We start from the raw sequence: 72,089 nt of genomic DNA on the forward strand, positions 1-72,089 counted from the left end.
AGTAGCCAAAAGCGGCGCAAGCCATGGGGTATATTCCAAGAGACATAAGGTTGTATTTGTCTTAACAAACAAGAATCAACCGCTTGGTTTGTCTCCTTTTTTTGTAAAATCAGATTACGATCCCTTTCATAGCTCAACTTCCAGGTAGCATGTTTTAATGTGAGCTTTAGTTGTTGTGTAGAAAGGTCTAGGAGGGAGACTTCCTCCAGATCCAAGAGTATGAGGGCCTTCCTATAGTTCTTTATAAGCATTGAATACTCTTTTAGTGGGCCCATCAACTCTTTTTTGATTAGGGATCTTAATGTTGCTGGCTTTCCCTTGATCAGACATATTACCCAGCGAATGACTCCTGCCAAACCCTGTGCCCAGCTGCTTCTTAGCCCGAATTCCAAACGAAGGGCAGCTGTACTACAGCTATTATTAGCCGAGATTAAGCTTCTCAAGAGGGATCCCTCAACAGTGTCTAAAAAACCCCATTCAACTAGGTCAATAAACTCTATGCCATAAAGCAGAGTTGGAGGGACTTTTGCCCGGAATGCCTCCAACAGATAACCAAAGTGCCTTTTACCAGTCGATTTGTATAGTGCTCTTAGGACGTTTCCCTGTGATTTTGCCTTGTGGGTGCTGTTTTCAATATGGGATTTATTACTTAGATTACTATTAACAACCTTGCCCAAAAATACGTAAGATGACACTCTTTCTAACTTTTGACCTCCCAACTCCCAGCTGAAGTTTTCTAACCTCAGTTTTTTTCTCCCCTCCATACACATTACCTTACTTTTAGAGATATTTATTTTCAGGAAATGCTCTTCGGAGAATGTATGTAGTGATTGAAGACGGTTATTGAGTCCTTTTGGGGTGAGGTCTAAAATCAATATATCATCCGCGTACATTAGGCAAGAGATATATGAATCTCCCAAGCGTGGGGCAATGCCTTCACATGCGGATATACTATGGGGAAGGTCACTAACGTAAAGGGAAAATAAGAGGGGGGCTAAAAGACAACCCTGCTTGAGGCCGTTTGCAGATGGAATGAGCTGGGATAAGCCTCTTTCCCCCCCCCAATAATACTCTGCACCATGTGTTATCATGTAAGTCTTGTACCAAACCTAAGAGACCATGAGGCATTCCCAGAGCGTGTAGCTTTCTCCACAGTAATTGTCGGTCGACCTTATCAAAGGCCGTGGAGAAATCTATGAATGCCACATAGACTCTCCTCTTTCTGGCTCCAATATATTTGTCTGTTATTACCTGAAGGGCTGCCAAGTTATCCAGGGTACCGTGATTTTTCCTAAAGCCCGTCTGCTCAAGTGGAAGAACACCCAAGTGCTCCACCCAGATATTTATTCGCTTGAGCAGACATCTTGTGAAAACTTTGCAGATTGCGTCCAGTAAGGCAATCTGGCGATAATTCTGAGGGGATAGGCGATCTCCTTTTTTAAACAACGGTACCAGGATACTTCCCTTCCAGGAAGGTAAAACCTTACCTCTTAATAAACAAATATTAAAGACTGGACAGAGTAACTTGCACCATTTAGCCCTGTTCTGTTTTAATACGTTGATGGGCACTTAATCCGGGCCCATGGCCCCGGAATATCGCATTTCACTGATAGACAAATCTATGTCCTTTTCTGTAAATGGTTCTAATGGCACACTCATTTCTTTTCGCCACACTTGAGAGTTCGCCGCATTATTACTTGCATAGAGGTTGGAAACAAAATCCCTCCATATTTGTTCCTCAATAGCAATGGAAGCGGGGCTTGTTCTCATTCCACACCCCTCGCCTATGAGGGACCAAAATTGCCTCATTTCCCCATGGATAGCAGCTTCTCTTATTTTTACCCAAATGGTATCCTCTTTTTCTTTGCGTAGTCTGGACAATAGCCTTCTCCTTTTCCTTTTTAGCTTAGTTATTTTTTGTGCTGTATCCGTCGATCTATTTAGGTATTGAGCCCTTACTAGTTTGTTTATTTCTGTATTTAGAGGTCTCAAAGGGCTTGGGGAAATTCTAATAAATTTTTTCCTGTTGAGTTTTTTTGTCCCTGCTACCACTGACTTCATAAAAAGGCGAAAATTTTCGATTTCAAAGCCATGCCAGAACGGGAACTCAGAAATTGCTGTATCCAGCATTACTTCCAAATTTCGATGCGCCCTCGTGTTCCAGTAGCACCTTCCTGATTTAGAGTTGAAATTTGTTTGGTCATTGTTCAGCGACCACTGATCACAACTTGGAGGCTTTACGTTCATCGAGATGGAAAGGATTTTGTGATCACTTAGCGGTGTATCAATAATATTGAGGTCCTTCAACAACTCGAATGAATGGATCCCCATTATTACATAATCCAAAATCGATTTCCCTCTATAGGATTTATGTGTAAAGTTAGCCGGGGAATCCAAGGGGAGTCTCCCATTTGCTATGATCCCGTCTATTTCTACTAACTCCTTTAGTAATATTTTGCCACGTTTATTTGTTTTTATACTTTCAGGAAACACTGCCCGGGGGATACAGAGGGTTTCTTCTCTAGATTTATCGCGGAATAAGTTTATGCTTAAATTGGAAATCTTGCAATTTAGGTCCCCGACTAAAATTATATCCGTCATCGGATCTTTCTCCCTAATACTCTGGATGTGCAAGAAAACCCTTTTAAGTATTGCATTGAAGCCAACTTCTGGTGGGATGTAAGCATTAATCAGGACCAGACGATTATTAGTTTTTGGATTATCTGACCTAAATATAGTTACTACTTGGAACAGTTTACTGGGGTCCAAGTAATGCCCATAGTTCCAATTTATTTTGTTTGATAAAAGGCAGGCTATCCCCCCACTAGCATGACCTTTTTTGTTCAAAGTGGCACTACCTTCTAAAACGTAATAGTCTTTCCCTATTTGGATTTTATCGGGGAACCATGTCTCTTGGAGGCATATTATATTTGGCTCCAGAGATAAAAGGAAAGCCGATTTCTCGGGACTGTTTTTTAGGCCCGCTGCATTCCAGGATATTATGGATAGTTTTTTGCTAAAGATGCAGATTATTTAAATGTTTATTTGAGGGTTTTTCTGCCAAAACTCGGGGGAGCCAATTCCATTGGACACTTTCGTCTCCAGTATCTGGTTGGTAAGATAACAGGGGGGGGGGGGGCGGGATAGGACACCATACGGGAGTCCTTAGACTTACATATTTTTAACTCTGTAAGTTCGCCTGACTTGTTTATACTCCCTGTTGCTGCTTGCAGCAGGGAAAATGGGGGTTTCTGGGAGGGTTTAGATTTAAGGACCTTGGTTTGTCTAATATGCTCCAATACCGGGATTACATCTATCCCTCTGCTCTGCAAATCTTCTGAACGTTGCAGAATTAGATTGGCTACTAACTTGGAGTGGAACCTCACCCTAGTTGTCATCCCCACTTCTGATTTTAATATTTGTACCCTATCCAGATCAGCTGATTGTATTAATTTCAAGTTGGCGGATTCTTGAAAATATTTGAGAAGGAGGGATCTGTTCAAAATGCATTCGGTATCAAAAAGGGGAGAGAATTCTACCCATACAGTATCTATACATTTTTCTTTGGGCTCTGCCAATGTAGCACCTCTCGCAACTATTCCTGAAAAGGATGGTGCCAAGGGGTTAAGTATTGGGACTACTTTACTAGGGGAATTATAACCCTGACCTGGGAATACAGGTTTTTTGGACCCAATTATATCCCTATTAATGGAATCTTGTTGAGAGAGGACATTTGAATCAACTGTTAATAAGGGGGGAGGAAAGGAAATAAGAGATATTGCTGGCGTAGCCAAAGGCGGGGGAGCAATGTTTTCCTTATTGCTCTTAATTTCAGGGTTGTTCTCCTTTTCAGCTACCACCTGAATTGGAGGAACCTCATTATTTATGGGTGAATTAAGGTGTTTTCTAAAGAGGATTTTCCTCCGCCTATTTTTTTCTATCCGTCTCAGCAGTTTCCTTTTATTTTTTCCATTCTTTTTTGTTTCCTCTAACTTCCCTTTGTTACCATTCTCTTCCGGAGCATCGTCCGCCTCTCTATCTACTTCACCCAGTTGCTTCTTAAAAATCGGGAAAAGGTCAGTCTCAAATTTTGGAGGAAATTCCTCATGGGATTTTATTTCTAAGTCATTGACTGGAAGGCAATTAAGGGTAGGGGATGCCCGAAGGACACTTATTTTTCCATCTTCATATGCTTCATTTAAGACATTGTTGATTTTAGATCGCTGGTCTTTTATTTCTGCCCCATTTAATACTAGGGAAGGGGAGGACTGTACTTTTTAGTCTATTTCCTTCTCTTTTTGAGTGCCCAATAAGACTTTTAAAATTTTGGTCACTGTATCTAAAACGCAGTCAGATCCCCCCACAAATTTTTCCAATAGTTGTAAAATGGACGACAATAAGTGTTCTAATATATGGAGGGAATCAGAAATGGGTTTGTCAGTCCCCTGACATTGTAGTGCATTTATCCCAGTCAGATTTAGGTTGGGACTAATGGAAAAATTTGAATGAGAGGATTTGGAAGGGGTACTACTATACAACTGCAAGCCAGCGTGGGTCGATGTTATCGGGGTTTTTAGGTCCATCTCCGCTTTGACGAGGTCATTTTCTATATATCTTTGACATAAGTCTTTATCTAGCAACAATGGGGACAGACCATTATTGAAAAAAACTTTTGTCAAGGATGTATTTAATGTATGATGGGCATCAACTTGAGGGATTTCCCCTATATGCAAGTTATCATCTTCTACGCCATTCTTAGCTTTTATAATTACTTCTGGCACTAATTCGATATTATTTTTCACTGTGGAAAATAGGGGAGGAGAGAAATCACTCTCAACTGTAAGAGGGACTACTTTTGTTACAACAGTACTATTAACTACAATTTCCTTTCTATTTTCAGGCAACTCTCTTGGAGTATTGGGTAATATATCCAAGAGAATGGCTCCAGAGTCCTTAAAGTCCACTGATTTGTTATCCGCCATTGCAGCTTTATTGGAGGCCTGACCAAGCTTATTTCGGAGGGGGTTCGATCTGGTTTTTGAGCTTGATCTTCCTACCAGTATTCTCCCAGACCTCAATTTCTTTGTCATCATCCCACGCAAACAGTATCAGTAGAAGACAGAGAAAAGAATTGAAAGAAAAACGTTTGCAAATTTATAAGCCTAAGATGAAATGCTTAACTATTTATCACTAAAGTGTGAGTTTGATGAATTGAATCTAAAGCTAACAGACGGAAACTACAAATCCTAAATGGTTGGCGTCTGCCTTCTGGTACAAATCTCCTGTGCGGCAGGGAGGTCACGAGGCCCTAGTCAGACAACTTATGGAGGAGCAATTGTTGGGGGACTGGCCTAGCCTAGCCTTCTCGTGCCTCTGAGGGCCTCAGAGGGCCCGCCCTTGTCCCGGGCTTCTCCCGGGCGCTTCCCGCGCGCTCCCGCGCAGCGGGAGTGTAACAAGAGTAATATAGTCAGGGAGGTGAAGGGGGCGTGTCCACCAGGGAGAGCGTCACCAGGTGATTCCGGTGAGTGGATGAGCAGGGATTCTTGGGAAACCGAGTCCTGCTCTCAACGCGCTCGCAGCCCTGTAGTGGAAATGCCCTTTTTAAGTGTAGCCGGTCAGCACAGCACAGTAGCGCGAAGCGGGACCCGCGGAGCGGGTCCGGCGAGATGTAGCGTCTTTCTGTGAGTCTTTCTGAGCCCCAGCGTGTTCACAGAGCAAGGAGAGCCTTCAGTCGCTTCCAACTCCGACAATCCACACAGCAAACAGCAGGTATCCCCTGGACTAAGTTAGGTGTGTTATGGGTGGGAGCTGTGCTGTCAGCGGTGAGCGGGGTGTTAATGCCCGCTGTAGGTGTGATAGGAGTGTTGAAGGTATGTGTGGAGGTCCGCGAGTTGGTAGAAGGGGCGGGGGTGTGAGTGGTGTATGAGGGGGAGCGATCTGTGTCTGTGATTGAGTGCTGAATTGGGAAAGTGGGGTTGTGGGTGGGGGATGGGAGGTCAGGGGTGGTAGGTGTGTCTCTGATTGAGGAGTATGTAGCTGTGAGGTCATGGTTGGTGGGACTGGAGGAGATATGAGTGTTGGTCCGTGAATTGGAGAGGTGTTCTTTGAAAGTGGGGAACAAGTTGTCTAGCAGTTCCAGGTTCCTGTCTGTGGATTGTGATAGGACAATCCCGTTATTGTAAATAGTGATGGTGGCTCTGCCTGGAAAGACTTGGGATGGTGTGATGGAGAGAGTTAGGCTGTGAGCGGATTTCCTGGTGGAGGAGACGGTGAGTAGGGTGAGGAACGCTTTTCTCCATTGAGCTCTGCGTGTGGTGTGGAAGATGATATCAGTGTTCAGGGATCCATTGACCGGTGAGAAGTAGGTGTCAGCAAAGGGGGTTTCAGGGTGTGACCTAAGGAAGTTGTGTTTAAAGCGTTTGGCGGCTTTTTTGGTGAGTGATGGTGGGTAGTTGATTTTATATGTGTGATTGCCGATAGGATCCATGTTGCGATGATGGATTAGGTGGGTATGGGAGAATGCACTAATGCACTATAGTGGTACACATGTGCAGAAAAACAAATGCATACAGTAGGTTACACAGTAATAAGTTATAAATTACCAAAGTGGCACTAGTGATCAACCAGCATAACCAGGATATAAGAGTGTGCAGTAGAGCAAATACATACGGTAAAGTACAAGGTGTAAGTGTAGGTATAATACTGATAGTATATAAGGGCAGGATACAAAAAAACAAATATGAGGTAGCACACGATACAGTTTACACAATGTACAAAAATATACGTAAATATATGAGGTATCAATCGGTGCATTCCAGGATAAAAGTGAAAAAGGTGCAGCTTACAAAAATGTACAATAAACAAATACAAGAATGGTACTAATGATGTACTGAGACAGGATACCGGGGCAACCAGAAAGCTGCATGATGGTATATGTGAGGTATCAATCGTTGCATTCCAGGCATAAAAGTGAAATAGGTGCAGCTTACAAAAATGTACAATAAACAAATACAAGAATGGTACTAATGATGTACTGAGACAGGATACCGGTGCAACCAAAAAGCTGCATGATCGTATATGTAAGGTATCAATCGTTGCATTCCAGGCATAAAATGTACAATAAACAAATAAAAGAATGATATACTGAAACAAAGTACCGGTGCAACCAAAAAGCTGCATGAAGCAAAAATGAGATTAGCGAGCAGTCAGAAATAATTGAGGTAGCGATCTGTACATTACCAGTAAGAAAAGTGAGGTGTGTGCAGGTTACACAAAATGTACAAAATACAAGTAGAGGTATAGTACTGCAATAAAAGGTAGACTCTTAGTCACATGAGGGTTTAAATCAGTGCTTAATTTGTAAAAAATGAAGTGCAGGTGCTCAAATCTTTGTTGGAGGCCACAACTACTTTTCTCTGGCTCCACCCACTTCGTCCATTGGCTTCACCCACTTTCTCTATTAGCTCCACCGGGTGGGAGAGGCAGATGACCAGTCTAGTGACTGACTACTTTTTCCCCGTAACACACACCTCAAGCAGCTTAGATTGGCACTGCTGCAGTACCTGTACTACCTCAGCCCCTGGAACAACAATGACGTCTTACAGTCAGGACAGGAGTCACACATATTACCAGGAACTCTCCAGGTAGGTTGGCGTGCAAATCAGGGGTCAGAATCGAGCCAAGCAAGACGCAATGTCATCATCATCACGATATGATATCAGAATGGGGTGGGCCAATTGAAAGCGGCGCGCGGACAGTCACTGGGGTCAGGGGGCTCACATTCCATACATTCACATAATAATTGCACTAAAAGGAACTCTCTGTGCAGTGGGCAGTACACTTTTAGAAGAACTGTCATTTCAGGAAAAAAGGCAATGTCATCTGCAGGTTACATCAGAAGCATTTGTTTGTACAGTCTTTTCTATAATTTCCTACGCAACTTAGCCTCCCCTCTGTCACTCCTCATCTATAGTTTGTCTAACTCATACAGAAGCCACGCGCGGAGATACCCCTTCGGGGCTGATTCAGGCGCGATACAAGACTATAAATAAATAAATAAATAAACTTTAGGTGTTTTTATCTGGATGGTGGTTAAATTGTTAACACGGCCTAATAAACAATGCTAAGTAAAAACTACAGTTTTGAAAACACTTACTGCGTTATTGCAATGCAATCACAGCACGCCAAGTCGAGCAGTGACACTGAATGCCAAAATACTTTATCGGAACAATTTCAATTTAATGATTATCATTGAGATAGTCACTCAGTATGTTAGCCTGGCCATCCTGAAAACCGAATGGAGTAACAATAAGCTGGCTGGCTCGATGGATTCAGGCCCAATTACAACAACTGACCTTTAGCAATTTACAGTACTTTGGCACGCACAACTCAAATACCAGGCAGGCCGACGACCTGTGGGTGCCAGTATACCTGGGTGTGTGTTTGAGACTCTTACACACTGCCACTTGGTTTTCCCCTCAGGCCACCCCCCCCTGACCTCGTCCGTGTCCACTTGTTGAACCAGACAGTGGAGAACAACTCCGTCCCTGACCCCGGGGGTCCGCTTAGATTGAGCGAGGTAAGAACCTGTCCTCCATAGAACGTTCTAATGTGTTCCTGCCTAGTGTGAACACTGGAGGCTAATTTCTGCCCTTTACTTTATAGTGTGACCACGCTATTTTCAAAAGTGAGCGCTACCGGCCGCGTCCCTGCATTCTACACCCGTTAAGTGGCCTTGCAGACCAGTAGGGTAAGCTGTGTGAGAGAATTGGTTTTTACGCTAAAAAGCTTCTCAAAAGGTCTCGAGCAAAATTCTGACATGGAGATATATTTTTCTTTCCAGATATTTCCTTTGGCCCTGATGAGAGTCCCTTCATTGTATAGGACTCGAAACGCGTAGGCCCCTTCGCAAAGTGCTGCTCTCTCTAAATTCAAAAATTCAAACAAGTGCTAACTTGAATGCTCTAATCTGTGTATATACAGTGTGTTACATCATCTAAGTTGATTATGATTAATTTCCTAGTGTATATATATGTATAGATAGATGGTATATTACAGATGCGTATTGTTTGAGCAGCCTTTGTCTCTTTCTTTCTACTATCACGTTCTTTTTCCTTGTGACAACTCCTTAATTCTGTGTACATATGGATGTCTGATTTTGTATGATTGTGATATGGATGACTAGTTGAATGAGTGTTGTATGAAATAATGGTGTAGTTTTGTATATAAAATGTAATAATTCTTTTGAAATAATTTCTCTTAAATTGAATGAAAAAATCGCTATTTGTTAGCAACATCTCAGGTTGGAATGAGTTTTTCTACCTTATGAGTAAAATTTAGTGTTGAATTCACATATCAGTTCTGGCATATCTTTTGGTCTATTGTGACAAAGGAATACAGCAGGACTGGAGTCAGCTCAGGGCGGGGCAGAGCTGAGCAAAGTATGGAGTGATTTGCACTCCCTGATGGAGAATACAGGCCGCTCAGACTAATCACAACGCTCCTCATGCAGCATCATGATTGGCTGGGGGAGTCTGCTTCTGGTACTGCCTGTGCAGATGAAGAGAACGGAGGAGAGGCGTGCGGTGGCGACTGTGGCAATGGGAAGGTGCAATTATTTATTTAATTCTTTATCCATTCCCCTCCCACCTAAGTTACGAGGCAGCCACCGCTGCTTTGAGGAAATTGTCTCTTTGCAGGTGTTCTGCAGAGTGCAGCACACATGCAAAGAGGAGCAAACGTCTACAATTCTTTGTAGGTATGGATGTGCATTATAATTAAGGCTCCCTGTTTTCCGTTTTTACGGATTTTTACAGCTAAATACAGACAGCAAACAATGTGTTTTCTGTCTGTGTGTATTTTTAAGGGAGATAAATACAGAAAGTTGAGCTTCTTTGAATGAACCTCCATGCTGTCTTTCATGCATTATAGCCTAACAGCTGAGCAGATGGACAGCATGGAGAATGAAATTTCTTTAAATAATGGCATTTGGCAACATGCATTTGTGGTATAATGCTAATATTTACCAGTGGATGTATTAGTATGTAATATTTGATAGCTTAAATAGTGAAAACATAACAGACATCAAAGTATGAGTGCGTGTCGAACAGTTAAATAAATATTGAAATGTACAGTTTTATAACTTTTTTGCAAAACACAAAATAAATATGGATAAATACAGATAAAATGGCCAAAAAATAAATATGGATAAATACAGACGATAATGTTAAAAAAATAAATACCATACAACCAGTAGCCCGAATTATAATCCATGGGTAATGCACAGGAACGCCCATGGACAACCCATGTAACGCCCTCGTGATGCAAAGTAATGCAAGGCAGCGCATATCATTGCACTGTGTTACTTTTGGGTTGCAAACCAATGCAAATTACCATTTGTATTGGTATGTAAAACCCAACTTGGATTTTGCTTTGGGTCCACGTTAAAAACAGTAATGCAAACCTGACACAAAATCTTTGTAAATCTGGGCCTGAGCATGCTACGAATTGGATACACATCCTCTTTATCCATTGCTCAAATCTTTTATTACACAGTGCTTTTTGCTTGTGAAACGTCGAGACCATTCCATGAATCATAACATTTATTAATCAAACCTGATTGCCAGGCAGGCCCCCAAAATCTTCTTATGTTTCTTTGGACATCCCTGTGCATAATAAATTGAGATCTCCAGATCCATACATCATTACACAAAGTTGATTCAACCTTACTTAGAGGAGGCGTTGTGTGTTTATTAGTTCTGAGCTATATCTCCTGCTAAGCAAGTGACCCAGAATGATAAGGGCTCTGGGGTACTTATTAGAATCCAAATTATCCAGGACATTCAACAAGGCGATCGTGGGAGACAAAATTAGCCAACCTAGGACCCCTGAAAGAGTATGTGCCGTCCCAGACCAACATATTTGTATGACATGCCATTTCTATACCATGTGCATAAAGTCCTCTTTTATATCTGAGACCAAAGACAGTCTGTTGAGAAATCATGCCCCATTCTCCGTTGAAGCTTTCTTGTTTTATATTCTGGGCAGGTAATGAACTTAGATTGACCTACCACTGGAAGATACACTGACCTCCATAGGAGCCACTACAGCCACTTTACAAGTCCTCTCAACTAGGGGGTCATTATGATGGGGGAAGGGCCGCCACCGCCAGCTTGTGGTGGCGGGACTTCTGCCATTGGACCACGATTTCCCTCGCCAAATTACGATAGCGGGGGGTCCAGACTGTGACTGTGATGGACACAAAGACCATCCACCATGGAACTGCCACAGGCAATCTTTCCGATTGCCTGGCGGAGCGGTCTGCATCCATGAAATGGTGGCGGTGCCTAGCAGGCACCGTCCGCCAAATTAGGATGCTGTCTTCAACCAGACTTTCCGTGGTGTGTAAACCGCCATTGAAAGGCTGGCGGGGATTGGTTCTGGGGGCCAGTTGCGGGCCCACCTTGTCTTTGAGGGTGGTATTTGTGCACTGGGGGGTACCCATGGTACCCCCCCTACATTTCACTGCACCAAGTGGCAGGCACTGTGTGGTGCCTGTCACACAGTGCAGTTAAATGCACAACATGCATTTTTTACATTGCGGCGGCTGCTGCTGGCTGCAGCACCCGTCGCAATGTTAAAGTGCAAAATGCGACCGCCATCTTGGCGGTCGCATCCTAATTGGGTGTACGGGACTGCCGCATGCATGGCGGGCTGTCCCGATTCCCACCACGATGGCGGGCGGACTTAGGTCCGCCCACCATCGTAATGATCCCCATAGTGAGCTAGATCTATCAAAGGGCTTTACCCAATCTCAGCCTCATTTCAAGTTAGGTGGAACAGGGTAAGGTATTTACTACACATAATAAATACCATTAGGACATGGTCAGGTATTTACTATGTGTGATAAATGCCTCCTATTCTGAGTTTTTAGCTTGTAAATGAAGCATAACAAGCAGCATCTGTACTTAACACACCAAATTCTGCATGTTATGCTTTTTTCTACAGGTCTACTGGTTTCGTTTTAGCCTTTACTGTGCCCTTTTTCTGGCCCTGTGTGTGTTTTCAACACGTCCTTGTTTTGTGCAGTCACAAAACCCAACGTCTGCCACTGCAGATTTACTATTCTTTGCTTTAGCCTGATGAACCTCCAGATGTTTATCTTTCCTGCTCACCTTACCGGCTTTCCTAACAACTGGATCCTATCCAGCTGACCAAAAACGTTCTCCCTGAGTAGGAAATCCCCTAGATTGTAACAATTCATCTATTTCCTATCCAAATCTGCAGAACATTTATTCAGCAGATTACCAATTGTTGCATCTATTGAAACTTCTGTTTCCTTCACCACATTCCCCTCTGTCATATTTACCTTCTTTTCTAAAACTAGTAATCCAATCCTTAGTTTCCAAAACAGAGAGGGAACAATTCAGTTATGAAAAGAGAGTCAAAACTACTCAAATAACCCTTACTGTAGTAACTGTCACCAACTCTGAAGTAAACAGACACACATACCAGCTGTTATAGGAAAATATGGTGAAAGAAGCCCAAAGCTGCGTATTCTTACCTATTAACTATCATTGGACTGATCTCAATCAACTCAAATAGCCAAAGAGTGTGCCATAGTCCTTTCCCACTTTCAGTTTCAATTTCAAAATAAGGCTTCCGTTACTAAAAAGAGGTTGCTGGCATACCGCGAATCGCTAAATCGCGTTTCCCATTCAAATCACTTATGCCACCTTAACAAAAGGCAACAATCCTTAATCTAATTTAGCGAAACAAAAGGAGATGATGGACGGAGCGTTTGAGCAAATTAAACACTCACCCCCAGTCAACTGATCTGGGTTTAATCCATCACCATACTTTAGCTCACTCTGCCACCCCAGTTCAGACATGGCCATGTGCAAATCAGTTTGACCCTGTGCTTCATGGGAACAGTCCAGCCCGAACTTCCAAGCCATGTCTCCCCTGGACCGGAAACAAGCATTCCTGGGACTGGTTTCGGGTTCATAACCCTCATCAGCCAGGCTATCTTGAATCCAGTGGCAAAGTGAGCAAGGGACTCACGTCTGAGCATACCCTGCCAACTTAGGGCGAACAAAGCAATACAAAAGGGGATGATGGACGGAGCGTTTGAGCAAATCAAACACTCACCCTCAGTCAAATGATCTGGGTTTAATCCATCACCATTCTTTAGCTCACTCCGCCACCCCAGTTCAGCCATGGCCATATGCAAATCAGTCTGACCATGTGCCTCATGGGAACAGTCCAGCCCGAACTGCCAAGCCATGACTTCCCTGGACCGGAAACATCTAATCTAATTTAAGCAGCCGTTGACTTCTAAAATCGTATACACCTTAAACCACTTATCAAGTGTTGACGCATCTCGCATGCAGCATCGAAAAAACCTTTGGTTCTGGGTGCAGTGAATAGATGCTCGTACTGAGCTCATGCATCTCACTTGGTAAACAAACACATGAAAGCTGTACACGGCAACTCCCAGTGCATCTGATCGCCGCTGGGCTCTAGTGGCAAAGGAGCTATGCAACTACCAATGGATGTCCTGAAACGCGGTATTTGAATTACCCCTAATTTACGAGTGAACACTGCGCTTTGCAAAACTGTAAATTTTAAAGCACACTTAGAATGGCTTGGCAAAAAACTCAAATAAAACCTTAAATTATTCTACATAATTCCTACGTTACACATCTCTTTCAATAATTAAGATCCTAATCACACATACCTCACGCTCACAAAATAGGCTACTTGTACTACATAGATTAACAAACTTGAATGGTTTCCCTGTTGTTACAAAACACTCCTCCACAGACATGCATTACCTCCTCGTCCTGTCTCCCCGTCCCATTCCTTACATGTGAGCAGCTAGTCTGCTTTACAGAAACCCCTACCTAGCTGAGCTGTTTGCACTTCCCCCTAGGATGATGCCACCATCACGTGATAATAAAGGGGGAAGTGCATCCACTAATCATCCTGTTCTTTTTTTTCTGCGATCTACGACCGCGTTTCCTGGCTATGCTGTTCGGGGGCTGCCTGTGTTCATGGTGAGTTCCCTACTGTTTGCTTGTTTATGTACGGCGGTGTGCTTTAGCGGCTGCCTTGGTTCTCGTGCTGCCATTTCCCCCGCGCTGTCTCCTTTTTGAGGTTATTGTATTGCACGCGGCTCGCGTTAGCGGCCGTCTCTGTCTTGGGCTATTGTTTTACACGCGGCTCGCGTTAGCGGCCGTTTTATGCTCATTGCTCTCACCGTTGCTAACCGGGCTTTGGTTGGCCTGCTCCAGCGGTCGTTCCTGGGTGGGTCTCTGGTCCTGTTTCGCCCTGCATTAGCGGGCAGGGGCTTTTGGTGGAGTTAGTGTTGTGGCACTCCGGTGGTTTGTGCAATTAGGGGGCGTGTTGGCTGCTGGCTGGGCCTTTTATGCCGGCCCATTATTTTTCCTGCCACAGGTGTTCGGGTTCTCGGCCTATATATGGGGTCCTTCTTGTGTGTTTTTTTTATCCTTGTTTGTGCCTGTTTGGGTGTTTTTTTAGGCTTGTGCTTCTGAGATGGATTCTGAGGCTTCATCTTCTGCGGCTCCTCTGGATGCCCTGCGCCTCCTTGTCAGTGAGGCTGTGGCTGCTGCTTTCCTGGCTAGGGATGCGGCTGGGCCTCCTCCCAAGAGACCTTGTGTTTCTGTGGATCCACAGGCTGACCCTGAGGATGACTTGGGTCCTGAGGAGGATGAGGGTGTGCGTGGTCGTTTTGTTCAGGGTGCTGAGCTCACTGAACTGTTCGCACATGTTGGATCCAATTTGGGGTTCTCTCCTCCTGCTGCTGATGTTTTGGAGGATGACTTCTTCACGCAATATGTCCAGCCTGCTCCGGACTCTTTGCCTTTGCACGGGGCTATTCGCAAGGTGTTGTCTCACGAATGGCAGGAGGTGGAAAAGTCTGCTTTTCCTCGTTTTCTGTCTCGGCGTTACCCTCTGGAGGGTTTTGCTGCTGAGTTCCCTCAGGCTGTGAAGGTTGATAGTCTGATGGCTGGCCTCTCTTCTCTGGGTTTGGTCGTTTCTGAGGACGCCGTCCTGCGGACGCTGTGGATAAGCGTGTTGAGGGGACGGTGAAGCGTTCTTATGCTGCTTCCAATTTTTCTATCCGTGTGACTGCCTATTCGAACTATATGGTTCAGTCGCTCCTTAAGGATTTCCAGTCCCTGTTGGTTCTGCTGCAAGACGGCGAGGATGCCACGCCTCTTTTGTCTTTGATGGAGCAGCAGGTTCGGTACCTGTCGGATATTTCCTTTGACAATTTGGGGGCGGCTGCGGCTGCTTCTGGTGCTTCCATCGCTGCCCGTCGTCATATTTGGATGCGTTCCTGGAAGGCGGACTCTTCCCAGAAGTCGGTCCTCCTTAAGTTGCCCTTTGTAGGTTCCAAGGTTTTTGGTCCTCAGCTGGAGGGTATGGTCAAGCAGTCTGCTGAGAACCGCAAGCTGGTGGCTCCGGTCAGCCCTCCTTCTCGGGGTCGTGGATTTGGTTACCGTCGCGCCTTTGGGCCTCCTGCTCGTGGCGCTTCTCAGCCCTTTCGTGGCAGGGGTCGTGGCCGGGGGGCCGCTGGAAGTGCCAAGCCCCGGGCCGCTGACAGTGTTGCCACCCCCGCTTCCTCCTCTTCTCAATGACTGTCTGCCTTTGCCAGTTGGTGGTCGCCTCCAGTCCTTCCGCGCCCAGTGGTTGTCGGTTCCGGATGCCTGGGCGGTTCAGACTGTTTCGGAAGGTTTTTTTTTTTTAATGAACGACCTTTATTGAAAGCAAAGCCATTGACATCCCCAAGTCTCTACAGTTTCGCATCGCACTGTACCACACCACGCAAGGAACATGTGAGCGATAATCAAGTAGAACTGTACACAGCCTTGTTGCCGGCATCCCGGAGGCCCGGCGGCGAAGTAACATGTCGTTATTCCAGTATAACCAAGTGCGATGCTCCTTCATGTGCAGCTTATTAGAGCAGTGTGCCAACTGGCAATTCCCAACAGTAATCGAGGCAAGAAGGTCTTGTGTCGAAATTAGGGCAATGGAACTACCCCAACTACATCCCAACTCCCTCCCCCCTGAGTGTGGCTGTGGAACTACTAACCCCATCCAGTCGTGAATACCTCAAGGTGTGCCTACTATGTGTCCCGTGTCATCCCATCGTGAGTGTATTGCCCCCCCCCCAGCACTACCCCCAACCGAACCCAAGAGCCAAGAACCCCAGCGTGGCCCCCTCCCGCCCCGTCTCTCGCCCCATCCCACTCCCCCAGGGAAAGAGTCACATGCACTCAAACCACTATTCCAACACCCGGTCTTGGAGATCAACTACTTCGGAGGTGTCAGAGTCACCATCCTCCCCCTTTTGCAGGTGTTCCTTGTAGAGGTCCCAGAAATTCTTTGGCCTACTCCCGGGGGGTAACAATTCGCTGTACAGTTCTGTTTGTGTGCAGCAGTATTGTAGGTCTCTCAACCATCTCGTTTTGACAGGCAGGGGTCCGCGCATCCAGCAGGCTGCAACCACCCTCCTGGCCAACAGCAGGGCCATATCGACCAGCCGGCGCAGAGAAGGGGCCAGCGGCTTAGAGTAGCCAAGGAGCGCAAGCGCCGGAGTGCGCGGCAGGGTCTCCCCCAGCATCTGGTCAAGTTCCGCGAACACCTCTCCCCAGAAAGCTTGTACACCGGGGCAAAGCCACGCCAAATGAAAGAAGTCAGCAACCAATGTTCGGCAGCGTTCACACTCCGCAGAGGGGCGGAGGCCATAGCGGTGCAGTCGTTCGGGGGTATAGTACACCCGCTGGAGAAATTTGAAATGCACCAGCCTGTGCCTGCCATTCAGGGAGATCTTGCGCGTGCTGGAGCAGCAGTATCGCCACATGACGTCGTCAATGGGGGTTTGCAAATCGTCCTGCCAGGCCACTCTAGCTTTAGAGGGTTGTGGGCGCTGATGCGCCACTCCCAACCTGTTGACCTGTGAAATCAGCTTAGCAGGTGATTTAGATTTAATGATATGGGTCAGTTCCGGGTCTCCTCAGGCTCCTCCATGGAAGAGCCCAGGACCTTACGGAACGCAGAGCGGAGTCTGTAAAATTGGAATTTCTGCAGCAAGGAAGGGCCCGATTCTGTGGGAGTAAGCTGATCCCAGGTCTTCAAAGTGCCTCCGGAGAACAAGTCCTCCATCTTCACTATGCCGAGAGCATGCAAGGCCTCGACCACTCCTCTCTCGCCCAATGGGTCCAGCCAGAGGGCCCATTCTACAGGCATCAATGGAGAAGTGTGGCTCACTGGTTAGAGCAGGCAGACCCTGAAGCAGAGGTCAGACCCGGGACCAGGGTTCGATTCCCGACGCGGCAGGGTGTTGAGCTCATATGTCCACGGACTCGATAATTCTCGCTTCGGTGCCTGACCTAATCATGGGTTCACACTCTGCAACTCTGGGCATTAAGCTTGCTTAATCTCCACAACGGCCCCCCCGCGGCGGGATGCCTGGCTTTCACCTTGGGGATGCCCTGTAGGGGCTATCTCACAGGGAAAAACCAGGACGGGTTCCCAAGGCAAGCGCGGAGATACCCCTTCGGGGGTTGATTCTGGCGCTATATAAGAAATGCAATAATAATAATAATACAAAAGGGCGCAGCCGCGAGCAGGCATCAGGGAGTGCCAGGCATGATTGGTCGCTTTAAGAGAGTCCATCAGGCCGATCGATCGATCTGTCGGAAGGCAGATAGTGGCAGGCAGAGGGAGCGGGTCTGCAAACAACCGTTCCAGAATGAGGTGCGGAGTACGTGCGTTACCGTGAATCCACGAGTGCAGGTGTGAAGCCTGCGCAACTCGGTAGTAGCGCTCTAGATCCGGAGCCCCCAAGCCCCCCATCTCACAGGGGAGAGTCAGAGTCGTCCATCGTACTCTTGGTTGCTTGTCGCCCCAGGCTAATCGAATCATGACTTGCGTAAGTTGTCGAAAAAATGATCTCGACAGAACCACTGGTAAGTTAAGAAAAAGGAACAGGAATCGGGGAAGCACTATCATTTTCAATATAGCGATCCTGCCCAGAAGGGAGAGCGGGAGTCTGACCCAGGCATCTACATCGTCAACCAATTTATTGTATGCAACTCCGTAGTTATCCCTAACCAGGACCTCAGGGTCAGTATGCAGGCGGATACCCAAGTACCGGACTGAGTCGGTGGACCACTGTAGTGGGTACTCCATATCAAAGGGTTGTGTCACCGGGGTAAGAGGAAAAGCGATGGACTTGTCCCAGTTCACCTTCAGGCCGGAGAGCGATCCAAAGCGGACTACCTCCCGGAGAACCGCCAACAGGTTAGCTTCCGGGTTCCGGACGTACAGTAAGGTGTTGTCAGCATACGTCGATATCCCTATTTTATAGGTGGGAAAGCTTATACCCTCCAGGCTGTGGTACTCCCGTATAGCACAAGCGAGGGGTTCCGCGACCAGTGCATAGAGCAACGGCGACAGAGGACAACCCTGCCGAGTGCCCCTGCCGATGTATATCGGCTCCGACACACTGTCTCCCAACCGCAGTCTGGCAGACGGCCGATGGTACAGCGCCCCAATTCTCTGCAGAAACGGTTCGCCCAGGCCCAGCTTTTGCAGTACTCTAACCATGAAAGGCCACTGGACCGAGTCGAACGCCTTTTCCATGTCAAGGAATATAGCCAACGCACTGTTCTCCTGTTTGACATGCTGCATCGTGCCCAGCACCGTGCGTATATTGTAGGTTAAATTCCTGCATGGGACAAATCCGGACTGCTCCGAGGCAACAAGCTCTGGTACCAACAAAGCCAGCCGGTTGGCTAAGACTTTGGCATAGATCTTTGTATCTACGTTCAGCAGGCTTAGTGGCCTGTACGAGCCGCAAAGGTCCGGAGGTTTCCCTGGCTTAGGTATAGTGATCAGCAACGCCTCACGCATGGTGAGTGGCATCTCACCATCCTCGCAGATGGCATCAAAGTGGGCGACCAAGTGCGGAAGCAGAATATCTATGAAGGCTTTATAAAAGCCAACTGTGAGTCCGTCGGAACCTGGCGCACTCCCCGATTTCATGCTCGCAAGAGCCTCTAGGATTTCGTCCTCATGGAAGGGGGCCATCAAAAACTCCCTATCCGAGTTCTTGAGGAATGGCATGGCAATGTGATCTAAATAATCGTCCATTTCGCTCTCCACACCCTGCGTCTTGGACTGATACAGTTCGGAGTAATATCGCCTAAAGGTCCCTAGTATCTGCTCCTCTTCCATGACCATATCACCCTCCGGGGTCCTTAGCTCCTCAACAACCAGAGGCCTCCGAGAGCCCCGAACCATGCGAGCCAACAAGGCACCTGGCCTATCCCCCTCACCATACACTCGGGCAGTGGCATATTTGCCCATATAGAGAATCTCTCTATCCGCCAGAGTATGATACTCCGACAGGAGTTGGGTGAGCGCCTGGCAATCTGCAGTGCTAAGAGTTGATAATTGTCGTCTCTCCAGTTCCGCTATCCTGGTCTCAAGAGCAGTGAGTTCCCGCCTGATGGAGCGTAGCACACTGGAGTGCTTAGACATAGCCATTCCTCTGATGAACACTTTGAACGCCTCCCAGACCGCAAAAAAGTCTTCAACCGAGCCTAGGTTCGTAGCGAAATATTGTTCTATATCTTCCGCAAGCTCCCCCCGGAAGGCATCGTCTAGCAGAGCGAAAGGAGGGAACCTCCAGGTGAAGGCTGGTATCCCCTTCCTGGCAGTGGAGAGGTGTAATAGAATGGGGGAGTGGTCCGATAGTGTGCGTGGGAGAACCTCGCACGCGCTGATACCACCAAGGACCGGAGGAGATGCCAACCAATAATCTATCCTAGAGTGCACGTTGTGAAAGGCCGAGTAGTGCGTGAAGCCGCCTTTCGTGGGGTGCCTGTCTCTCCAGACATCCACTAAGTCTAATTTGGTCAATTCGGCTTTCATATATGTGGCTGAAGACACCGGGCGCCGAGCAGGGCCCGCGGAGCGGTCCCTGGAGGGGTCAAACACAAAATTAAAATCCCCTCCCCACAACATCCCAGGCTGAGCGTGTGACCGGCAATGGGCGGACAGAGTCGCATAGAATTCAGGGTGATCATAATTGGGGCCATAAACATTTACTACCAGCAGGTCAAGACCCTTACCCACACATCTAGCTAGGACGTATCTGCCCTCAGTGTCTGCATGTACCGGGATCAACTTCAGTTGTGATGTAGGATTGACCCAGGTTAACACCCCCCGGGCGTGTGTCGTGAAGCCTGCTGCAACTATATTAACCGCCAACCCCCTAGATTGCAACATCCTGCTGTTGAGTGGCAAGTGTGTTTCCTGCAACAAGGCCAGATCTACATGATGTCTAGGGAGGTAGCTGAGGACCTTCCCCAACTTACGAAAGTCGTTAAGGCCTCGAACATTCCAGGTCAACAATTTAAGCTTATGCGGGGTACATGTGGGAACATTCAGTGCATCATTAGACATTGCATGGGCTTATGAACCATCTTAGCTTCAGGGATGGGCAAAACAGAACACAGCAGTACACTTGCCCCCATATTACCAGCCGGTATTCCCTAACAGGTACAGTTCCACAAGGCAGTCCACACTCAATACTCACAAACCCCTCAAACACCCCAAGGCAAAACCCCCCCCCCAACAGCCCAGTCCCCAGACCCCACCCCCATTCCCCCACCCACCCACAACCGACCACCCCCAACCAGGTCAGACAGGTCCCAAAACTTCCCCCCATCAAACCCAAAACAGCAGAGTGTTCGTCAGTTCGATACTCAACTCCCTGGAGAGTCGCACAACCAGAGGCACCGGGGCAAAGCGCGCCAGAATAGTACCACACCACGAACTGTCCCAATGATCTTGTTCAGATCGGCACTTCGTCCTTGCCCCACTTATGGTCCAGTGCCCATCGGGGAGCAAGTATAACAGCCCCCCCCAACCCTACCAATCCCCCAACAATGCAACAGTGTCCAGATCCCCCCCCCCTATCAGTACTCAACGACCTCCCCACCAGTAATCCCTTAAGCACATGTCCGAACATAGCGGCCGTTGCCCCTCCAAATAGTACTGGCAGCACTCATGTAAGCCAGACTTACCGCCCCTTGTGGGTGGTGCAGCGTACCAAATAGCAGGAACGCGTCCATCCTCGGTAGGAAGAGCCAAATGTCCCGGCAGAGCCCCACTAGTCTTGTTCTTCCAGGTTTGAAGCTGAGCCAGCGTCGTCTTCCTGACTCTGCCTAGCCTCCTTTTGCTCCCGTGTCCATACCTTCAGGGATTTTTGGAGATCTTTGGGATCTGTGAAGAAATATGATCGCCCTCCTGTGTTAATGCGAAGCTTGGCAGGGTACAGCATCGCGTAGTCAAGGCCCAGAGTACGCAGTTGTTTTTTATACGGCGCAAACTGTCGTCTCTCCTCTTGCACTTTGGCCGTAAAGTCCGGGTAGAGGGAGATGTCCATACCCTCATGCTGGCGCTTACCCTTCTCCCTCGCCAAGCGTAAAGCAATGTCCCTGTCGCGGTAATTAAGGAGCTTCGCGATGATGGGGCGAGGCGGCGCGCCTGGCTGCGGTTGTGGGCCCAACGTACGGTGAGCCCGTTCCACGATGAACATGGGGGAAAAAGCCTCCTCCCCGAGTAATAATTTCAGCAGTTTTTCGACGTAGAGCTCCAGCTTTCCAGTTTGCGTCGTTTCCGCCACACCTGTTATGCGGATGTTGGACCTGCGTGAGCGCGCCTCCAAATCCTCTGTTTTATCACGGATAACCTGCAAAAGTCTACCAAACTGCTTCCTATCCTTGTCCCACTCGGTCTGGGCTTCCTCAGCTTCGGTGAGTCGACGTTCCGCCATGTCCAGGCGCTCCGCATGTTTATCCACTCGCTCCGCCATGCGGTCCATGCGGTATGACAGAGCGTCTATTTTAGAGCCCACAGACGCAATGCTGTCCTGGATGCCCTTCTCCATGGCTGCCAGCATGTCCCGGAGCTCTGTAGGCGCTGGGGCAGCTGCAGTGGCCCCCTTCGGAGATGTCTCCGGGGCCGTCGCATCAGGTCCCTTCGTTCTGCGCCGATCAAAGGAGAGCTTCGCCTGAGTGGCGTCGTTTTTCCCCATTTTCTACTCCTGCCGCAGTGGGACCCAGGACCAAGAGGCGCCTCGCCGTCCGCAGGCCGCAGGGGTAGTACGGGAGAAACACCAGTCAGCGATCCACAGCCACTAGACACTGGGTCTGTGCCAGAGGTCCGATGCGGCCAAGATGGCGTCCGTTATGGCGGACGAACGGTCGGCAATCACTCCGGCAATACCCACAATCACTCGTCACTGAGTATTATTAGTTCTACAATGTCAGCACCGGGCATCGTCGTGCATCTGTGGCGTGGGGGCTCGGGGACAGCAGGTCGCCGCAGGGAGAATCCGATCCCGTGACCGTCCCGAAATGGTGTCTGCTCCGCCTCGTGGTTCGGGTGCTCAGTGTCCGCTCTGCTGGTGGCCTCCCGCTTGGGAGGACAGGTCGTTCTGATGTGTGGCAGTCGCTGACAAAAGGGGGGATGCTCCGGCGAAGGAAAAATCCAAGTGGTAGTCCGGCCGGAGACCAGTCCGCCCACGCTCGACTCTGAGGCCGCACGTCAGGTGACGTCGCCCGGCCTTCTCTCCAGGATAGCACGCGGCTTCAGGCCCAGGTCTCCTCTGCCTAATCGCAAGGAGCCGCTCTCAAAACCACTCGGAGAGGCTCGCCAGCCAATGTCAAAAAGGCACCCAACAGAATCTAGGGGTGCCGGAGGGTGCAGGAGAGCCCGCTATGGTAGATTGGACACGTTTTAGGATGAATTTACAGGATTATTCCAGGGCTAAGGTGAGGAGCCGAGAGCTCACGCGTCTGCCATCGACGCCGGCTAGCTCCACCCCCCCACTGTTTCGGAAGGTTGCCGGATCAAGTTTTCATCTCCTCTTCCTCCGGGTTTTGTTCAGACTCCCCGGCCCTGTCTTCCTCTGCGCAGGGATGTTTTGTTGACGGGTGTGCGGATCCTGTTGGAGAAGAGGGCTATTGTGGAGGTTCCTCCTCTGGAGAGGGGCAGGGGTTGCTATTCAATCCTCTTTCTTGTCTCGAAGAAAGACACTTCGGATCTTCGTCCTGTTTTGGATCTGAAGTGGGTCAATCGCTTCGTTGTCGCCCGTCCGTTCAAGATGGAGACGCTCCAGTCCATCCTGTCTCTGGTCCTGCTAGAGGGCTTCCTGGCGTTCCTGGATCTGATGGATGCATATTTGCAAGTTCCTGTCCACCCGGAAGACCAGCGTTTTCTCTGATTTGCTGTGGGGGGCCAGCACTATCAGTCCTGGGTGCTCCCTTTTGGCCTTTCCTCTGCGCCCAGAGTGTTCACCAAGCTCTTGGCCTCTCTGGTGGGTATCCTTCATTCCAGGGGGCTACTGGTGGTTCCGTATCTAGATGACTGGTTGATTATCTCTCCTTCTTTTTCACAGGCTCTGTCGGATGTGGACCAGGTGTGTCTTCTGCTGAGTTCCTTTGGGTTCCTTATCAACCACAGGAAATCCTCCCTGGTGCCCTCCCAGTCTCTGAAGTTCCTGGGGGCTCTCTTCCGCATGGACATGGTTTTTCTCTCGCAGGAGCGGCAGTTGACTTTGTTTCGTCACCTTTCCTGGCTTCTGTCCCAGTCCCGGGTGTCTGCCCGTCTTTGGTTGCGGAGTCAGGGGGAGATGGCTTGCACTCTACATCTCCTTCCTTGGTCCAGGCTCCATCTGTACCCCCTGTTGCATCATGTCCTGTCGCACTGGGATCCTGCCTCCTTGGACTACGAGACTCTGATCCCTGTCACTCCGGGGATTCGGGCAGATCTCCAGTGGTAGTTGTCCCCGCTCTCTCTCTCCCGGGGGTTCGATCTCCTTCCTCCTCAGTCTGTGGTCGTGTTGTCCACGGATGTCAGTGCTTTGGGGTGGGGTGCCGATCTGGGTGCCTCCAAGGCTCAGGGTCGGTGGTCCAGCTTCGAGTCCCTTCAGTCGTCGAACTGGAAGGAGTTGAGGGCGGTTTGGTTGGCTCTTTTTTGGTTCGCTCCTCTCCTTCGGGGTCGGGCGGTCTCGGTGCAGACCGACAATCAGGTGGTCCGTGCTTATGTGAATCACCAGGGGGGCATGTGTCGTGCTCTGTTTCTCCTCTCCCGGAAGATCGGCCTTTGGGCCGAATCGAATCTCTTGTCTCTGACGGCGGTCTATCTTCCGGGGAAGGAGAATGGGCCTGCGGACTCTTTGAGCCGGGTGTCCCTCTGTCTGTCCCGGGATCTGTTCGATCTGATTGTCCTCAGGTTCCGCCTTCCTTGGCTGGATCTTTTTGCCTCGGAGGATTCCGCCCTTCTTCCTCTGTTTTGCAGCATTGTTCCCTCTCCGCTGGCGTGGGCCACCGATGCTTTCTCGATTCCTTGGTCGAAGGGTCTGCTCTTTGCCTTCCCTCCGTTTGCCTTAATTCCGAGGGTCCTCCGGAAGATTCGTTTGGATCGGGCGGATGCTCTCTTGGTGGTTCCAGAGTGGTCTTGGCGGTCTTGTTACCCCCTTCTACTGGCCTTTTCTGTTTGCCCTCATTGAAGGTTTCCCCTGTCTCCCTCCCCATTGAGGGCCCCTCTTCTCGGCCTTGCCTCCCTACGTCGCCTCCGGCTGGGGGTTTGGCACTTGAGAGGTTGAGTTTGCTGGATCTGGGTTGCTCGGAGGAGGTTGCCCAATGTCTTCAGCTTTCTCGGCGTCCTTCCACTTTGAAATCGTATACCCGTCACTGGAAGAGTTTCTCTACTTGGTGTCTTGGGAAGGGTCTCTCTTCTGCCTCCTGTGAGGACGTGGGGGTGTTGGACTTCTTGCGGGATGGTTTAGTCCTGGGACTTGCCGTTTCTTCCCTGCGGGCTCAGTGGGCTGCCATTCTTGCTTTTCGGGGTTCCTCTGTTGCCTCTGTCTCCCCGTTGGTAGCTCGCCTTCTGAGAAGTTTCTTGCTTCAGCGTCCTGTCTCCCGTTCTCCTGTGCCTCCTTGGGATCTTCCCTTGGTTCTGCGAGCTTTGACGGGTCCTCCTTTCGAGCCTTTGGACTCTGTGGCCCTGAAATTCTTTTCTGCTAAGGTTATTTTCCTGGTGACCATTACTTCTGGGCGGAGGGTTGGTGAGATTGGGGCGCTGAAGGCTTCCCCGCCCTTCTTGCGCTTTTGCGATGATAAGGAGATTCTCCGTCCGAGTCAGTTCTTTCTCCCTAAGGTGGTGTCTTCCTTTCACTGTCAGGAGGATATTGTTCTCCTGGTGTTTTTTCCAGCTCCTGCCTCTCCTGAGGAGGTGCTCCGCCATTCGTTGGATGTGCTGAGGGCTCTCCGCATCTACTTAGAGCCAGGGCCGGACTGGGAACCAGAACCGGCCCTGGCAAAGTGCTCGGCCGGCCCCGCCACCCCCCTATGGGAGGAGGGGGGGGGCACGACCGCGCTCTGTGCCAGGGCCGGTTTTCAGCCGTTTTTGTTACAGGGCCGTTTTTGCAGCATAGCTGCAAAAACGGCCCTGTAACAAAAACGGCCCCCAGGGGCCCAAAACCGGCCCCCAACCATGCGGCCCACCGGGGGATTGCCCGGTGCCTGCAACGGCCAGTCCGGGCCTGCTTGGAGCGTTCGGCCGGCTTCAGGAAGGTTGATTCCCTGTTTGTCACCTATGCCCAATGTCTTCAGCTTTCTCGGCGTCCTTCCACTTTGAAATCGTATGCCCGTCACTGGAAGAGTTTCTCTACTTGGTGTCTTGGGAAGGGTCTCTCTTCTGCCTCCTGTGAGGACGTGGGGGTGTTGGACTTCTTGCGGGATGGTTTAGTCCTGGGACTTGCCGTTTCTTCCCTGCGGGCTCAGTGGGCTGCCATTCTTGCTTTTCGGGGTTCCTCTGTTGCCTCTGTCTCCCCGTTGGTAGCTCGCCTTCTGAGAAGTTTCTTACTTCAGCGTCCTGTCTCCCGTTCTCCTGTGCCTCCTTGGGATCTTCCCTTGGTTCTGCGAGCTTTGACGGGTCCTCCTTTCGAGCCTTTGGACTCTGTGGCCCTGAAATTCTTTTCTGCTAAGGTTATTTTCCTGGTGGCCATTACTTCTGGGCGGAGGGTTGGTGAGATTGGGGCGCTGAAGGCTTCCCCGCCCTTCTTGCGCTTTTGCGATGATAAGGAGATTCTCCGTCCGAGTCAGTTCTTTCTCCCTAAGGTGGTGTCTTTCTTTCACTGTCAGGAGGATATTGTTCTCCTGGTGTTTTTTCCAGCTCCTGCCTCTCCTGAGGAGGTGCTCCGCCATTCGTTGGATGTGCTGAGGGCTCTCCGCATCTACTTGGAGCCAGGGCCGGACTGGGAACCAGAACCGGCCCTGGCAAAGTGCTCGGCCGGCCCCGCCACCCCCCTATGGGAGGAGGGGGGGGGGGCACGACCGCGCTCTGTGCCAGGGCCGGTTTTCAGCCGTTTTTGTTACAGGGCCGTTTTTGTAGCATAGCTGCAAAAACGGCCCTGTAACAAAAACGGCCCCCAGGGGCCCAAAACCGGCCCCCAACCATGCGGCCCACCGGGGGATTGCCCGGTGCCCGCAACGGCCAGTCCGGGCCTGCTTGGAGCGTTCGGCCGGCTTCAGGAAGGTTGATTCCCTGTTTGTCACCTATGGCCTCTCGGGGCTGGGGCTTTGTCCTTCCTTGTCCACTTTGTCTAGGTGGGTCAGGGGTGCTGTGGTTTCTACTTACGAATCTGCCCACTGTCCTCTGCCTTCTTCTGTTCAGGGTTGGTCGACTCGGAGCGTGTCGTCCTCCTGGGCCTTGTTCAAGGGGGCCTCGTTGAGGGACATATGCAATGCTGCCACATGGGCTTCTCCCCATACTTTTGTTACCCTTTACCGGCTTCAATTGGGGATGGCGGCCTCTGCTGATTTTGGAGCTCGTGTCCTTTCTGCGGTGCATGATTTGTGAAATGTACTGTTTTCTGTGGATTAAAATCAACCTGTTTTTTTTCTCAAAACTGTTTGGTCTGTTTTTGTCTTACAATCACCGTGTGCTTGGGTATGGGCTCACATGTAAGGAATGGGACGGGGAGACAGGACAAGGAGGTAATGCCCGGTTACTCACCGGTAATATCCATTACTCCGAGTCCTGGTCTCCCCGTCCCATTCCTGAGCCCTTCCCTCCCTCCCTGGTTTGGGTTTTCTTTGGATGATTAGTGGATGCACTTCCCCCTTTAATATCACGTGATGGTGACGTCATCCTAGGGGGAAGTGCGAACAGCTCAGCTAGGTAGGGGTTTCTGTAGAGCAGACTAGCTGCTCACATGTAAGGAATGGGACGGGGAGACCAGTACTCGAAGCAATGGAGATTACTGGTGACTAACCGGGCAGTACAAGCAATCAAAAGTATACTTATCCCTGCAAGAAGCAGCAACAAAGAAGGAAGATGGCTGGGGGTTCTGGTTTTTTGTTGTGATTTGAATTCTATTGAAGTTCTTCATTGGTTAAAGGGGCTGCTGTGAGTAGTAGCAATAAAGGAGAATGCAACAATATTAGCCTCCGATCATGCCATAAATCTGTGCCAGAGTGCATCCATCAGATTTCCCAAATCTTACAGAGGTATTGATTTTGCTATATAATAAAAAAGACTGCGGGCAGATTTATCATTATTTCACGCAGTGCAATGCAGCATGCCACCTTTCTGCGCTTTGTGAAAAAGAAAGGGCAGGAATTTGCTGTATTTACTATTATACAGCACGTTCCTGTTTTTTCCTAGTGCTGGTGCACTTTTGGCTGTCCAGCGCTAAAGCAGCCACTCATGTGTCATGTTTCAAGGGTTCCTGCATTGTAGGCAGGATTATTTTTTTGCAGGAAGGGAATCCTGACAGCAATTTTCCTCTATGTGTGCTGCATGCAGCACACGTAGAAAGAGGAAAAAGGTTGCAAATAAAGATATTTCTCCCCGTTACACCTCACCTAGGGAGGCAGTAGCATTCCTCGGCATTCCTGGGTCTACCACTAATGGTAAATCTGGGAATACGCCAACATCCATGGGTGTATATGTGGGAACACACATGCTCCACCCATGGGGCACATCCCTGCCATGGATTAACGCAAGGAAGCAATTTGCACTGCCTGTAACTCTAGAATTATCAAGCTGTGCAGGGTAGCCTTCAGTGGCGGCTGGTACGTTTTGGAGGGAGGGGGGCGGACAGGACACACACTCACAGGCACACATACACAAAACACTCACAACCATCCATTCACACATGTGCGCACACACACACAAACACATCCATTCACAACACTCTTTCCCAAACACTCGTACATGCACCCACGCACCAAACAATTGAAAAATAAAATAAAACACACTTATCTTCAGTCAGCTCTGTGCTGCCTCGGTGGTTCCAGAAGGCTTGGGACTGTCCTTAGGTCAGCCAATAAGGGAAGGCAGCAGTCCCAACGTCATATCAGAGTGGGATCGGGTCAGTGAGACTACTGAACCCACCTCACTCTGTGATGAAGTGTCACCGATTGACACTCGACCCTAGGTGCTTCAGGGCTTAAAACTGAAGCGCCGGAGGGGAGGGGAATGAGTGATGCTGCCCCTCGTCTCCGAAGCGAGGGCCTCAGCAACCTTTGCTGAGCTGAGAACGTTACGCCCACCAGAGCTGTGACTTTCTCAGCCCAGCAAAGTTCAGATCAGGCAGCCAGGAGCCAGCGCTAAATGCGCATGTCTGGCTCCCGGCTGCTTGAACTGAAAGTGAACAGTGTCTTTTAGGCTGACCTTTTTTCAGCCTGACAGACACTGTTCCTACGGGGCAAATGGTGGAAGGGTGTGGCCCCTCCGCTCAAATAGACCAGCTGTGTCTGGTTGCATTACGTGGCTTAATAAATCTCACTTAGGTTTTGCATTGCCCTTGCACCACCTTGGGTGTCACAAAACCTTGATAAATATGTGCCTGCATTCATAAGGCTGAGAGGTGCACTATGAGCGAACAAGGCCTCCACACAACTCTAATTTTAAAAACGCCAAGTGGAGTTGACCCCGTCCTGATGTGTTTTAATTATGTGAACATTGATCTGAGGCTCTGTCAGTGACAAAACTGCTCATGCAGCACGAAGGCACCCCAAGCCCCAGAGGGTCCCCTCAGCACAGTACACTGACTGGGTTTGGGACCAGTTAGTGTTAGTTAGTTATGTCCCATTTTCTTGTCAGTGTGACAAAGTGGTAGGTGGGGGCTCCTTGTACTTTCCAGGGAGGCCACCTTAAGTTTTGTTTAACCACCGGGCTCTGTTCTACAGCGCAACAGGTTTTTATAAAGCCTACTTAGTTATTCACTTATGTCTCGTTTTTATCCATGTCCTCCAGTAGTATTTTACAGACAGGTAATTTTGGCTAATAGTCTATTCCCTTTTAGGGTCGAGCCTACAACGCTTGTGCTGAGGTGATCTGTTGTATGTACTTTGTGATGTTAGACTCCTCCTTATCCTTTGGATGTTCCAATTCCCTTGTCTTGTAAAAATAATGCCATTTTAGTAGTTAATTACAATTCTCTTACACTAGAAAGTGTTATTTTCTATTTGGGTATTACTTGTTTATTTAATTTAAAGTTAGTATGTGGCACAGCGCATTTTCACTTTACTAAAGCTAGCTGCTGTCTGCTTTTATTTGGTTATGCACAGCTGTGCATTGCGCGCTTTCGGTTTGCATACAGCTGCTCACTGCTTTTGATCAACAGTGTGTTTTGGCTGTGAAATTTTAATCAGTGACCTGTGCAGGTCATGTTACTGGGGGGATTTATAGCATAGTGTAATGATAAAACCCCTCTTTCACTGCCTTGAAAAGGACTTTGCACTTCACCAAGGATGAGACCCGGCGCAGTGATTTTCCCAAGGTGCGCGAGCGCCAAGAATAATTTAACATCAACGAGTACTCTTCAAAGAGCACACCGTCCACTCCACGCTCCTGTGCATGTCTCACGTGCCAATACACACATGGAGGGGAGGGATCTGCTCAACAGCTGCTTATAATGTTGGACAGATTTCCTTAACTTGTGCAACATTTGTGAAAAGTAGCTCCAGGACAGGAACGTCACAACTTCTAAAGGGATGGGGGTTATTAGTCGACATGTTGATGCTCAATGGAAAGAGCTCGGAGGAGATCATATGACCCCCCAGGCCAAAGCACTTTATCGAGCGGCCATTAAATCCTACAATAAGTTGGTGCGTAAAACAAGAGAAGTTCACTACTCTGGCTTGATCAATACTAGCACCAATCGTAGCAAAACTATTTTTTCTTTATTGAAAGTACTGACTTCTGCGCCAGGGGAACTGGGCAAGACTATCTCCTCCTATAAACACTGTGAAGACCTGGCAACCTTTTTCTTGAAGAAGGTTGAAGGTATTTACCAAAGGTTCAACCATGGTATACCTTCCAGTGCTTATGGGAAGAATATTCCCTCTGGCTCTGAGACTGTCCTCCTTGCTTCTCTCCCCCCCATCTGCCTGAGGGAATTAGAGAGACTAGTTATCAAAATTAAATCCGGATCCCCAGATGATCCTCTCAAACCAGACGCATTCAGGAAAACTCAACAAGGTTTCCTGCCGGAGTGTCTGGAGCTACTTAATCTCTCCCTCTCGACCGCGACGGTACCTAAATCCTGGAAACACGAAAAAGTGGTCCCTCTCCTTAAGAAACCCACACTTGTTGTGTCTAAATCAGAGAATTATCACCCAATCTCATTACTTCCTTTCCTATCGAAAATTCTGGAAGCACATGGGAATTCCATCTTAGCATAGTTTATAGATTCAAATCATATACTTGACAGATCCCAGAATGGGTTCAAGACAAGATATAGCACCGAATCAGCCTTATTGGCTGTGGTCGAACAACTCAAATCTGCTCTAGATGCCGGCAGCACATCAGCATTGGTGCTGCTGGGTCTAAGCACGGCATTTGACACTGCGTCTCATGAAATCATGCTCCTTCGCTTGGAAGAAATAGGTATTGGGAATGAAGCCTTGGAGTGGTTCTCCTCCTTTCTGACCGACCAGACCTTCCAAGTGACCTCTTCTCCCTTCTTGTCCCAAGTTCATTCCCTCTGATGTGGGGTTCCTCAGGGCTCTGCATTGAGCCCTACGCTCTTTAAACATATATATGAGCCCCCGGGCAGGGATGGACAAAGCACGAGGAATATCCCTGGTGTCATACGCTGATGGCACCCAGCTGGTGATTGCCCTGTCTAATGACCCATATCAGGATAAATTTAAATTTAAAGAAGATATATTGGCAATTACAGAATGGATGACAGCAAATTTCCTGCAACTAAATTCCACCAAATCAGAGATTCTTCTGGTTGGCAAAGAGTCCCATCTCTGGACCAATGATTGGTGGCCTCGGGCGCTAGGTGACCCCCCTGATCCCAAACCTGCTGTAAAAAACCTAGGCTTTCTAATGGATAAAAATCTCAACTTTGAAACACATGCCAAGTCAGTAGCCCGGAAATGCTTTGGACTACTGCGTGGCCTACGACCTATCCTGGGCCTCTTTGATGCCCAAACATGACAACTGATTATCCAAGCCTCTATACTGGCCTGCCTGGACTACTGCAATGTGCTTCTGCTCGGCTCTAACAGATCTGTGCTTAGTAGACTGCAGAGGGTCCAGAATGCGGCAGCACGTACTAGTTTTGCCCTCCCTAAATTCAGCTCAGCTATGCGTCCAATCTCCTCCGTCATCTGCACTGGGTGCCGCTGGCACAGCGTATTCACTTCCAGATGCTCTGTATCATGCATAAAATACTGACAAGCAGTGCTCCTGACATCCTAAATGATCTCTGTACCCTGTACAGCCCCTCACGTGCCCTTATGCTTGCCAACCAGAGTCTTGCCTGTGTCCCTCACATTCGCAAAGCAAGATCGGGCGGTCGCTATTTCAGACGCCTGGCCCCCACTTTCTGGATCTCTCTCCCCCTTCATATCCGTAGCAACCCAGACCATCAGGCTTTCAGACGTCTCGTGAAGATGTGGCTCTTCTACCAGGCCTAATCTTCCCTCTCCGTCTTGTTCTGGTCCCGTCCCCGGATTATTTTCCTTTGCTCTGTCCCCTGCTTAGTCTAGCCTTTAGCGCTGGGACGCCTCTTTGCCGAGGAAGCCATGTGCTTTACAAATATTGTAATCTAATATAATCTAATCCAATGAACTGTCTTTCAAGCAAACAGTGTCAACGACAAATAGAAGATTAAGGCAGAGTGAAGTCGTGACTATTTTGTCATCCACAAAATTTGCTAACCTTTTCTACCAAATTCATTTTTTGCAAATATTATCACCGTTTCAAACTATAAATTGCGAGAAAAAATATTGAAAAAATAGTTTTTGCAGAAAGAAATCTCAGCAGAAGCTCACTTTTAGTAGGAAACATCGCTCAGAAAATATTTTAACTAAAAAAATATTTTGCACGCAAAGTTTTGGAAAATGTACAGAGCTGTACAACTTCTGAAGTAGGAAAGCATCTCAAGAATGTATTGCCCACCTATACTGAAGATCCACATAATCGTTTCAAAGCCTTGTTGGGGTAGTAAGCGTTAGATAAATACAATTACAATAAAACGGTGTTGTATCTTCACCTTGCCATTAGAAGGGGCAAGTATGCATGAAGGGGCACCTGGGGCTTTAAATCATTTCAAGCAGCAATTAGGGGAGACAGATGAATATTTGCAGCATGGTATTATTGAGAAACATAGAGGAATGTTACAGAACATGTCACAGATTTAAGAGATACTGGTTAGCATAACAAGCAAGGAAAGCCCTAGCCACAGCTGCACTTAAATCAACATCATCTACATTGAAGCACCTTCCACGTGTTTGCAGACACCCTGCATCTGGACAAGGTGGCTGGGGAGTTAGTCACCCAAGTGATTCACACTATAATGACCCTGGTACAAAATTTAGAGTGGAATGAATCTGCCATTGATGATTAACACCAATGTAGTAGTTTATTTATGTATGTATCTTCATTATGGACTTTTCCAGAAAAGGTTGGATGTACAAATGTCCTTGAACTTCAAAAAAAATGCAGAGACGTTTTCAAATCCTTTAAATTCTATTTTTAGGTTGAGCATCAACGCGCATGACACTGTCTCCAAGACCTGCAGTAATCACTCTACGGAGTGTAATCTGGCATTCTGGTAAGATTCTTGCAATTGGTTCATTTGTGCGTCATTTTTGGTTTCCTTGCTCCTTACTCATTAGCACTCCAATACATAATTTCCGGTTTTTCGCGAGGAGCACTGGCCAATTACAGTTCCCTTACACTAGTAAGTGTTATTTGGGGACTACTTGTTTCTTTAATTTAATGCTAGTGTGTGGAACAGCGCATTTTCACTTTACTAAAGCTAGCTGCCCTGTGCACATCATTTTACTTAGGCTCCGATTAGATGACGGGAAGGGAAAGGTGACACAATAGAAATGCTTTGGTGTGCAGCGGCCAGGAGGATGTGTGTCATGCGGACGTGGGTGGGGCAGGGGTACACTCTTAAAGTAACTGATGTGAAGTTTACCGGGGCAATGCAGAAGTTCTTCAAACCAGTTTAATCCTTAACATTTTTGTACTTATAGATTGCTTCTAGTACAATGACTTTCAAACTGTAGTTAGGAAAATAATGGTTTTCATAAGACTGCCACTGCTGAATGTCCCATCTAAGATATTTGGGAATTTATGGCATCAATTTTGCCTGAATCCCGTATCACCTTGTATGTATCATTTCATTACCATCTGCTCTACCTGTTTCCAACAAAGATACTCAACCATAACTAGTCTTGAAGATGGGATGTTCTTGGCACTTGCATGCAGTCAATCTGAAATATTGTTATTGGCTGACCATTCTTTTGAAGTGCAGAGGGAAAAGTATACCCTTCCTTGGTCTATACAGGATCGATCCATTGCAACAAGTTAACGAAGTGTGGTTATTGATTAGGCATGTTGAATGAGTCCATGTGCCACAGTGAGTTAGAGAATACTGTTTCTGCAGTAGATAATACCAGTTATTTTATGCATTGCAGTTTTTATGTTCTTTCTATAGGTGCTTGTTCCTGAAGTGATGTCTTTGTCATTGCTATCCTCTCACGCGGCCCTCTCTCTGAAGTTGGTGTTTCTCATAAATTTGAATGTTTTCACTGTTGTTTACTTATGGTACTCTCCCCTTTTTCCATGCCACTTTTAGATTAGGACCTTTGTTTTGAGGTAGTTAAAAGCTCCCCAGTGCTTACTGTTATCTTTGAGGATCAAGTCACAGCCACACATTTTCACAAATGCTTGACGTAGTGGCAACGCAACCACAGCAAAAAGCCATTCATCAATCCCTATAAACAGATAATGTGTTGCTGTAGCATAACTACTGTCATTTCAGCAATAACAGAACAGCACATACAGGGCATTCAACTGGTTTAATTCTTTGGATTAATTTGCAATGCAATAGGTCTCGTTTTTTAGAAACTTTTACCAATAGGTATTGTAAATGACAATGCCTTTTATTATTTCAGGTTTTTTCAACACATAAATAAAAAACATTGTCATTTACATTCCCAATAGCTTAAAATATCGCAATTGCGAGACCTATTGCATTCCAAAGGCTTGTTCTTTATTACTTAATGTTCAGGGTTTTTTTGGTACATTTAAACAGCTTTGTAATCATGCAACCATGTTTGCAGATGTACAATCGTGTTTTTAAAGGCTTTGTGTGTGTTTTTGTTTTCAGTGACTTCGTACATGCTGATTGCTTTGTACACATGCAACCATGGATGCGTTGTATTTACGGTACGACATTCCATATAGCAAGGATTGACAGATGCATCAGAAACCCTGACTTATCTGTTGTCGCAAAACCCATACTTTGCTGGAGTTGTGTCGTAAGCATGACGCAACTCCAGCAATGCATAAGGGGAGGCCTATTGCACTGCGTCACCCTTACGGGTGCTATAAGGCAGGGGTAAGGTTTTGGCGCAGTGGCTTCTACGAGGCTTTCTTGTGGGAGAATGCCCACCCTGCATATATTTTTCCTGACGCAGGTATAATGTGGCGCAGGGTTTTTCAAATTGACGTATCTGCCTAGATGTGTCACTTTGTGAATATGGCGCAACGTAGCACATTGTGTACGCCACCACTGCATCACAAAAAGTGATGCGACTACAGCATGAAAGTGTCACCATGGACTCATAAATAAGCTCCTTATTGCTACATTTCCACCTTTAACCAATATCCTTCCTACTAAATTCTAATACCATAATCCACTCTATAACACTATACTCCCTCAGAAACTATTTACAACACTTTATCCCAATTCCTAAAATTACTCTTCACTAATATCAACACTAAACTCCACTATACAGTGAGATCTATTGGCATTGCCAATGCTTGTTTAAAGATGTGGGTGCTTACGTAGCTGTTCAGGTTCTATCATGCACCGTGCCAGTTCAGACATATGGTAAACCAGTGACCAGATGCTGTATCGCGGTCTCTGATGTGTTATTGGAACCAGGACAGAAATTACACCCAAGACTTCTAGTTCTGTGGTTACCAAAAAGGTTAATGAGATTTAAATATATATCTTATCACGCACGGAAATGTATGTGTTTCTTTTAACATGATTTTCGAACAAGAGGGGGTTCGCCAGGGTTGGATTGGGATTAAAAATCGGCCAGGGCACGCGCAAAAAAACCGGCCCACATTTGCATAATGCCTTCCCTCAAATCACTGCTTTCAGCGTAGTTTTACATAAAAGGGGGGTAAAAAATGCCTGCATTAGTTTACACTAGTGAAAAACACCTGAAAACAAGTGGTGCCACTTCTGCTCAGGCCCCCTGCGCTCTTAGTATGCCTACATTAATGGGAGGCCCAGCGAAAGAAAAGGGGTGACACCTCTACCTGTTGCTGCTATAAGGGAGGTAATGAGCGCCCATCTCCCTCCAGAAAGGCCACTCAGACACCCACTGGGCCACTGGCAGGATAGTCGAACAGAGACACCGCCCAAATCGGCCCCCAGGCTGCTCAAAAGCAGCCCTCAGCTGGAACTCGGACGCTGGGGTTCGCTGGTCAAGGCATTTAAAAGATGAACTTCATCACGAACATGTTAGAACCAACAGAAAGGTCTGCTGCCATTCTATCGTCATTAGCTGTAAAAAAGAAACAGGCGCATCATTGTATCACTGGCAAAAATAACCATAACAAATGGTGCAGTCATGCCTTCGCGTAACTGCAGAGGAAGTGAGATAGGTTTTGGCTTCATTGTTTCCGATCCCTGCCGTTTTGTTCTTTTCAGTACGCACTTGATGGTGAACTGCCGAATTCCGGTTTAATAGTGAACTAAGATACAGGTGGCTGACTGCCAAGTGGGTTGCTCCACTATGAGGCGCGTCCACAGGTTATTGCCTCAGACCCCTTCTCACGCTGCCTTGCTCTGAATATATATTTACGGAGGCTTATTGAGCTGTTATGTATATATAATAAAACGAGAATGTGAGATGCGTTTTGCATCGAATTGAGTTACACCGATATTTTTATTAGTAACAAATTTTAATATTTTCCGATTCAAGTCAAAACGCGTCAATGCGTTTTCCTTCAAATCAGAGACAAACACCTTTTGCCCGGTGGAATCACAACCACTGAACAAAACTCTTAACATGTATGCAAACGAGAACATTACATTCTAAATCTGGCTCATGTCAAGACTCCCTAGTCCCTGTGTAGGTTGTTTCTTTCAACATGTATAGTTGTATAAGTAAATGCATTCCTAACTCCTCCTGCACAGAACACACATCAATGGTCCGTCTAGCTTGTGATTCGTGCCGAGTTTAGAAATGTGATCGGCTATCTAAACATTCTGGTTTCGTGGCTTGCTATTTTTTGCAAGGGAAGAGTTCGGATATATATGCAGAAACTTAGTACATGGTAGTTTTGGTGGCCGTGGGCTTATCAAAGCCTGTGTGCGTCTTCTTACACAATGGCCTCTGGAAGTAATGGCAATGCGCACAGCGCGGTTCATGCTCGCCTGAGCTGTGCCAGCCCTGTCTTAGCCGCAATGGGCCAGTGCATCTGCATCTTCCCAGCTCAGTCAGACTTTAGCATCCCTGCCTCTGGGCACGCTCAGGACCGACCGCACCCGGTCAATTCAGGCGAAGGCAAGCACGCTCTAGCACGGGACCGGCACTGGGAGTTAGGTGATGGCCATGTCCTCAACTCATCCTCGTCATTACCACACAACAACAAGGTGCGGAGGAGGAGGCTGAGATGCAGCCTTCTAGGGCGGAGACCTGCCTCACTGACCTATTTACCACACGATGAGCAAGCACTCTTGTATGTACAACGAGAATGAAAAGGCAAAGCTCGTGAATAAGGAACGTCTGAGGCAATTATTTCCGATTCAGGAATGACATCTAATGAAGAAGACTTCATTACATATATCCTCAACAACGAAATGTAAAAAGAGCAACTATATATAGTGTACTTAAAACACATTTTAAGTAAGAAAAAAAAAAGACTCGAAACCAATATAAAAATACACACGCGCGAATTCGTTTGTGGTTCTCAACAGATAATGCTAGACACGCTCGCTGTACGAAGTAGATCAGTGTCTAGGCGACCCAGCCTCGGGAGGCTGACATGGGCTGCCGTCGTCTCCCGGCGCAGATGCAGCAGGGATGAATAATGCACCATGTGGGTATCGTGTAATTGGCAAGTTTTATAATTGGTAGCTCCATGATGCGCATGTTAACTGTTAAGAAATACCAAGATAACACAACATTAACGTATGTGAGCCGATTTCTGGGCGCTCCAGTTTGCGTTTAGTCCCGGTTTGTCTTGTGTGTTGGGATGAGGTGGGTAAAGGGGAGTATTTTACTTTGCTTAAAATACACGTCTGCAGCGCTTTAAGGGAATGTGGGCAGACGCCTGCTGAGCTCCACGCCTCCACCTAACACGGTCTGGTGCAGCAGACCACCATGACTCTGGGAGGAGAGATATCCCAGATGTGCGCACGCAGGCAGAGGAAACAAAGGGGTGTACACGTGGGTACGAACAAAAAAATGAGGCACATACATGTCAGCGTTTGTGGTTCATGGTTGTGGGAGCACAAGCATAGCAAAAAAATTAAAGGCGTTGCCCAATTCAAATTAAAGCAATAACATAGAAGATGAAATCGGCCACTTTGAGTGCGACCGATGGACTCCTTTTCCCAAAAATAGAATACTTGTTTTCTAAACAAGTAACCAGGCCATACATTGTGTAGTTACGGAGTGATTCTATGTACTTAGAAGATCGATACGTTCGGAAACTGCCTGTTAGCCTCTACGTCTCTCTCATCATATGGCGGTTAAAGTTTACCGAACACCAGCTTCGAGGAAACCCGTTTGCTCTTATAATCTTAAAATGAAGATTACAGTCACGGGTTTGACGTCACAATGCCAGGAACTAGGCCCCTTCCAAGTCGTGGCACTTGTACAAAAAAACTGTATAATAAAGAATGCGCATGCGCTGTGTAGCATTCGTTCTAAGAATCAATCGAAACTCCTATTATCGGATTTCATGGCACAGCACGCAGGCCAGTTTTATTCAGTCTTCTGCATCATATTTGATGAGAATAGTTACGTTGTGCCTGGCTCTGAAATGGCGGCTGCAGTTCAAGCCTATCAAAACCGTCGAGATCTGAAACGGAACCATGCGCAGTGACGTCTACTTCTGGCAGAAGGAGGAGGCTGAACGCACACGCAGACCCGCAGAGCTGAATGAAGTCCCTGGGGGCCCGGACCAAACCGATCAGCGCTGGTTTGATCTGGCGCGTCTCCATGGCAACGGCAGCTGCACTATAAATACGAGCGGCTGAGCTCACCTAGAGTAATTCTGTCAGCTGCCGGCTTGAAGGGAAGGTGTGGGATCGCAACTAAGAGGAGAACCGCGCCAACGTCTTCTGCCCGCTCCTCCGTAGAGCCTCGAGATCGTCTTGGATTTTCTCCTTAGTCACAGTCGTGCCTCCATGGGTACAATCTTCGTAAATGCTTTTTAAGGTAAGCTTGTATGTTGTAAGCTTGTATGTTTTACGCTTAGTCAGAAAAGCAGTCGCATGTCTTTAGAACGGCACGTTTAACCGGCTACGACAGATTAGGTTGGTTTTATAAGAACCGGGTGAGAACGGTCGGCCGGAGCGGGGTCTACATTTAAACCCCCGTGTCTGCGACGCAGGCCTCTTCGGCGCTACCTCTGCCACCAATTCTTAAGGGGGGTTCATTGAGCCCAAGACCAATGAACGAGATAGAAACTCGGGGTCACCTCATTGTGTTCTACATGGGAAGGGGGGGTGGGGGTACTGCGTGAGGCAACCATTCAGGCAAATGGCGCCTGTTACTCTACGCGTCCTTCTGGCAGTTATCGGCGGCCTACACAGTATAATGGTGCGCCACAGACGGGGTGGCGTTGTAGGCCAGAGGACTGTTCTCACCAGCCGGGCACGTGGGTCCTAACATTAGCGATCGCATTGTAACGGGACTACTAGTGGGCACGCCTTCCTTGCACCCGGGTTGGCGGGAGGGGATGTGTCATCTCCGATTGGGCGGGGTTCCGCATGGAATCTGGTGACGTAAGCGCTGCTTCACCACCTGTTTCTGAGAAACCATTTAGCGTCGCCCTCGCCGGCTGCCGCGTGGACACGGGACGGCGTGACCTCACTGCTTCTCGGAAGCCCACGTCAGCCTATTCTCGAAATGGGAGGACAAGATGGTGGTCCCCTTTAATGCTTTTCGCCTTACATGAGCCTATTAAAGGGACGGCTTCATCGGTTCACACGAAGTACTTTAATTAGGCACATCAAAGGTTTCATTTTTCATTCAGACATCATAAAAAGTAGCATCCAACTGTCTAAAATCGAATGACTTGTCGTTTCCTGTTTGACTGAACTTAAACATTACTAAGGTGGCATAATTAAACTCCAGGCGCTTTCAGACGTCCGCCGTGTTTCACAGGAGGCAAATTCTGCTCGAGAGATGGGCGCCAGGTTGCTTCATGCGCAGGGAGCTAGTTGTTTGCTTAAGCTCTAAATCGTACCCTGTTGTGTACTTATGATAGTGCCGCCTACGACTTATTGAAACTGGAACTTTGAGTTGTGAGAACTATTTGTACCCCGCTTTACGAACCATCGATGATGCAATTTCATTCTTATTTACAGAATAGCAACAGTACAACATCCAGCAACGGCTCCTCGGTGGGCCTGATCCTTGCCTTGTACTTGCCGGGGTTCTATTTCACAGGAGAGCCTCCTTGGGAGCAAAGCTGAAGCCCTCTTTGGTGTAAATCCCCATCTCTAACTTGTCCATGTGAGTATACTTCTAAGAATGATTATTGCCTTTTGTAGTTCGAACTGCAGTTGACGCGCATAACCCTCCTATATCTCTATTCAGTTTGTTGCATATAGTGCCTATATACCCAACAGAGGGAGCCATGCAGAACTTCAGCAATGATGAATTTGACTTCAGTTTTATTGAAGAAGGATTTTCTGCGAGAGATATCCTGGAGCAGAAGATAAATGAGGTGTCTTCTTCTGTAAGTATGCTGCAGAATATACGCTTGTTTTAGTGCACGTGTTATGTTTGACAAGAGACTGTATAATCTGTAGATGATGTATTGGCTTGTTGCTGGGGAGCGGGCGAGATGAGCATGGACGAATATGAGGCAAGGTATCTGGTTGGAATGGAAGTAGCTTTAATATGTGAAGTAGGGGCCTGTACCCGTTGAAGCATGTGGTTTGGACATCTCTTGTGACTTGGTGGGATAGCAGTATCTACTATCGGGGATTGTTAATCGTTGTTGGATTTAGGAATGGTCATTCGAGGCAGTTTAGCATTCTAACGGTTGTTTGCAATGTTCACTTGTTCCTAGGACGACAAAGATGCCTTTTACGTCGCCGATCTTGGTGACATTGTCAAGAAACACTTACGGTGGTTTAAAGCTCTACCTCGGGTTACTCCCTTCTATGCTGTGAAATGCAATGACGGAAAAGCAATTATCAAGACTCTGGCTGCTTTGGGAGCTGGATTTGACTGTGCAAGCAAGGTAGGCTTGTGTAAACGGACCGTGTTCTCGTAAATCTTTCCTTATGGTCTCGCCCCCGCCCATTTTTAAAAATAAAGGAGGATATGTACAAGGAAGTGGCGGAGGTTGTCGTTGGCCTCCTTGGCTTAACGGCACGCTCCACCCCTTTTAAAACTCACGGCTGCACCATATTTTCAAGAATGTTGCACAGCCTTTCGTTTCCCCCTGCGATAACCACTTGGTGCCAACGCAGGCACCCTGCAAGGGTGTCTGTGGGCAGGATTGGTTACATGTATAGGAATGCGTGTCCCTTCCTGCACAAACAGTCCTACAATGCCATTTTGTAACTTTCACGTGTGCGGCACACGTATAAGTCACAAAATGGCATTTGAAAAAAAGCTTAATGTACAGGGAGGTGTCACTTACTGTATTGAATTTTGCTTTTTCCATGAGTGCTGCACAAGGCAGCACACATGGAAAAAGCAAAAAATAAAAAATTTCTCCTAGTTTCGCCAATTTAAGACCAGGATTTTCCTGGTCTTAATTTTGGCGCAGGCGTTAAGTACGCCATCCTTTTACATAGGGGGCAGCGTCAAATACAATGGGTTTTGCGGTGGAACGCCCTCCACAACACCCACTGCACACACATTTTACGCTAAATTAGTGTGAAATGGTGCCCTGTACATAAGGCAAGGCTCCTATCGCCACAGGAAGGTCACAAAAAGTGATGTTTCTGTGGTGATTAGGGCTTGTACATATGCCCCAAAATGTTTTATATCTGCCCCAATAGCAAGGGGGGGGGGGCGCAGCACGCCCGACAGGTTTATTCTCAGGTAATTGGTATTATTTTTTGCCTGTAGCTATGTACCTATCAAACATTTGACTTTTTCGCACGCCTAGCGCCGTTGAGTCTTAATCCTAGCAATGCTTTATTATGTCAGTGTTAATTTGTTTAATTGAGCCATAACGTGTACATATTTGTGTTTTATCAATTTTTTTCCAGACTGAAATACAGATTGTGCAAAGTGTCGGCGTGCCGCCGGAAAGGATCATTTATGCGAACCCTTGCAAACAAGTATCTCAAATAAAATATGCTGCTAGCAGTGGAGTCAAGATGATGACCTTCGACAGTGAAGTCGAGCTGATGAAGGTGGCAAGAAACCATCCCGATGCAAAGTATGTTAGCCATTTTTACGCATTTTTTCTTTTGGCTAGTGTAATATCGTTGCTTCTGAAATTCTTATCACTTGGCATATACATGTCAAAGTGGGAAGGGTGATTTGATTTAAGTAGGGGGCTCATCAATATTGGAAGGGTGAGGTGTTGTATCCTACTTGATTTTCGTGTCGCATGTGCTGTAATTCACTACTTTTACCCAGTAAAACGCTAACGTGCACTTCTTTTTAGGTTGGTCTTAAGAATTGCAACCGATGACTCCAAGGCTGTCTGTCGCTTGAGTGTGAAGTTCGGCGCAACCCTCAAAACCAGTAGACTTCTTTTGGAGCGTGCAAGAGAATTAAACATTGATATAATCGGAGTGAGGTCAGTGGGTAGCTCAAACTCGTTTTGAAGCAATTGTAAGCTTAATTACTCTGCTGACGGTGCGGAAGTAATTTACGTTTTTTTCTTCTGTTTATAGCTTCCACGTTGGTAGTGGGTGTACAGATCCACTCACTTATGTTCAGGCGGTTTCTGATGCCCGTTGTGTCTTTGACATGGGGGTAAGCATGTTTTGTATGACTTGGTTAGGGGCCCTTGTCTACTTTGTTTAAAAGTTGCCTGTTTTTTTGTTAAATTGTCGGGGTGGGGTCTTTGGTAGTAACGTATCACCCGATGCCTATTGAGTTTGATCATTACGAGTGACTAGTGTTGCTGTTCCCATTTCACTGACCTGGTAAAATTGTGATTCAAAGCGGGTACTTAAAATACTGATAAGTGAGCTCCAACTTTAGCCATGCCAAGCATTTAAGTATAACTCGTAGAGCCTGGCTCTCTTCAAGGAGGAAGTGTGCTCTATCTAGGTGTTAGTCTATATAGGTTATACCAGGATATAGAACTAGATCTACGTTGTTTCTTTATTTTTATAGATTGTTCCTTTATTGTTATGGATATTAATTAGTGCTCTGATTTTTCATTTTAGACTGAATTTGGTTTTAACATGCACTTACTTGATATTGGTGGAGGCTTCCCCGGCTCTGAAGATGTCAAGTTGAAGTTTGAGGAGGTAAGGGGATATTGCTGGATGAGTGAGTTAATCAAGTTATTGAAAAGCAATTTTTTTCTGTTTTATTTGGGGAATGGACTACTGTAATAACTGCAACACCAAACTGTGTCAGACACACTACATTTCACTACTACAATGTAGATGATTTGAGTCCCCAGACTTCGGTGTGGTCCCAATATGAGCAAGCATTCTTTATTTTGGCCATAAATTGTGTACATTTTGTAATCAAATGTTTCTTCTTAGATCACAGCAGTTATCAATCCTGCTTTGGACAAGTACTTCCCCGCGGATTCAGGGGTGAAGATTATTGCTGAGCCAGGTCGTTACTATGTAGCATCAGCCTTTACTTTGGCAGTTAATATCATCGCGAAGAAAGTTGTTCTAAAGGAACAGCCTGGCTCTGATGGTATGTTAACACTGAGTGCTTCTTTTGTTAATGTGGCATAGTCAGACTGGAGCCCAACCACCTGACATTCAGGAAAAAACTTAAAACCCTTTTGTTCCCTAAATAAACCCTTCACCTCTCGCCCCCTCAGTAGGACTCAATGTTAACAGCGCGGGGATGCCCTCGGGTCACCAGGCGCTATACAAATTGCTAAATAAATAAATTTATTTAAGTCCTTTCAGATATAGAAAGAATGCTTGAGAGGAAGTGGTTTTTCCCCACAAACAGGGTTGTAATCTAATTTAAATCTAAATGTATAAACCTGTTAAACTGCTTCTGTGTCCTAGTCTAGTTATAACTGCCTACACCCCCTTCTCCCGCCTCCTTTTAATTCCTTGCTTTTTCTTACGTTCCTGTGCCTAGATGCATCAACCTTTTTAGGAAGTGCAAACGGTGCGATTCGCAAAAATCGGCCTTTTGCACTTCCTAAATTGGTTTCTGGGATGCATCAAGCATTTTTGGAAATTCGCTATTTTTTTGCGAGTTCCAAAAATGCGATTGCTTTTAGGGAATCGCAAATTTGCGATTCCTTAAATGCAATGCATCATCCGCAAAACATTTGCGATTTTACAAATTGCAAATGCAAACTACCACGAAGTTGAACTTCGTGGTAATTTGCAAAAATGTGTAAACGCATAAAAATGCATTTTTTAAACGTCTACGTTACAGACATGTCCTTAGGACATGTGTGTATGTAACTCACATGTAAAAGTGCATTTCATGGGTGCAGGGGGGAGGGGTCCTTTGGACCCCCCTCTCCACCCTTGAAAGGCTTTGTTGCATTCCGATTTCAAATAGCGAATTCGCAATTCCCATTCATTCCTATGGGCATTTCAGCCCATAGGAATGAATGGGAATTGCGAATTCGCTATTTGAAACTCGCAATTTTATTGGGATTCGGTAAAAATTGAGATTTTTACCGAATCTCAATAAAATAGCAAAATTAATGATGCATTCTCATTTGCGATTCCTTATTTGCGATTCCTTATTTGCGATTCCTTATTTTTCGCTAATGACAACGTTGATGCATCTACCCATTGGTGCTCAGAATTGCCCGTTCGGTACATAATACTGAATAAATCTGTTGTACATTCTTTTCCAGATGAAGATGTGGGCGAGGAAAAGACCCTTATGTATTATGTCAACGATGGTGTGTACGGGTCATTCAACTGCATCTTGTACGATCATGCTCATGTGAAACCTGTTCTGCAAAAGGTACGTTCCTGGTGGTACTTGGGAACGTGCCACTATGAGCTGAACGTAGCTAGCATGTTATCCACGTGCAGAGGGGGGGGGGGGGGGGTGATGTCGTGGTGTTAAGTAATAGGCTGTAGTTAAATGTTTCGGCAATTAGTTCAGCTATTATAAACCTTAATTTAGTCAATGTCTGCAGGGCGCTTTAGGTTCAGGGTTAGGCCAAGGCATTCATTCCTGTTTTCTATAGAATTGCTTTTATGACCTCGAAGGTGAGGGGGACAAAAGTGACATAATTGATTAAAGGTGATGGACGTTATTTTCAAGCTGCAAGAAACCAAAGTAAATCTGAAGTGCACTTGAATCACTTACTTCTCCTCTTTTAGAAGCCCAAACCGGATGAGCGCTACTTTACCAGCAGCATTTGGGGACCAACATGCGATGGCCTTGATCGCATAGTGGAGCGCTTCGATTTGCCCGAGCTGCAAGTTGGTGATTGGATGATATTTGAAAATATGGGCGCCTACACTGTAGCAGCTGCTTCAACGTTTAATGGATTTCAGAGACCCACCTTGTATTACGTGATGTCAAGACCAGCTTGGTTAGTACTCTTCACATCTCTGCTAAGTGTGCCGTTTTTTGTGTGTAAAGCATGTCTAGCATAGTAAAGCCCCCACAATGAATCGGTGATTAATTTTGTGTTTGCCAGTTGTGTATTCTGAATCTGTTTTAGGGCACTGATAATTTATTCCACCCACTATTGGCCCAATGTTAGTCTTACATTATGTGACCGCAGTAAAGAACTAACGTTATCATGGGCAGTTGTAGTGGCACTTGTTAAACATCGCGTTAGCACTCCCCCTCCCCCCCCCCCCATGCTTATTGCAAAGGCCCTCTAGTTCTAGGTGCACTCTTTAATCTTTGGCTTCAGGGGGTGTCTACACCAGTACATTCTTTCAAAGACGTCTATAAGATGGTATAATTCCACTACCATGGTCTGTACTGGCTGCCCTAATTCAAAGTTAAATGCGTTGAACAAGAAGGAACTCTAACTGGTATAGCCTGCAGCAGAAAGACTATATAACATTCTGTACCCTGCGAATAGAATGTTGTAAATTAAAGGGTGCAACAAAAACTAATGTTGGATTGCTGGTGCACAAGTTGTATGCTACACCATTTTCTTTAATAGAGCGCTCAATGTTCTAGTGACCGAATAGACCAGTTTAATTTGCTGTGACTGGTAACTTTTCCTTGGGTTGTAGTGGGACTTGAAGGTGGCTTTCCCGTTCAACTTGCGTTGCAATATGTATTACAGGTCCTCGTAAATAAAAGCACAAGAACTGATGTGTTTAGCCTAATTTAATCGTGTGCACTTAACAAATTAACTACTAACCTGACAAGTCACTTGTATCCAACTTGACAATCCTCTGGCTCAAATGTACCCGTCATTTTGGTTAGTAGCTGGGGTTGTAGCATGGATTGGTAAATTAGGACTGAAATAGGCGGATGAAGTTATGGCAGCATTATGAATGTTTAACACGAGTACGTAGTTAAAATGCTTTTTATCTTTAAAGTTTAGGAGGGTGCTTTACTGCAGAGTCCCTCGCACTGAGTCTACTGCATTCAAGATCCTATTAACTTAAATTCAAGAATAGTTTCTGGCTAATACTAATTTTCATACATTGGTAATATTTGTGAATTCTTCTTACTGCAGGCAAATTATGGAACAAATCAAGGAGTGCGGAATCCCCGAAGCTGAGCAGGATGTTGGTGCTCTCCCACTATCATGTGCATGGGAAAGCGGAATAGAAAGCCATGCTGCGTCTTGTCCATCAACTCGTGTTAACGTCTAAAATGTATTTATTCTGTAGTAGCAAGTTTGTGTATGCAGTTTGGGACCATTAGAAATCTTAGGATATACAGACTTGTTTAATTATATGGCCAGCATCAATGCAACAAAATGGATGACTATGAGATGGGGTCACATTTATCTGTGTTCCTATGGAAACTAATTTTGTATGTATTCATTTTTTTCAAATGCTACATAAATCAGTCACTGTCAGTCAAGCATTTGTAGCTTGTGTATTGACAGACTGGGCTGGTCTTAGTGTTTTTAATATTTTTTTAAATAAAATAAAATCCTAAATACCAGTGTCTAGTTTGCTTTAATGCTAATGTAGAAGTAATTCTCATAATCCCAAGTATTTAGCATTTGACTGACATTGAAATTAAGTGCAGGGCTACAGGAATGTGTTTTCCATTGCTTCCAGGTTCACAAATGTGGTTTTATTCCTATCAAAAAACAAATTTATCAACGCCTGGTTATCTGGCACAAGTGGTCCTCGTGAAAACAGCAGTGTATTAACTATAGAAGTAGTGTGGCATACTGCTATTCAGAGTATTTGCCAATTCACCATCTGATACACTGCCTGGTAAAGAACCTCCTAGGAGTGGATCTGATGAGCAAGATGCAGGCAAAAGTCCTTCTGTTGTATGAGGAGGGAGACTGGTAGGGGGGTGGGGGATTCTCCTGAGGTTGACTTCTTTGCCTCACAAACGCAAAAAGTTTGCCTCCAGGTTTCTACACAATCCATGGGCAATTCTCTATGGGGAAGTGGTCAGGGTATTTCTGCTGTCCCTCTTCCATATATGGCTGGGAAGCTTTTGCACGGACCGGACACCCCTCCCCCCCCCCCCCCGTTCCCCGCCACATAATCAGCCAGGTGGCTACCACATGGGTCAGGCAACCCTGTTTCTCGACCCTTCTGTGTGTACAGTGTGAGAAGAGCTCCACAACGAGCCAAACCTTCTTTCACAGGATCGAGGCAAGATCAGAAACTCTGGAATATCCCCCCCCCCCCCCCCCCCCCCCCCCCCTTGGTAGCTCAATCTAACCATTTGGCTTCGGCAGTCCTAGAGTTTTGTGTGAGGGAAGCAGCTTATACGGTGTGGTTGTGCAACCATGCCTTGTAATACCCCAGCACAGGTAGTGCGTTTGACTTTGATTTGTTTGAAAAACTTCAGCATCTCTAAATACACACAAAAACGGAACTACCTGCGGATCTGGAGATCAGTAGTTTAAAAGGAACCCAAACAAATCATTGCCTTTTCTCTTAAAACTACTCTACCCTGTTTTGGGTGACCAACCCAGAAGGGCTCGTGTCATGGGGAACCAAAGTGGTGCACTTAAACCACTAACTTACTATCTTCCGTTCCATGCTCTATTGGCAAAGCTCAATAGATTTTAATGGAGTTGTCATGCTTCAAGGAGTTCAGGATGCAGTGATTAAAGACTCTTCCCAGGGGCATCCCTCAGTCAACAAACATGATGGGCAACTTAAGCCATGGGTCAATGCTGCCCAAAGTCTGAGAGAAGTCTAGCCAAAAAACAGTTGCTACTGGACTCTGGTTACAGCAAAAGTAGTGGTTCCCTTAACCGGTGGTCATTTTATTGACGGGTGAGACAAATGTCCCACTTTTGAATATTTGGCACCTTGCCATGGAGACTATCTTAGGGGTGTCTTGCATATATTTAAAAGTGAAGTTAGGCGTTGCTATTGTCTGAAACGGTAAGGTAGAGTTATCGGTCTCAACTGCTCTGCCAGCCAGTACTGGCAAGCTGGGACCCAGTCCTGCTAATGATGGCACAATCGGTGCTGCAGTCCACGAGAGACACTTACAATTACAGATTCTGGCACCAAACACTAGAGACTTTTTTAAGATACCAGGTGACATTTGTGGGTAGATCAAATGGATCTTTAAGGGTTTGCCCTGGCAGAGGCCTATTTGGTGCAGTGATTATTTTTGCTTTCTCATTCCTCAAGAATGCATGGTGATTTTCTGCATTTCAGTAAAAAATGTTTTCCTGTTGCCTCTTTCACAGGAGTCCACATTTTAGTTTACACCTCGATATGCCTCTACTTGATGCACATTGCAGCCTTCATGCAAAAAGGAACCTAGGGGCATATTATCAAGGGGGTTTATCTCCGCTTTTTTGGCTTTAAAAGCCAAGAAAGCGGAGATAAAATTATCTCCCTATTACCTAGCTGCCGCTAACACCAGTTAGCGACAGCTAGTAGGAGATAGCGACCATCCTGGGCCCCACTTTGCATGTCAGTGATATTTATCACTAATGAGATGCAAAGTGGGCGTGCCAAGATGTTAGAGACTGAAAACAGTCGCTAACATCGCTATCTCCTATTACCAACTTTTGGAGATATTCGCGCTAAGCGGGAATATCTCCAAAAGCTAACACTTGCCCTCAGCAGTTCTTAGCCATGTTATCCAATGGGAGGTGGATAACATGGCTAAGAGCATTAGCTCGGTAATGCATGAATATCGCGGACTTTTCAGCGATATTCATGCATTGCGGCGATTTTTATCGCATTTGCGTTAAACCTTGGTAATACCAAGGTTTATTTGCGGTAAAAATCGCCGCAGCGCTGCGGTAAATTTTTGTCTCTAACCAAGCAATAGCGATAATTATCGATAATTATCGCTATTGCTTGGTAATATGCCCCCTAGTCTTTGGTCTGGATTCCTGTTGAGGGGCTCAAATGGATCATCCCACCTGGAGTCCCTTATGCCCTGTTAAGCTAGTTCTTACTAGGCTTATGGACCATTTTGGGCCACCTACTGCTAGTGGCAGATTAGTTGCATTATTCTGCCTCCACACTAGTGCTTTATTGATGTTTTGAGGTACTGCCATGATCAGAAAAAAGACAGGACTTGATCATTTGTATGCAGTGGATTGGGGGAAATGTGACTTTGGTGTTGGTCCCAAGGATTATTACTCACACTAAGGACCTGCAGTAACTGCTCTTCAAATGTGAGTGCCTGTAGATCACTAATATCGTGGGGAATATGGAAGACGGCCGTATAAGACTGAAAACTAATGTGCATGAACGTAGTGGAAGAAGCAGACAGATAACTATCGTGGTAGTCCCTCGTAGCTTCAATACAAGCACTAGTGTGTAGGTAGAAGTATGCTACCAATCCAATAGCATTAGGTGACTTAATAGTCTTGGCTGGGCCAGGATGAGCTTGATGAATCTTCAGCCAATGGCTAAAAAGGATGCACCCAAATAGTCCTATATTGGTGGCAGTAGGTCGGTTTGGCCGCTCTGTATAGTGAAGTTGGAAGAGTTTTTCTTAAAGTGGGAATTTAAAGTGAGAGAACTGGCTTACCACCAAACCGTGGGGCATTATTGCCGCTTTAGCTGGACATTTTCCTGCTAAAGCGGGGATAATTTGATCACCCTATTACCAAGCTTTCGCTAACACCAATAAGCGACAGCGGGCATTTTGGGGCCTGCTCTGCATGTCAGCGATAATTATCGCCAATGACATGCAAAGTGGGTGTGCCAAAATGTCAGCGACTGAAAACAGTTGCTATCGCCTATGATCAACCCAGGTGTAGTTTTGGACATATTTGCGCAAAAATCTCAAAGCTAACGCCTGCCCTGACCAGTTCTTAGCCATGTTATCCAATGAGAGGTGAATAACATGGCTAAGAGCATTGTCACGGTAATGCCTGAATATCGCTCTATTGACAGCGATATTTACGCATTTTGCCAGTTTTTTTTTATCGCGTCTGAGAAACCTTGATAATAGCAATGTATCTCGGCGATAAAAACAGGTGTAGGGCGGCGATAGGAGTATTCCCGCTAAGCCAACATAGTGATAATTATCGCTAGTTGTTGGTAATATGCCCCCTTGTTTTCAAAGGGTGGGGTTGGAGGAACACCGGAATTCTGAAAACCACTGAAACAGCGCCAGGAGAGAAGGACGCCAGGAGGCAGCTCCCGCTCCCGGAGGAGCATAGCACTACCGCCAGAGCACCGCACGGGGACTCCATAGCCCAGGAGCCAGTGCGTGCCCAGCTCAGAGCGAAGCCACGCCCACCCGCCCTCCGGTGTTCATAACACCTCGCCGGACCCGCTGGCGCGGGTCCCGCAGCGCCAGGAGAGTACGCCAGGAGGCAGCTCCCGCTCCCGGAGGAGCATAGCACTACCGCCAGAGCACTGCACGGGGACTCCATAGCCCAGGAGCCAGTGCGTGCCCAGCTCGGAGCGAAGCCACCCCACCCGCCCTCCGGTGATCAAAACAACGTCAGGTTGACGCAGCGCGGGATCAACCCCGGACGAAGCCCGGACAAAGGGCGGGCAGTCTGTGGCTGTCAGGGGCTGTCAGAGGCTGGGCTGGGCCACGTCTCTTTCATCCAGCCCTGGGCCCTGGTGGGTTGCGTGTCATCTCCTAAAGGCGTACCTCCTACCATGTCAACCCGTTCTGGTAAAACACTTAGGAGTGAGGGCGAAAGGGGAGGTGCTGTTGGGAGCCCAGTGATTGGAACTATGGACCGTTTCATAACCAGAGTGGCGGCGGTCATTGAAAAGGAGATCGCCATGTCCGAACGCTGTCTCTCTGAGGTCTATCTCCCTTCTAGACGCTCCTCACTGGGGGCTGTAGCCCAGGCCTTGTCACCTGCCCGTGAGCGGGTCCAATCTGTTCCCCCTGACGTCCCGGATGGCCCTGTAGATCCTCCCCAGATGGTAGAAATTGGGAAAAATATAGATAGGTTGGAACATCAGGCTGCGCTTCTACCTAGTGGAGTAGTGGAAGAGGGTGGCGCAAGTACATCACATTCACCTGCACCCCCAAACATAGGCAAAACTCAAACATTATCACCAATTCCACCGGTTCCCAACAAAGTAAACCTAGCTGGGGCGCCATCTGTGTATGACTCGAGTGGGCAGAGTAAAAGGGCCAAAAATAAAAGGGCAGCCAGCTCTAGTAAGGGTAGGCTGGTGAGACAAGCCGCGCTTTACAAGCGACCTAGGAAGCCTCTTGGGCTGGGTGGGAAGGACGTAAAGGGGTCGGACCCAGTTGATAAGGGTGTGGTGGAGGGGGGTTCTGTGGACACACCCAAGGGTAATAATAATTGTTCATCCCCTAGTAGTAGTGCTGTTAATGTCTCCGCATTTATTGACCCTAATATCATTGACCGCATTATGGAGAGGGTAAACTGTCTCTTGATGCCCCTGTTGACCCAGGTTAAGGGTTTGGGGGCTAGAATAGACAAACTAGAGCAATCTACCCTCGACGGCTTTTTCTCACTTAAATCTACAATTAAACAGCATAAAAGAGTGAGTGAGACCCAGGCCATGGGACTAAAGGGGAGTGTGCCCCCAGTAGCTTCCTTGCCACTACAAACGGATTCTAATCCTCCAACTAGGCCAAATAAGGTAGATACTAGCAAAGCGCAAGCACCAGTACCTGTAATTCCTCCCCCGCCAAAAGTAGGGCCCCAACACAAGGGAACGGTAACATCCTCTGAGGTTGCCAAAAGTACACCAAAACTAACACCCCAATTGCAGCCCCCGATAAGTAGAGGGGCGGTAAAGGTTAGCCAAACCTCTGGTACACAAGACAAAGGAAAGGGAGCAGCGACAGATGGTCGCCAAAACTGCCCCTCAACCTGTAGTCCCAGTTGCTACCACAGTGGCCCCCCGCAAATTCCCACGGCGGAGCCCCCCCATAAATCTCCCACCAGATTGTCACCCTTTTGTTGCCGTACTAGTAAACGTTCCCCCACTGAAGGAAGACCAGTTGGAGGATCACCAGGCCCTCAAGAATAAGTGTATCCACTGGCTAAAGTTAAACAAGCCAATCCCGAGTGGTGTGGATGGGCTAATTCTAAGTGTTCGCAGAGTAGGGTGGGTAGGCCGAGGAAAAAAAACACAGGAGGGGGATTGTATAATAATAAACTTTCAAGATCCCAGAGTGGTGAGCTCCATCTGTGGCCCTATAAAAAACATGGATGCGGTAGGGGTCAAAGTAGTGGATCTAACCTTTTTTTACCCCAGGCCAATTGTTATGTCGCCCTGGGTGGGCCCTAGCACATTTGGCTTAGGCCAAAACTGGGACCCATGTTGGGTTGGGGGGGTCTTGGGTACAACAGGATGAACCCCCTGTGGGGGCTAGGGAGATGTTGACTGGAGGGGGGTGATACGAGGGAAATAGCCGTTTCTGATATGGTAACTGGCAATAAAATAGGGTTAATGACAGCACCACCACCCCGAATAGTTTCACCGATAAGTACAGGCGACAGTGGGTTGGTAGACTCTCTGCCCATTGCTCTGGACTGTAATTTGCCTGTTCCCCCTGTGAGGCCGGCGGACAGTAGTGTTCTCGCGGTCAGCGACACATCAGCTGTGACGGACCGTGTTTTCAATGTTCTCAGCTGGAATGTCGCAGGGATCGCGAGAAAGTTGGACCTCCCAGACTGGAATGCCTTGGTTGATGAGCACGCTATATGCATCTTTCAGGAGACCTGGAGTTTGGAGCCGGTACACAGGGTGGGATTCTCCTCCTACTTCGTGCCTGCACTAATCTCGGAATCAGGGAGGGGTCGCCCTTCGGGTGGCCTGCTCATATGGGTGGCAGCTTCCCTAGACTGTAGAATAGAGGAGTCTCAGACAGGCTGTCCAGACATTCAATATATTATTCTAAGAGATTCCAGGGGCCGAACAATATTGAATATTTATAACGTGTACGCCAGATGGACTAAGGGCGGGAGGAAGTCCACTGTAGTATCTCTTCTGGAGAGCCTTCTGAGCACAACTTCACACAAGATGTGTACCCTGGTCGCGGGAGACATGAACTGTACGTTCGAGCCTCTGGGCTCGGATGTGACCTTAGACCAGGATGAGGAGGACGCCAAGATAGGGATCCCAGCCCTGGAAATTCCACCCATTAGGAGATGGTCAGAGGTGGCGTTGCAGTTATACACCCTGAGTATCGAACTAAATCTAAGGGCAGTGAATGGGAGGACAAATTCAGATAGGGGGGGGGGCTCATACTTATAATAGACCAAGACACACTTCTAGAATTGACTATATCTTATTAGATATATGTCTGTGGAGCCAGCTGAGGGACATGGTTGTGGTCCCGACGGTTGAAAGCGATCACAACCCACTTTCCTTGACCATGGCCCAGTGGTGGAGTTTTTCTAAGGGTCCCATTAACCCCACATTAGCTCTCCCTGACGAGTCGGTACTCTCACTCTGTGGAAGGCGTCTAAAATGGGCAAAATTGGTCCTCTCGGAGGAAAAGGTTGGAGAAATATCAACCCTTTTAGATCACACACTGTTAAACCTGGGGTCCCTCCCCGAAGGGGTGGGTAGGGATTGCGGGGTTTTTGTCTCCCTAACAGAGGCTCTAACAAATGTGTTTACCATCCCCCCGAGTAAGGTAGGGAAGAAAGTAGGTGTAAAGCAAGGTAACGGATGGTACACACATTTATGTAGGGTACATAAATCAAGACTTGTAGAGGCAGTGAAACTCAAATCCCACCCTGATATATTGGAAGCAAGGAAGGCTTATAATAGAGCTCTTAAATTTGCTAAGAAGGAGTGGGAAGAGAAATTTTGGGAGGACCTACTTCTGGCCAGCAAAAGTAAAGACTCAAGGGGGTTTTGGAACCTTGTAGGCTCCCGGAACAGGCCCGACGAAGCTATGAGACCCTGTAATATCCCCCCACAAAGCTGGGTAAAACACTTCGGGGCTTTATACCTCCCGGCGGATGGGGCACTAAATGTCAGGGTGCTCCCCCCATTAGTATCTGAACCTCACGGCTACAATCTCTTTACAGCTCTAGAGATTGAAAAGGTAATTGGGTGGGTAGCCCCCCAGAAGGCAGCAGGCCCAGATGGCTTACCGGGGGATCTCATGCGGGCATATCCAGTGGCATGGGGAAGGGTTATTGCAGCACTCCCAAATGATATTATGAAGGGGGGGCCAGTGCCCGATTCCTGGAAAGGGGCGGTGGTGGTCCCAATTTATAAAAAAGGATGTAGAGAAATTCCGGGGAACTATCGGCCCATAAGTCTTATTGACTCCACCCAAAAGATAGCAGGCAAAGCTATACTTGGTAGGATTCTTCATTGGGTGGAGGAAAATAAAATACTATCAGACTTCCAGGCAGGGTTCCGGGCAGGAACAGGGACGATAGAGCAGGTGTTTAGGCTAGCACTCCTTGGCTGGAAGGTGGTGGAGCTAGGCAAGGGCAGTCTATACTTGGCTTTTATAGATCTGAGGACTGCCTTTGACCTAGTTCCTCGGGAGGAGTTATGGAGGGTGCTTTATGGGTTGGGACTGCCTCCTTACATCTTGTCCCTCCTTATTAGCCTTCACGCCCATACCTTTGCTCAGGTTCGCTGGGGGAGAAACGGAGAGTTAACTGAGAAAATCCCAGTGTCTAGGGGTGTGAGACAGGGATGCGTCCTAGCGCCCACCCTCTATTCACTATACGTTAATGGGGTGGTGGAATATCTCCAGCAAGAACCAGCCGACGCTCCTTGTCTCGGGGGAGTGCGGATTCCAACCCTACTTTTTGCGGACGATACGCTCTTGATTTCCAAGACTCCGCAAGGCCTCCAGAAGTTGCTAACCCGTTTCCAGAACTTTTGCGTTTCAAGGGGCTTGGTAATCAACGTGGATAAAACCAAGTTTTTAATTCTAAACCCTCCAAGGAAACTGGGCCGCCCACCTATTCTCAACTCTGTTCCCTTGAAGAAAGTATCCGAATTTGATTACCTTGGAATACGGATTACGGATAGCATGAACTGGTCACCTCACATTGCCAAGATGGTCTTGAACCCCAAGAGAGTAGGAGGTGCCCTGCTGAGGGAATTCCGGGCATCACCGAGGAGGTCGCTTGCCCCAGCAATTGACATTTACAAGGCTAAGGGAGTAACATCAGCCTTGTATGGGGCAGAGCTGTGGGGGCATTGCTGCCTAGATTCCCTGGCAACTGCAGAGAGCAAGCTTTTGAAATCTTTAATCGCCCTCTCTCCGAGCACTCCAACAGTGCCTGTGCTGTTGGACACAGGCTGTAAGAATATCAAAGACCAAGCCCGGCTTCGTCCGCTCCTTCTATGGGCACGTATCTGGAGGGGTGAAGAGCTAAAATCATATGCTGAAGGGTTGGCTGAGATAATGAGCCTGGGCGGTTGGGCGAAGATTAAGTGGTTGAGAGACACCAAAAAGCTTTTGGAGGAACTTGGGCTGGGGGACTGTTGGTCATCAAGAACGGCTCCACCAAAAGATGTTCTGAAAAGATTATACTGGAACTGGGTTGCGGATCAGCTAGTTATAAATTCTAGTCATTGTAAATCTACAGTTGCCTTTTTAACAATAAAAGATGTAGTAGTTTACGAACCTTACCTGGACCTAATTACCCTTCCAGCTGATCGAGCACTGCATTTTGGGCTCCCTTCCAGTTGGGGCCCTGGTGTCAAAGTGGAAATCAGGTGCCCACACGTCACCCTTTTGTGCCCGTTGTACCACTAGGACAGAGTCTATACCGCATATCCTGTTCGAATGTCCGGACTATGCTAAACCCAGGAGTTTTTGGCTCAAACCCCTTTGTTGCAATATGGGTACGCGTAGTTATCTGGTAGCCCTTCGCATCCTAATGACGGACACTCCCCCCCCCCCCCCCCCCCCCCCCCCCCCATTGTTTGTGGTGTAGCCAAATTTTTAAAGCATTTCTGGCTGATTCGTTGCAAGAGATTGTCAATAGCGGTTTAATTCGTTTTTTAGCTAATTTATTCTGGCATCATATGGCTTTTTATCTTTCTTAAATGTACATTCAATATTGCTTCTTAAAAATGTTTTTTCTAGTTTTGTAAATGCTGTATTCTGTGTACGCTTTCAAGATATCTTGCATATCGAATAAAAGCTTCAACCAACCAACCAACCAACCACTGAAACAGAATTACGTGTGAAGTACAAAGAAAGTTGATGGACAAAGACCAAGCCAATCTGGGAGTGGGAGGTACTCTGTTTAACATATCTGATGGGTGACTTCTTGCCGCAGATGCCTTATAAAATAATCCCCAGGCATCAGACTGGATCTGTATGAAAAGGTTTTTTTTTGGTAGTAACCCTGCATAATGGTAGCTAGCGGTGCCTGACTGCCCATCAGCCACGCCAGAGGTGATGTGGGCTGTACCTAAATAGGTGCATCCCTGTGTACTGACGTCAGTTACTTTTGGGTATTTCCACGCCAGGTGTATGGAGCCACTGAATTGACCACTGGTGTGGAAGCTAAGGCGTCGCTTACACTGCAATTGGCACGCAGAGTGATGAGGATGGAAGTCTGCCTCTAGATAGTCTATACCAGTACAGCGTTACCAAATGTAAGTAACTTGTTCATCTGATTAAGACTACTAGCTGCAGATGCCTTACGTTAGAATAGATACCCAAACAATGCTTTCCCAGGGGTGGGGTCTGCAAAACCAATTTTAACTGGGAGTCCTGGAAAACTGCACTGGTGAAGAGCATGTTGGGATGGTTCTGGCTGTCCAGACAATAGTGTTTGGTAAACGTGTGCAAGGATGCCAAAGCTTGACTAGATTCAAATGGAATGTTCATTAGGTCCATAGAAACAAGTGAAGGATCCCAGGAAAGAACCACAACTGGAACCCTGGTGTGAGCCTATTGAAATACCCACAAAAGTCTGAAAGAGTGTTCCTCAACAGACACACATAGTTAACTAAATATTCAGATGGCTACCAGAGAAGTGGTAGCCTGCCCTAGCCATCCTCCACTACAAAGAACCTCACAAGCCTCTTCAAAGAGCTGCAGCTACTATAACATTCACCTCACACCAGGAGCAGAACCATACCTATCACAACTACACTTGCAGGGTTTAATGATTATTTAACTGCCACTTTAATTGGACAACATTCCAAACGACTGAAGGCCTATCTATTCCCCATCCAAGCTATCTACTCTAAAAGGAATAGTTGGCACGGGGGCAGAAGAGGCCGTTCTGTTTCCTCCTTTGGAGACAAGTCAATATAAGGTATGGTTTTCAGAATACATAGCAGAGGAGGAAATTGGAAGGGCGGAGACGACCCCTGAGGCAGCTGAAAGGAGAACATCCCCTTTTCTGCCCCAGTACATTTCCCCATGTATAAAATCGAGGTAGAAGAGTGTGCTGTTTGGAAGCAAACATGCCAATTCAAGCCCAACTATCTTGATTTCTTGAAAGACTTCTAGGCAGAGAGAGTAGTTAATTGAGTATGGGAAGATGTGATGTTACTTCAGTCTGACCATTCTGCACCAAAAGGCCTGCAGTGACTGCGGGGAGTCCTCTTGGGGTTGTCGGAAGACGATCTGGTAACTACTGCATGTTGATGTAAGCTTTAGGAATAGGTTGCCTGTTCTAATCACAAGAACCTATCCCTGGATCTAAGTAACTTAACCCCTTCGCTGCTAGGCCCCCACTCCTGTGGCAAGTCGTTTTTATTTTGATTAAATATTTGGGGTAGCTTGCACTTCAGCTTCTGTAACTTTTTGTCCACATAAGGTATCCACGACAAATTTATGTTTGTTTTCTTCCATCATCTTGAGCATTCTATAGATACCCAGGGTTTGTGGATTCCCCTGAAGGAAACTGAGGAATTGGCCAAAATAAATCAAATTTTTTTAGTGTGGGAAAAATGGGCAAAAAGTGCAGCAGAAGAAAGCGTGTGTTGATACCTTTTGTGCAGGGGAATAAAACCAAAGTTTGTGGTGCTAAAATCACCATCGTACCAACTTTCAGGAACAGGCAGACTTTTGTCAGAAAACCAATTTGACAGTGTCTTGGAATTTTACTGGAACAAAGCCTATTTTTGTGCTTTTAACTTCCTTCCAGTTAGTGGTAGTAATGGGTGTGAAAGTAATATTGGATCCCGGAAAACTATACTTTTCTGAAAACTAGACGAATTTCTGAATTCAGCAAGAGTAATTTGTGTAGATCCTTAAAGGTTTTTCTATAGAAACTAACAATTGAAATACAAAATATTGAAATTGAGTTGAAAAAAAACAGCCATTTGTGCCAACACTTTCACTTATAACTGTGGCAGATTTGGTATTAGGAAGGGGCTTGTTTAGGGCGTCACTTCCTAATACTGAATAGCACTTGTATGCATGAATGTTTTGCAACCAGGAATGCAATCACAAAACAATTGCACTTACCTCCAACTTCAAGTTGGTAGTAACCCATTGGGAAACGGGAAGGTGTCCCCAAGGGACCCTTCCCCTTTTTTTTTAAGAGCAGGCAGTGGTCCCACAGACTACTGTCTACTCTTAAAAAATGAAAAGGAAGATTATCATATTTGAAATGCGTCCTGTTTTTAAGGAAAAAGGCTGCATTATAAAAAATTGCTTTATTTAAAAAGCAATCACAGATATGGTGGTCTCTTGACCCCAGCAGGCCACCGTCCCTGTGATTGTAGCCATTCACAATGGGTTGGAAACTGCCACCCGCTTCATGAAAATTGATGAGGCAGGACCATTTGTGAGCTACTGCGAATAGCTAACCGTGTCAAATACACTTGTATATCGCAGATTGCGATTTCCTAATAGGAAATTTTAGTGCTTCACCATAGGGAAATCACAAACAAGTGATTTCACACATTTGACCCCAAGTTATCTGCCCAGGTTCACAGGATGTTGAGCCTTCCACCCACTCTAATCTGATTCCCCAGCTTCAAAGCCAGCCGCTCTAGCCTTTACGCCACATCCTCTCCCCAAGAAGAATATTGAAAAGTTACCGTTTCCACAATGTCTGAATCGGGGGTGGGGCGGAGTGCGGGGGGGGGGGGGGCGGGGGGGGGGCGAGGTGTAGGTGTAACATTTCTCCTAAGAAAAAAACGTCACTTGGAGTCTCCAACCGAACTCATGAATGTGGACTTAAGTTTCAAGGAGATGCTTAACCCTATATGCAGCAGCAGTATGGTAAGCTGTTTGTCCGCCTGTGTGCTCTCCATTTCCAAAGCTTAGCTGCCCTCTTGCGGCATTTTGCAAGAACATACAGTCTGTTTATAAATCCACCATATTAAGAATAGAAAACGTCTCCATCTCTTCCATTAGAAAGTGATGTCTCGGTCAGGAGCACAGTGCTGAGACCTCGCTTTTCAGGGAGAGAAGGCTTTAGACTGGGGGAGGTAAGCCCTCCGCACTGTTCTCATACTATCAACAAGAACGTCTGTCCGCATAGCCAGAGCGTTCTTTGCGCCACCTAGCGGCACTAAATCAGCGGGTTCTAGGTGCTGCTTAACTGCCTTACTTTTAAGATGCAAAGTGGTGAGAACATAGTGGAACAATATCTTAACTTTGTTTCCGCACTGATTGAAAAATAACGCTGTTTCTATCTGGAACCAGCAAGGAAGCTCCAGCATCAAATACTTACTACCATTCTGCAGCCAGAAAGATGTTTTACGGTTTCCAACCGACCAAACAGTAAAGGGATGACATTACCAAAATGGTATCCCCTGACCGTATGCCCGATGGTGAGATAACGGAAACCACAATGGATGACATTAGACCCAGTTCAGGAGAATCGAAGGTATGGTTTTTGACCCAGATGACTTCAAGAGAAATAATTGACATGACATAAATAAGACCATAGAGGGGCGTGGCCACCCATTATGTCACTGACGCATATCTTCATCAAAAATTAATCTAACTACGTAGCATTGTTGCCACGAGCCCCAGTGCGCACTAAAAATTAGAGCATACAAGTCCACTATTTGAGAAGGAAACTACCACACTAATCACAGTTAAGTAGGCCCCTGTGCCACTGCACCTGCTGCACCATTGATAGGCACACCCATGGTTGCCATTTAGTTACCCAGGTAGTGTCTGCAAGGCATACATTTCGATTTACCTGGCTTCAGAGGATTGTTGGTAATTCCCTGCCTGCTGAGAAAGTTAACTTCGGGGCATATCATCAAGGGCCTTATCTCTGCTTTTTTGGCTTTAAAAGCCAGAAAAGCGGAAATAATGTTTTCGCCCTATCACCAAGAAGGTGTAACATGCATATTCACATGTTAGCACCCCTTTTCTCTACACCTCCCTTTGCATCTCTAATGAGATGCAAAGTGGGCGTTCCTTCCCCGACATAACTGCAACATTTCTCCAAATATTAATTGGCACACTAACAAGCATAGCGATAAGAAAAGTAGTGCTAACCACGGTTATCGCTACTTTCCTTAAGCCTGCTTTTAGTTAGACTTAACCAGGATATCCACCTTCCATTGGATATCATGGCTAAGTATGCCCTTCCCTATCAGCAACTTAGCGCCAAACGATCTGCGACTATCACTGCAATCCCAGCGATAATTGCACATCTGGCAGCTAACTCGGTTGTTTTGATTGCTTTGGAGATGAGCGTCGCTGATAGCGCGCTATCTCCGCGATAAAAACAAGCGATAGCCAGCGATAATTATGCTTGCGCTTAGTGCGCTTAACGATAATTATCGCCGGTTGTTGCTGATATGCCCCTCTGACCTTTAGCAGGCTTAATAGCTGGCAGTAACAAAAGCAGTAGGCTCACACCAATACATCTGTAGGGTGTTGTTTTGCCAAACTAGCAGTAACCTAACTGCTAAATTAGTAGGACTGACAAGTAGGCCAGCAGAATTACAAAGTGTCCCATTGTTTTAACACATGTCTACGTCAATCCCCATAGGTTTCACTGACTATTGAAAGGAGGGCGCTGTAGTGGGATCTGTCCTATCTTCCTCTCAAGCACCCTATATTTATGTCTAAACAAAGACCTCTAAATCCTGTAGTGAAGGGAAATCAGTGGTCCTAAAACTGGTTGGTTTGTAAATAGGTTTATGTCAGTGAGCAACCCAATATACCCTTGAGGGCTTGGGTAAGAATATAGGGAAGGGTAAAAAGTGCCTTCAAGGGAATTTGTTTCTCAAGCGGTAACTTTTTCAATACCTTCAAAACAATTTATATGGACAATTCAATGGTCCTCTAATGGACTAAATCCCCACTGATATTTTCCTATTAGTCATATAAGGAAATATAGACTATTGTCTAACATAAAACCAACATAAAGGACATGAAAAACAAACAATAAGCAGGTGTATAAGAAAATATTGAGTTTATCATTCAGTTTAAAAGGTAATCAATTTGCATTTACAAATATATATAACAAAAAAGAACTACAGGTAAAGCAATCATAGACACATATATAACTCTGTAGGTCCAAATGGCACCTTTCCTAATTTGTAATCTGATAAATAAAAAAGGAAAAAGGCGCTGGTCGACGTTTCGGTCTCCTAAGTGTTAATCTGTGAGACCATCTTCAGGACTGTAGAAATTTATATTTGTAGTACCCTAATGTAATCTGAAACAGAAACATATTTACAGTTACAAATATAGCCGTGAATCGGGACAACTTTTTTATCTATAACACCTGCCAAAATGCAAAACAAACATGCATAGGAATTCAAAGAAAAAGATAACATGCTCAAAAACATATATAATACACACATATAATATACCGACATTTTGTCTCACAGATTAACACTTAGGAGACCGAAACGTCGACCAGCGCCTTTTTCCTTTTTCCTTTATCAGATTACATATTAGGAAAGGTGCCATTTTGACCTACAGAGTTATATATTTGCTATGATTGCTTTACCTGTAGTTCTTTTTTGTTATATATATTTGTAAATGCAAATTGATTACCTATTAAACTGAATGATAAACTCAATATTTTCTTATACACCTGCTTATTGTTTGTTTTTCATGTCCTTTATGTTGGTTTTATGTTAGATAATAGCCTATATTTCCCTATATGACTAATAGGAAAATATCAGTGGGGATTTAGTCCATTAGAGGACCATTGAATTGTCCATATAAATTGTTTTGAAGTTATTGAAAAAGTTACCGCTTGAGAAACAAATTCCCTTGAAGTCACTTTTTACCCTTCCCTGGTTTGTAAATAGACATTTACTAAATATGGCTGCTGTCTTATCATGTGCTTTTGGGCAAACAGGCTGCCAAGAGCCACGCTCACACATTTGTCGCCACAGTACAAAGATGTGTCTGTGCAGTCTAGCATAGGTTTTGTACTGGGAAAGGTAACCTTACAGTAAAACAGTCCCATGCTCAAAACATTGTGGGGCATATTAGCAAGAACCTCGTTAAAAAATGATCGCAGTTTTAGCGGCAGAAAATGGCCTTCACGGGTCTGGGGCATCCGTCTAAATATAGCGAAGCTGCGTTTGCGAGGTTATCCCATGATGTTATGTGGGGAACGCCTACTTTCCATGTCATTAGCGATATTGATCGCTGACATGCAAAGTAGCAAGGAAATACGCGCTAACGATTGTAAGCGCGTCTTTGTAAATAGGGGGATAACCAGATCACCGCTTTTTCGGTGCTATTTGCCGAAAAAGCGGCAATATCGCTCTTCATGGTATGCACCCATATGATTTACATCTGTCTTTATACTGTCATGGGACATCCAAATGGTAGATAGCTGTTATCTGTATCCTTATAATCCTCTGTTCTCGGTGAGGTGAATGTACTTGTGAACTGATTGGTTCAAGGTTCTGCACTAGGTCATACTTGCAAGAGTGATGCATCTCCCATCACACAGTGCCCTCAACAGACCAATAATTGGCATCCCTTTGAACCAAATCTCTGTTCTTTCTTAGCTCTGCTTTTCTGAAGGTTCTTTCCTTGTGTTTGATAAATACCTGGGGCCTCATTTATGAGGCCTTGCGTCAGTTTTGCGCTGCGGATGCGTCACTTTTTGTGACCCATCTGCGGCGTAAAACATGCGCCTTGTTGCGCCATATTTAAAAAGTGACGCATCTAGGTAGATGCGTCACTTTTTAAACCCCTGCGCCACATTATACCTGCGTCAGGTATAATGTATGCAGAGGGGGCGTTCCCCCGCAAAAAGCCTCGTAATAGTGACGCAGTGAAATCTATGAGATTTCACTGCGTCACTTTTAGGATGCGGTTGCGTCAAAATCTTGCGCCTGCCTCACAGCAGGCGTAAGACTGACGCAAGCCCTTTCACATGGGGCTCTCCCCATGTGAAAGGACGCATTGCTGGAGATGCGTCACTTTTGTGACACACTCCAGCAATGCGTCACTTTTGCGCTTACAGATGCGTCAGAAATACTGACGTATCTGTAAGTCCTTGCGACATGATGCGTCATACATTAAATATGACGCATCATTGGTGTCGCAAGGAGTGCGCACTGAAAAGTGACGCATCGCTGTTTTCACGCAGCGATGCGTCACTTTTCATAAATGAGGCCCCTCTTGTTTAGGGGTGTGTAGTTTGTTTTCACATAATTACATCCAATTTTTTTTAATGGCATATAATTGCACGAAGTGCATCTCTGGCACCTGGTGCCAAACAATAAGACCAGAGACGCAATCCACGTTGCGCAAGAATGCCAACCCAATCTTTTCATCCAGTCTGCTCCTGCTTAGCTATTAGTGGCGGCTGCCTCGGAACTGGGATGAAATGAATAAATAAATAAACTTACCTTCTTCACCGCCGCCGCATGAACAACATTGTGATTGGTCTGAGCAGCCTGTTTGGCCACTCAGGCAGTATCTGGGAGGCTAGGCATGTTCTCCAAAAGGCTGTGCGACACAACCCAGTGGAGAACATGCTAAATGCACATACTGTGGGGCTGGTCCTTCATGCGTATTTAGGGAGTGCAAACCACTCCCGCTCCCCCTGACAGCGGGGAGCCTAGCCCCCGCCCCGCATCTAACATGGTTTTAAGTGGCACAGAAAAATAAAATGACAATAACTTATTGTTATCATCATTTTATTTTTCTTTTGCACTGCTCACTGAGCAGTGGGGTGCTGCTCCTGCTCCTTAGAGAAGGAGCCGCCAATGCTAGCTATGCCTCATGTTCTCAGCTCTACATTCTGGCTCACCACTCCCATAGTCAACTGTGGCACCAGGGTGTAATACTCTGCCACAATTTTAATGAGATGGAGGTGATAGCATTATGTTTGTTTTACGAGTGCAACCTCCTGCTCAAGTTGGCAGCAGGCCTTCTTGTGTAAAAAGTACATTTATTAATGTGTGTCACCCAGTGGCAGCCACCACTAAGAAAGGGTGGTGGGTGGGTGGGGGAAGGTGCGGGGGGGAGATCGCAGGGGGGCATGTTAGTAATAATTAAAAAAAAGAAGTTACCTGAATCTGCCAGCAGCCTCCTGTGTCGCATCTTTCCTGCTGTCCTCTTCCTGGTCCCAGCAGCCCCTGTTATGTTATGTTATGTTATATGACTTTTATATAGCACAAATAACCATCAGGTCTCTAAGCGCTTCTAGAGCCAGAAACCGGTCCTTGGATGCTTGATTCCGGTCTAGGAAAGACATGGCTTGGTAGTTCGGGCTGGACTGTTCCCATGAGGCACAGGGTCAAGGCTGATTTGCATATAGCCAGTGTCTGACCTAGGGTGGTGTTGAGTGCAAAAAAACGATGGATTTAGGCCCAGATCTTTGTACTGGGGTGAATGTAAGACATTGATCTGCATTCTGTCCATCAACTGAGTGAGCAAGTCACTGGGGCAGAAATGTCATGGCAGCGGTGGTAGAAGGAGTTACACAGTTTTTAACGCCTCTCTAAATAGGTACGTTTTTAAAAGCTTCCTAAAGGTGAGCAGAGCCGGTTCCTTACGCAGGTACTGTGGCAGATCATTCCAGATTTGCGGGAGGGAAACAGAAAACGCTCTACCCCCTTTAGATTTAGAGATGCACCTGGGGGGAGCTAACCTACAGGCCTCAGATGATCGCAGAGCCCGGCCAGGAACATATTTCTTCAAGCGATCTCTTATATACTTGGGTGCCTGACCGTAGATTGCCTTATGGGCGATACATAGACCCTTGAACTGCGCTCTCTGTTTGATAAGAAGCCAATGAAGTTTATGTAACAGCGGGGTAGCTCGTGTTTTTCTAGGGAGTTTAAAGATGAGCCTAGCCGCATCGTTCTGTACCACCCGTAGTCTCCTGATGTGCTTCTGGGGAAGGCCAATATAAAGCCAGCCTGGAGATGACAGTGGCGGAGAGAATTGACTGCAGTCAAGATGTTTACTGGAGAGGTGCAAGTTTTCGTAGCTGCCTGAGTAAGCCAGTGCAGGTTCCTACTACAGTGGTAACCTGACAAGTCAGACAGTTCAGAATCAATTTTCAGCCCCAGGCTTTTTATGACCGGGAGTGGTGCCGGAACTACACCTCGTACTGGAGGCCAAAAGAGATCACACCAAGTGCTATTACTTGTTGGAATGACAAGCAGTTCGGTTTTATCCAGATTTATTTTCAAAGAATTGGCTGTCATCCAATTTACAGTGAACCTGAGCAGTTTTTTAGCCGACTCCTGGGCCTTGCAAGAGTTATTAAGCCGGATAAGAAGTTGAGAGTCATCAGCGTAGTTAAAGACCTGACTATCCATGTGAGTCAGAGTCTCCACCAGGGGTTGCAAATAGATATTAAAAAGGAATGGGGAGGGTGCAGAGCCCTGGGGTACACGGCAGGCCAGGGAGCCCAGATCCAATAACTGCTCACCCAGCTGAACTCTCTGAGTACGATCATACAGAAATGACTTTAGCCATTGATATGCTTGCCCACTAATACCCAGATTGGTGAGACGGTTCAGCAGTATGTTATGGCTGACCGTATCGAATGCCGCTGACAGATCTAAAAAAATGTGGGCACTCTGCAGTTTATTATTGGCCCTAACTCTGAGCTCATTCAGGACAGACAACACCACTAGCTCTGTGCTATGATGAGCTCTAAAGCCCCCCTGTCTAGCTTGGAGTAGCTCGTGGTCCTCCAGATACCTCGAAAGTATCTTTAATACGTGCTGTTCCAACATTTTAGCTAGAAAGGGGAGCTGAGGGATGGATCTATAGTTCTTTAAAGTCAGGGTATCCGCACCAGGTTTTTTCAGCAGGGGGATGACCCTGGCTTCTTTGTGATTTATCAGTAAATAGCCCAAATCCAGAGAACTATTTAGCAGTTCCAAGACCTGCTTCTCCAGCCCTGGAAGGGCCATTTGAAAAATTCCCAGAGGGCAGGGGTCTACTCGAGAGCCTGATTTGGCATGATTTGCTAACGATGCTTAGGTGGCAGAGCCAAGTTTAGGGAAATTAGACAACTGAGTGCTGAGGCAGGGAGGGGAGCTGGTCTGGTAGAGGGAACTGTGGTCCGTGGGGTTTCTAGCAATTTCCGAAATGATGTCCTTAACTTTCTGGAAGAAAAACTCCTGGAAAACATCACAATCTAAAGATGCCATTGTCGATTTCTTCTCGGCTTTTTGACTCAGTTCCTTCAGAATGGCAAACGTCTCTTTCTGTATTAACAACGCATAGCGCAATGTCGATAATTATTCCAGTGACAGCTGTGTTTTCCATGGAACATCGCTGGTTTTCCAGCGATGTTCCATGGAAAACGGCATTATCCTTGGTGATAGTGCCTGTGTCTTAGCCACACTATCTACCCCCCATGTTAGGTATGCCTTATTCAGGAATTTAACAGACATTAAATTCCTGCATTAAGGCATACTTAACGTGATTTTAAATATCGTTAACCCTCGTTGGTAATATGACGAAGCTGGGTTAGCGATATATACCCAAGAGAGTCTTGTCAGGCATGCCTCCTTTGCATCTCAATAGCGATGCAATGGGAGGCGTGCTGACATGGTGCGCTAATGCAAGGATACACGCACTAGTGTGTCCTTGTTGATAATGCGATAATATTATCGCTGCTTTTCGCCCGAAAACGGGCTCTAAAGCGGCGATAATATTATCGCCGCCCCTTGTTAATATGCCCCCTAGAACGGTAAGATAAATACCACCATATATAATATTAAATTACAATATTATGTAACATCAAAATATGTTTACCAATTTATTACAAAGTTTAATAAAAACTTGCAGTCTGCAGGAAATATCTGCCTGACCCCTGCCTGCAGCCATATATTCCATTGCTGATGCTGATACTACTCGACTCCAACATGCCCCGTCTTCATCCTGTTGCAAGGGAGGTGGCTGAGTAAACTTAGTGACTGGTGTGTACTCAGGAAACAGGAGTCTGGGAGTCTGGCCTGCTAGTTTACGAGGCTCCAGCAGGTTTACCTCGCCCAGACCTTAAGTGACCCACTTCAAGTTCACCTCTGCCTGAAATGGTAGATGCTTGCTCTGCCTGCTTGCCAAAATGCCATAATTGGTTTTGTCCCTGCCTTTACCCACACCGCCCACGACTAGTGACGCGGGCGGGATCCCGAGGGTAGAGGGCTAAGGCACACTGGAGCCTTCCCGGAGTGGGGAGAGGCTGAAGGAGTGTTTTCAGCAGGGTTGAGGGACGAGTATGGCAGGAGACAGGACTCAACCCAAGAACACCAGAGAGCCTCAGCAACAACCTACGTCTTATGCGTTCCGTGCCTGGTGGTCTTTGTCTTGGCTGCAGCCGGACATAATGGCCCAACAGCCTCAGCCCTTCCATTGCTACCTTGCTGTGGTTGTTGAGCAGCCGGGAGGTAGCCCAGTAAATGGCCTCCAGTCTACTATGCCTCTGGGGCCTTGTGGAGCGCAAATCACAGCCTGTAGAGAAAGCGGAGCTTAGTAGAGCTAAGTGCATCTAAAGAACATAATGTTCCATTTGAGCCTCTGAAATCCAACTAGGCCTTTGCCCCTCCTGTGAAGTTTCCAGCTCCACTTTTCTGGTCTGCACCAGGTGGATATATCTTTTCTCACTTTTCCAGATTCATACCACCTGAAAGTTCACACAAACAGCCAGGAAAGAGGAAGAAATATCTACAGAACAAAATTGGTGTTTATAAAAAACAAGAGGACTACGTAAATGCACAGGTAGCCGAGTTCTAGGTCTTCCCAGCTTGCCAACTCCTCCAGAAGCGACTGGGTGCGCTCTGGTCCCGGGGCATGGGCTCTCTTGCTCCGTGTCCGGCATGGTCCGTCTAACCCCCATGGTCTCTTCACACCTTGCACCCAGGATTTGATGTTGGGTGGGGCTGAGGTGGGGCAGAGGTAGCAGCTTAGTAGCCGGAAGCGCAGGAGTTTAGATACCTGGCAAAGGAGGTGCCAGTGTGGCTTGTAGTGAGGCATGCCTTCAGCACCAACCCTATGAGATTCCAGCCCGATGATGGAGATTCCGACTGGTGGTGGAGATTCCGGCCGATGGCGGAGATTCTGAAATCTCTGCCACCAGGCCGGACTCTCCTGCTCCAGGCCGGAATCTCCACCCCCGGGCCGGAATCTCCACCTCCGGCCCGGAATCTCCACCACCGGGCCGGAATCTCCGGCCTGAGTGCGGACATAAAGTTAGTATGAGTAAGTGCATTCTGTGAATACCAAAATGAGTAAGTGCATTCTGTGAATACGAAAATGAGTAAGTACCTTATGTGAATACCAAAATGAGTAAGTGCTTTCTGTGAATACCAAAATGGTAGTAAGTTTAGGATTTTGTAGTAAGTTAGTTCAGTGAATCGGGCCCACTATGTTGGGCTAGTCCGACAGAATCTTATGCGCAGCATGGCACAGTGCACTGAACCCGGTAGATGCGTAGAGTTTACTTAATGGGGGATAGTAGGAGCGCATGACGAACTCTATCTGAGGTTTTTTGCCCTCTCTCTATCCCCCCCTCTTGGTGCTTTAATTCCAGCTTTTATCCCTTATTCTGTAAAAGCGCACTGCAATCTGAGTCTGTTTTCACATCTTAGGTTCCCTTTTTTCTGATGTCTGATGTATTTTACGATATATCACTTTTGAATCCTGAATTGCTCCCTGTGCACTTCGCTAAACACTTTTTAAACTTCTGCTAATTTTATTCTGCTTGTGTGTTTATAGCTATGTGTAATATGCTTATGTAATTTTATGGTCATGTTGTTCAGCTCGCTTGGATATCTGATGTATTAGCTGACGGTTAGTCTCATAACTCAAAAGTCTTTTTTAGTACTTTTAAATACTCCTTATTATATGAATATTTTAAACTCCTATGTGTGTTTACAGTTATGTGTGTTATTTTAATGTACTTTTAATGTCTATTGTTCTCAAGACCGAATAAAGGTCTTTGAATTGAATTGAATAACAGACAACTTCTAAATCTAAGAACTCAGGCCATTGTCGGATTGGTAAGGTGGGCACTCTGGCAATGGCCGAGGGGCCGGTATCCCAGTTCTAGCTGGGGGACGCTTTTTCGGCAGCCTAGGGCTGTCTGTGTTGTTCGGATACCGCTAGCGGCCCTGTGGGTGCTTGAGTGTCCATTCTGGAGGCAGATGGGCAGAGGTGCCACTCCCTTTCTCTCGCTGGACCAGCCCATTAATGCATGCAGATTGAGGGGGGGCAGGGGGCCTGAGAAGATGTGGTCTCACTTGCATTCATGTGTGGCTCAGCAGTGTGAACTAATCGATGCATTTTTTTTAGCTTGGTGAAATGAAGAAAACATCTGCAAATGTGAGCCAATTTTTTTTAGCATGCCCAGGCCTATTTTTGATCCCAATCCAACCCTGGCTCAGGCTGAGCAAGAGCTTGCAGCCAACAAGCAGTGTCACCTGCAGAAACTGGAGTCTGTTACGATGCCAGCAGTTAATTGTGAACCACGAGCAAACTTCAAAATCTACAACAGGTCACACATATGACGAGAGAGAAGCTGTGGAAGGAGTTCCATATGTTAAATCCCCTAGTGGTCTCAAGAACCTGAGGGCCTCATTTATGAAAAGTGACGCATCGCTGCGTGAAAACAGCAATGCGTCACTTTTCATTGCGCTCTCCTTGCTACATGCTGGATGCATCATATTTACAGTATGAAGCACCATTTTGCTAGGAGGTTACAGATATGTCAGTATTTCTGACGCATCTGTAAGCGCAAGAATGATGCATTGCTGGAGTGTGTCACAAAAGTGACGCAACTTCAGCAATGGGTCATTTCACACGGGCAAGTCCCATTTCAAATGTGCCTGTATCAGTCTTACGCCTGCTGTGAGGCAGGCGTAAGATATTGACGCATTTGTGTCCTAGAAGTGGCGCAGGGAAATCTCATAGATTTCACTGCATCACTTCTATGAGGCTTACTTGCATCCGAACGCCCACCCTGCATACATTATACCTGGCGAAGTTATGATGTGGTTCAGGGGTTTACAAAGTGACGCACCTACCTAGATGCGTCACTTTGTAAATATGACGCAACATGATGCATTTTGTACACCGCTGGTGCGTCACAAAAGGGGACGCACTAACGGCGCAAAAGTGATGCAAGGGCTCATAAATAAGCCTCTGAGTGTCATACTCACTGATCTAGAGTAACGCCAGCACCACCAACATCAACATCAACGAACAACATTTTGAACTATTATGCCAAAAGCTACAACGTAAAGCTCTGGCTGAACAATGAACCTCACTCGAAAGCTCTGAATAGGATAAGCCACTCCTTGAGTGAGGCCAACACGAGCAAAGATATTCACTTGCAGGCTACATGTGTGTTAATAGGAAGCCAAACGATTGCATCCATCTGTTAATGGAGGCTTAAACCGATCTGCAACATCAGCTTTCATCACGCTGGATCATTAGCCTCCAAGTCATTTACACCAAGCAAAAACCCAACCATATCATTCTAATGGCCATAATCCTCAAAGAGCAAGAGCCAGACAATCAAGTTCTTCCCTCTGCTCCACTGTCTAGCAGCACTCAGCAAATGTGGATTGGGAAAAGTTACCCACACACAAATCACATTCATCAAGTTCTTCATGCTGCCCTAAAATGAAGAATTAGTATGACTCATTCGTACTGGATGAACAAATACTTGGGCTAGAAGATATCAATCACCAAGCGCCCAACGTCTTCTCAAACTCAGGAGCTCATTTATGAGCCCCTTGCGCCTCCAGTGCGCCACTTTTTTTGTGACGCACAGGTGGTGTAAAATATGCGCCACACTGCAACACATTGACAAAGTGACGCATCTAAGCAGATGCATCACTTTGTAATGCGCTACATTATACCTGCATCAGGAATAATGTATGTAGGGTGGGCGTTCCCCCGCACAAAAGGCTCTTAAAGTGTTGCAGTGAAATCTATGAGATTTCACTGTGACACTTCTAGGACGCCACTGCTCAAATCCGTATGCCTGCCTCACAGCAGGCATAAGACTGATGCAAGCCTTTTCACATGTGGCTTGCCCAATGTGAAAGGACACATTGCTGGAGTTGTATCTGTCACTTTTGCGCCTCATTTATGAAAAGTGTTGAAGCGCTGCGTGAAAACAGCAATGCAACACTTTTCAGTGCGCCCTCCTTGTGACAC

General features: G+C 46.7%; 1 protein-coding gene across 1 annotated transcript; it reads left to right on the plus strand.

Moving 5' to 3' along the window:
- The first annotated feature begins 38,717 nt into the window (after positions 1-38,717).
- ODC1 (ornithine decarboxylase 1) lies at positions 38,718-47,085 on the plus strand. Its single transcript, XM_086926338.1, has 12 exons — positions 38,718-39,059; positions 40,214-40,361; positions 40,446-40,587; positions 40,924-41,097; positions 42,080-42,252; positions 42,484-42,618; positions 42,716-42,797; positions 43,217-43,300; positions 43,544-43,706; positions 44,848-44,960; positions 45,326-45,540; positions 46,654-47,085. The coding sequence occupies exons 3-12, from the start codon at positions 40,486-40,488 to the stop codon at positions 46,790-46,792; spliced, it is 1,380 nt and encodes a 459-aa protein (XP_086782464.1). The 5' UTR covers positions 38,718-39,059; positions 40,214-40,361; positions 40,446-40,485; the 3' UTR covers positions 46,793-47,085.
- The last annotated feature ends 25,004 nt before the right edge of the window (positions 47,086-72,089 follow it).

The sequence above is a fragment of the Lissotriton vulgaris genome, chromosome 6 (assembly GCF_964263255.1).
Source record: "Lissotriton vulgaris chromosome 6, aLisVul1.2, whole genome shotgun sequence".
Lineage (NCBI taxonomy): Eukaryota > Metazoa > Chordata > Amphibia > Caudata > Salamandridae > Lissotriton > Lissotriton vulgaris.

Excerpts from the sequence above, each read along its gene's own strand:
- ODC1 (XM_086926338.1), top strand. The coding sequence starts at position 40,486 with ATGCAGAACTTCAGCAATGATGAATTTGACTTCAGTTTTATTGAAGAA. Across the intron at positions 44,961-45,325 it reads TGAAACCTGTTCTGCAAAAG|AAGCCCAAACCGGATGAGCG; the intron begins GTACGTTCCTGG and ends CTCCTCTTTTAG. Across the intron at positions 45,541-46,653 it reads GTGATGTCAAGACCAGCTTG|GCAAATTATGGAACAAATCA; the intron begins GTTAGTACTCTT and ends TTCTTACTGCAG.